This window comes from Grammomys surdaster, unplaced genomic scaffold (genome assembly GCF_004785775.1).
Source record: "Grammomys surdaster isolate TR1022 unplaced genomic scaffold, NIH_TR_1.0 125688, whole genome shotgun sequence".
Classification (NCBI taxonomy): domain Eukaryota; kingdom Metazoa; phylum Chordata; class Mammalia; order Rodentia; family Muridae; genus Grammomys; species Grammomys surdaster.
The window spans coordinates 1,232,619-1,285,445 of record NW_021620524.1 but is presented as its reverse complement, the minus strand read 5'-3'; the positions used below and the strand labels follow the sequence as shown (position 1 = coordinate 1,285,445).

At 52.3% G+C, this 52,827-nt stretch overlaps 7 protein-coding genes across 22 annotated transcripts in view; 1 reads left to right on the top strand and 6 right to left on the bottom strand.

Annotated features, from left to right (window-relative positions):
- The first annotated feature begins 985 nt into the window (after nucleotides 1-985).
- Nucleotides 986-1,621, top strand: Npb (neuropeptide B). 2 transcript variants are annotated; one of them, XM_028787944.1, is made up of 2 exons: nucleotides 986-1,244; nucleotides 1,357-1,621. In XM_028787944.1, the coding sequence occupies exons 1-2, from the start codon at nucleotides 1,014-1,016 to the stop codon at nucleotides 1,447-1,449; spliced, it is 324 nt and encodes a 107-aa protein (XP_028643777.1). In that variant the 5' UTR covers nucleotides 986-1,013; the 3' UTR covers nucleotides 1,450-1,621. The 2 variants fall into 2 exon arrangements, with proteins under 2 accessions (XP_028643777.1, XP_028643776.1); XM_028787943.1 differs by having other exon boundaries at nucleotides 1,321-1,621.
- Nucleotides 1,622-2,977: 1,356 nt separating this feature from the next.
- Nucleotides 2,978-10,298, bottom strand: Pcyt2 (phosphate cytidylyltransferase 2, ethanolamine). 4 transcript variants are annotated; one of them, XM_028787922.1, is made up of 14 exons: nucleotides 10,123-10,298; nucleotides 8,477-8,565; nucleotides 7,891-8,052; nucleotides 7,283-7,349; nucleotides 6,562-6,646; nucleotides 6,306-6,350; nucleotides 5,950-6,003; nucleotides 5,374-5,512; nucleotides 4,864-4,946; nucleotides 4,496-4,573; nucleotides 4,226-4,291; nucleotides 4,007-4,072; nucleotides 3,769-3,857; nucleotides 2,978-3,676 (listed from the first exon to the last, which is right to left on the bottom strand). In XM_028787922.1, the coding sequence occupies exons 1-14, from the start codon at nucleotides 10,209-10,211 to the stop codon at nucleotides 3,574-3,576; spliced, it is 1,215 nt and encodes a 404-aa protein (XP_028643755.1). In that variant the 5' UTR covers nucleotides 10,212-10,298; the 3' UTR covers nucleotides 2,978-3,573. The 4 variants fall into 4 exon arrangements, with proteins under 4 accessions (XP_028643755.1, XP_028643758.1, XP_028643756.1 ...); XM_028787925.1 differs by lacking the exon at nucleotides 10,123-10,298 and adding an exon at nucleotides 8,730-8,748; XM_028787923.1 differs by lacking the exon at nucleotides 5,950-6,003.
- Nucleotides 10,299-10,570: 272 nt separating this feature from the next.
- Nucleotides 10,571-17,270, bottom strand: Sirt7 (sirtuin 7). 8 transcript variants are annotated; one of them, XR_003713974.1, is made up of 12 exons: nucleotides 17,132-17,270; nucleotides 16,928-17,065; nucleotides 16,741-16,845; nucleotides 14,389-14,459; nucleotides 14,229-14,301; nucleotides 13,181-13,279; nucleotides 12,871-13,107; nucleotides 12,652-12,732; nucleotides 12,353-12,459; nucleotides 12,076-12,174; nucleotides 11,895-11,980; nucleotides 11,149-11,256 (listed from the first exon to the last, which is right to left on the bottom strand). XR_003713974.1 is itself a non-coding variant. In XM_028787969.1 (10 exons), the coding sequence occupies exons 1-10, from the start codon at nucleotides 17,225-17,227 to the stop codon at nucleotides 11,055-11,057; spliced, it is 1,209 nt and encodes a 402-aa protein (XP_028643802.1). In that variant the 5' UTR covers nucleotides 17,228-17,270; the 3' UTR covers nucleotides 10,571-11,054. The 8 variants fall into 8 exon arrangements, 3 of the variants coding, with proteins under 3 accessions (XP_028643802.1, XP_028643803.1, XP_028643805.1); XR_003713973.1 differs by having other exon boundaries at nucleotides 11,139-11,980; XR_003713976.1 differs by having other exon boundaries at nucleotides 11,139-11,980; nucleotides 12,076-12,306; nucleotides 12,406-12,459; nucleotides 17,132-17,254.
- A 111-nt stretch (nucleotides 17,271-17,381) lies between these two features.
- Mafg (MAF bZIP transcription factor G) lies at nucleotides 17,382-25,840 on the bottom strand. Of its 3 annotated transcripts, XM_028787973.1 has the most exons (4): nucleotides 22,760-23,555; nucleotides 22,258-22,414; nucleotides 22,090-22,153; nucleotides 17,382-22,009 (listed from the first exon to the last, which is right to left on the bottom strand). In XM_028787973.1, the coding sequence occupies exons 1-4, from the start codon at nucleotides 22,869-22,871 to the stop codon at nucleotides 21,557-21,559; spliced, it is 786 nt and encodes a 261-aa protein (XP_028643806.1). In that variant the 5' UTR covers nucleotides 22,872-23,555; the 3' UTR covers nucleotides 17,382-21,556. The 3 variants fall into 3 exon arrangements, with proteins under 3 accessions (XP_028643806.1, XP_028643808.1, XP_028643807.1); XM_028787975.1 differs by lacking the exons at nucleotides 22,258-22,414; nucleotides 22,760-23,555 and adding an exon at nucleotides 25,655-25,840; XM_028787974.1 differs by lacking the exon at nucleotides 22,258-22,414.
- Nucleotides 25,841-32,297: 6,457 nt separating this feature from the next.
- On the bottom strand, nucleotides 32,298-36,768 carry Pycr1 (pyrroline-5-carboxylate reductase 1). The gene is made up of 8 exons (XM_028787930.1): nucleotides 36,681-36,768; nucleotides 36,145-36,273; nucleotides 35,882-35,952; nucleotides 35,079-35,258; nucleotides 34,587-34,808; nucleotides 34,372-34,464; nucleotides 34,054-34,217; nucleotides 32,298-33,225 (listed from the first exon to the last, which is right to left on the bottom strand). The coding sequence occupies exons 2-8, from the start codon at nucleotides 36,209-36,211 to the stop codon at nucleotides 33,093-33,095; spliced, it is 930 nt and encodes a 309-aa protein (XP_028643763.1). The 5' UTR covers nucleotides 36,212-36,273; nucleotides 36,681-36,768; the 3' UTR covers nucleotides 32,298-33,092.
- Nucleotides 36,769-39,605: 2,837 nt separating this feature from the next.
- Myadml2 (myeloid associated differentiation marker like 2) lies at nucleotides 39,606-41,911 on the bottom strand. 2 transcript variants are annotated; one of them, XM_028787983.1, is made up of 2 exons: nucleotides 41,220-41,588; nucleotides 39,981-40,019 (listed from the first exon to the last, which is right to left on the bottom strand). In XM_028787983.1, exons 1-2 carry the CDS (start codon nucleotides 41,586-41,588, stop codon nucleotides 39,981-39,983), a joined length of 408 nt encoding a protein of 135 aa, XP_028643816.1. The 2 variants fall into 2 exon arrangements, with proteins under 2 accessions (XP_028643815.1, XP_028643816.1); XM_028787982.1 differs by having other exon boundaries at nucleotides 39,606-41,911.
- Nucleotides 41,912-46,774: 4,863 nt separating this feature from the next.
- The window catches only part of Notum (notum, palmitoleoyl-protein carboxylesterase), a 7,350-nt gene continuing 1,297 nt past the window's right edge, over nucleotides 46,775-52,827 (bottom strand). For both annotated transcript variants that reach the window (XM_028787871.1, XM_028787872.1), the window contains 10 exons: nucleotides 51,704-51,756; nucleotides 51,529-51,624; nucleotides 51,213-51,273; nucleotides 50,717-50,775; nucleotides 50,310-50,412; nucleotides 49,389-49,580; nucleotides 49,159-49,259; nucleotides 48,573-48,720; nucleotides 47,767-47,814; nucleotides 46,775-47,527 (listed from right to left, as the gene is read on the bottom strand). In XM_028787871.1, the coding sequence (XP_028643704.1) occupies nucleotides 47,221-47,527; nucleotides 47,767-47,814; nucleotides 48,573-48,720; nucleotides 49,159-49,259; nucleotides 49,389-49,580; nucleotides 50,310-50,412; nucleotides 50,717-50,775; nucleotides 51,213-51,273; nucleotides 51,529-51,624; nucleotides 51,704-51,756 (1,168 nt within the window). In that variant the 3' untranslated portion in view covers nucleotides 46,775-47,220. The remainder of the gene's footprint in view (nucleotides 47,528-47,766; nucleotides 47,815-48,572; nucleotides 48,721-49,158; nucleotides 49,260-49,388; nucleotides 49,581-50,309; nucleotides 50,413-50,716; nucleotides 50,776-51,212; nucleotides 51,274-51,528; nucleotides 51,625-51,703; nucleotides 51,757-52,827) is intronic.

The window sequence follows — 52,827 nt, the reverse complement described above, 5'->3', positions numbered from 1 at the left end:
ACCCCAATCTAGCACCTGGGAAGGTGAGGTATTCTTTCCAAACTCAAGGCCAATCTGAGTTAGAGAGTGAGACCCTATTGGTGAGCCTGGGACAGAACCAAAGAATAAGCAAGGTGGTCCCTGTGCCGACTGGTTTTATGTTAACTTGACATAATCCAGAGTCATCTGAGAGGAAGAATCCTCAGTTGAGAAAATCCCTCTGTAAGACCAGGCTGTAGACAGGCCTATAGGACATTTTCATTCTTCTTTTAGAATTTATATTTTGTATGTGTGGATGTTTTGCCTGTGCGCTACATGCATTCCCCAGTGCCTATAGAGGCCAGAAGAAGGCATCTGATCTCTTGGAACTAGAGTTACAGGCAGTTGTGAGCTGCCTGTATATGGTGCTGGGAATCCAACCTGAGTCCTCGGGAAGAGCAGCGCTTTTAACTGCTGAGCCACCTCTCCAGCTTGGAAAAAATTAGTGATTGATAAGGGAAGGCCCAGCCGATTTTATGGGTGGTGCTATCCCTGGGTGGTCCTGGGTTCTGTAAGAAAGCAGGCTGAGGAAGCCATGGGGAGTAAGCAGCACTCCTCCGTGACCCCTGCATCAGCTGCCTCCATGTTCCATCTCAGTTCCTGCCTTGGCTTTCTACAGCAGACTGTGACGCAGGATGTGTAAACCAAATAAACCTTTCCTCTCCAAGTCACTTTTGATCATGGTGTTTCATCACGGTAATAGTACTCTAACTAAGACAGTTCCACATTCCACCCTTGGATGGTCAATAAAAGGACAGTTACACTTGAGGAAGGGAGAAACCAGTCCTCTCTGCTCCATCTGAGATGAGTACTCAGGACTCGCAGGGTGTGAGATCCCACTGATTTTCCACTCGCAGCCTGTGCTCCACTCCTTCCTGTCGCCCACTCCTCGTCCCCCTCCCTGCCTCTGTCCCCGCCCCCATTGTAAATATAAAGCCCAGGCTGGTTCGCATACTTCTGCCGCCACCTTCTGCCTGCCCCTGCCGCACTGCTCCATGGCCCGGTGTAGGACGCTGGTGGCCGCCGCCCTGGCGCTGCTCCTGCCGTCAGCCCTTGCGTGGTACAAGCCTGCGGCGGGATCCCACCCCTACTCGGTGGGTCGCGCCGCGGGGCTATTGTCAAGTTTCCACAGGTTCCCGTCCACGCGACGCTCCGAGTCCCCAGCACTCCGGGTGGGAACCGGACCTCTGCGCAACTTGGAGATCCGCGCCAGCGTAAGGAGCCTGGTGAGTGCGAGCAGGTGGGTGGGTGGCGGGAGCTGGTGGGACAGGGGCGGGCCCTCAGCCTCCACCTCCTACCCAGGCCCTGTGTGTCAAAGATGTGACCCCGAACCTGCAGAGCTGCCAGCGGCAACTCAACAGCCGAGGGACTTTCCAGTGTAAGGCGGACGTCTTCTTGTCGCTGCACAAGGCTGAGTGCCCGAGCGCCTGAACCCCAACTCAAACCTAGACGCTGCGGCCGGTGACTCTCTCCCTCCACCACCCATGCCCAGTCTTCCTTGAAGTAGCACAGGCCCTGCGTGGTTTGGCTCCTGTGGCCCCTAATTCCCACCATGCTCCACAGCAAATGACTAAACGAATAAAGACGCAAAACTGTCTCTGGACACTGACAAGCGCTCCTGCGAGCGGGTGCCTGGCTGAGTGGGTCCCTGGGTGATGATTGCTTGATTTCCCTTCTGTGCCCTGGTTGGGTCTTTCCCTCTTCTACAAAGCCAGAAAGGGGATAGAGCCCACACCCCTACTCCAGAGTCCGAACAGGTGACTCCCTTCTTAAGCAATAGGCACGGGGCGTAGATAGTAGCAGGCCATTTAAAATAACCCCCAGAGGATCCTCAGGCAGTACCATCCTGCCCCTCAGTCTTTCAGAGCCACCCGTGTCGGTCCGAGCGCATAGGTTCTTTTAGAAAGCCCTGCTCTATATCCTGCCTCATCCCAGGCGAAGCCCCTCCCATAGGCCTTGAAGGACTATGCACACAGCTACTGTGTGTGCAACAAACCACAGAGGACAACTGGTGTGCAGATCCAGAGCAAAGGCAGAACTGCACGGGAGTCCTTAGATCCACCCACAGCGTCAGGGAGACGCTTGGCCTGGGCGCCTTCCAGAGGGACGGCAGGGCTCGGTGGCCCGCCTGGTGTGCTCCTCACATGTTCTGGGTCACAGAGCCAAGTGGGCAGCCATTTCGCTTTTGCCTTGCTTTCCCTCTAGCCCAAGGCAGACACGGGTGAAGCAGGTGCCACCTCAAGTACCCAAGCTCTGGTCTGAGCACCAAGACTGCTGTTGAGGGCATCCTCTCTGTGGTGCCCTCATCAGCCACGCCCCACCCAGGGTGCCATAAGACCATGGCTGCCTGTGCAGTGTCACCTTGGGGACCAGCCCCTGGGTCCAGGCAGCAGCATACTCAGATGGCTTCCTTGACCCGAGACTGTTCCGTGTTTCACAGCCCTGGGATCCTAGTGTGGGCACTACCCATACCTAGCAGGCAGCAGGGCCGAGGTAAGGAAAAGATGCCCAGGACTGTCCAGGCTGGAGGTATGTGTGGCCCTTCTCCAGATCCTGACTCTAGGTCTGAAACATTCACAGAGGTCTCCTGCCTCAAAGGGAGGAGCCCGGGCAGGTCTATCAGCTTCAGGAGCTGACTGGGCACCGGGTTGGAGAGTCCCACCAGAATCCGTGTTTAGGGGTATCCCTGGCTTCACCATTCCTGTCAGTTGCTTCATCGCTGAGCTAGTCTCCCCACAACCAACCACCAAGAGGCAGCTAGAGGGGCCTCAGCAACTGCTGGGCTCTGAGTTCACCTGCCAGGGTGCCCAGATCTAGATCCCGTAGTCTATGGGAGAGGCAGGGGCAGGTGCACAAGCTCCCAGCCTCCTGACCCCACTCTCCCTCCCTTTTCTGAGAGCGCTCTTGCCGTGGATGTGGATGGGTTTCCTGCTCCTTCCCAGGGTTAGGAGCCCACAGAGCACTTCCCACCAGGCTTTATTCAGTTGAGCCAAAGAGGTTTACATCAGCCACTGAGGTACAAAACAAGGACCAGGAAGTCTGTGCGGAGGACAGCCATGCTGGCCCAGCCATTAGGGCAAGTGCACCTTCTAGGAGTCAGAAATGGGGTGCTAGAACGTGCCCCAAGGTAGAAGGTGCCCGCGTGCAAGGTGACCCAGGAACAGAGGTCGCCTCTGGACCTTTCACCAAAGCTCCGTGGGCAGAGGAGCAGCTTCCAGTCAGGCAGGAGGGGTGTCCCCAGCCAGGCCAGGGGCAGTGGCAGTTGGAACCCGGGGATGCCAAGGATACACAGCGACACTCCTCCAGTCCCAGGTGTGTCTGCTTATCCTGTCCATGGGGCTGCCTCGCTACCCTCTCTGACAGCTCAGTGGAAGGGACTGAGAGCCTGCTGCAAGGTGGGCGCCTCACAGGCAGGCAGGAACAGCACCCTCAGCAAGGCCGGTTTCCTTTGGAATTGTGTGAGCTGACACCAAGACACAGAAGCAGAGCAGGGCAGGGAGGGAGGAGGTGGGCACAGGGCAAGGGTGTGAGTGACATCTCCGGGTCGGTCAGAAGCTAGTCAGTCTCCCCTCCAGGCGGTGTCTCCTGTTGCCTCATGGCCTCCAGAAAGGCTAATTCCTTGGCTTCCTTCTTCTGATTCCGTGCTTCATATTCCAACCTGAGGCCAGACAGAAATAAGCTGGTTCTCTCCAATACAGGGTTGGCTCACTGCCAACCCGGGGAGGGGGAGGGAAGAGGGAGGGGACACACCTGTTTTTGATGATCCTTTGCACAATCAGGTCTGTGGTGAGGTCACTGCCACTGTCAATCTGACAGAAGATGCCTCTTCTCTTGGGCTCCTGGAGGGCTCAATGGGAAGAAAAGTGAGAGATGAGAGGTCTCTTGATCACAAAGACACCCCCAGGTGCCCTTCCACCCATGGGAGACCAATACCAGCAAGGATGATTGCACCTGCTTCCCAGAGGCAGCCCAGGCCGGGACAACCCACCTGGTAGGGGTCAGACCCATCCCTGTCAGGTACAATTTCTGTCTTCCCATGACACACCAGGTCCACCTGGAAAGGGAACAGGGTCAGGAGACTTCCTCAGAGACACTATGCCACCACTGGCAACCACTTAGGGCTAGCCCAGACCCAAGAAAACAGGCAAGAGCCTCTAGGAACATTGGCATCATGTTCTGCTCAAGAGAACTCCAAGCGAAGCCTCACCTTGAAGTGACTCAGGAGCTCTGCTGTGACGGAGTATGGTGCCCCGATCACCACTTCTGAAACATACTGCAGAAACAGCCAGGGAAGCAACTCACTCAGTCCTCAGCCCTGGAGAACCAGGGCTAGCAGGTGGCAGAAGAGGCCCAGGGGAGCCAGCGGGGGTGGGGCGGCACGGCTGGGGCCAGCAGGCAAGGGGTACCCCCAGACTCCTCAGTAGGGGAAAGAAACTGTATCAATCAGACCCAGCTGCCTGACTCCCAGCTCACTTACCCGGCAAGCCAGCACACTGAGCGTCCGCTCATGCAGGTTCATGATGGGGTAGTTCTTGCCCTTGTACCGGTTCACTTCCTAGGGCCAGTGAGTTTGGCTCAGCTGGAGGACCTCAAATGTACAGTGCCTTCCCTCCCAGCTGGCCGTCGTGGGCAGAAGCTGGGAAAAGTGCCCCCTCTCATAGCACACCCTAGGCAGGGCTGTCCTGGGCTCCAGAAGAGAACCAAGCTTGCCTTCGCTAGGCACCTGGGGCCTCCTCACTCCTTTAGAAGACACCTGTGCCCAACACTGACCCCAGCAAGGCCCCTGAGGGACCCCATCATCAGCTGATGGGGTGCTGAGAAGCAAGCAAGGAGGAGGGCAGAGACCTGGTCAAAGTGTAGGCCGGCGATGACGTAGGGCCTCTTGGCTAGCTTGTGCACCTCCTGTAGGAAGTCCACGTGCCCGATGTCTACATCCAGATTAAGAAGCAGTAACTAGCTGTGTATGATGGTGTTCTCTTGTAAACCCAGCATTTGCATGGCGGAGGCAGGAGTACTGCAAGTTCTAGGTCAGCCTGGACTACAGAGGAAAATTCTGTCTCAAGAGAGCAAGACTTGGGGGAAGAGGGGGGTTGTAGCTCAACAGGAGATCACTTGCCTCAGGTACACTGAGCCCCGTGTTCCATCCCCAACCCCATGATCGAAGAAGAAAACAACTAAGGTAGCAGTAATGGGCTAGTAAGGTAGGTCCCCAACAGCCAGTACCCAGCGGACTCCTTGCCATGCTCCCTGATGAAGGCTGTACCCACTACAACCCAGCTCAACCCTGGAGCCTTAGAGTCTATGGGTCCCTCTCTGTGGCATGACTTCGGGGCAGCAGAGGCTCTAGGAGGATACGGAACAGGTCAAAGGCACCAGCCACATAGATGACTGTCTCCCCCGGCTGGGGCTCCTTCCCAGAAGCAAACTGGATGATCTTCTGGGATGTCTGTAGAAACTGGGACACCCCTGTCCAGGGGCTCTGCCCACCAGGGCACTGTTAGTCGAGAGAAGGAACCAGTCAGTGGTAGAGGCCTCTATGTGTGTCCCTCACCCAGCACCCTCCCCTTGGTCATTCTTCTGAGCCCAGGGCTCCCTGTGCCCCTATTGTAAGTGTGGGTGATGGGAGATATACAAAGAGCAGTACAGGCTGGACTCCCCCACCAACCCCAGCCTGCGAATAACCCAGCAGCACAGCTGGGGGCTGTGTCAGGCAGGCACTTGGGGTAGGGGCAGGGACACACCATGGTAAGGCCACGCAGGACCACTGTAGCTAGCAGGACTGTGGCTCCACCCGGTGGCCACAGAAGATACTGCAGACAACACCAGCTCTGCCTAGCAACACACCACCAGGAGCAGGCGCAGAAAGAGCCCAGTGGCCAGTAGACACAGCCCTCTGAGGGACCCGGCACCCTGAGGCCACCATCTGGTCACCTGGGAGGAGACTTCTGAGGAAAGTGTGTCCCCGGCAGGTGTCGGGTGAGGGGGCTACAAAGGGAGAGAGGGCCAGGCCATTTGGTTAGATGCCACCTGTAGGTGGGCAGTCCTTGCTCCTCCTCCAAGAAGTGGCTGCTGGGACTGGCCACCTCTTGCCTGTCCTCCCTCCCAGCATCCAGAAGCTGGCCAAGCCTGATGGTCAGTACCTGGTCAGCACTGGGAAAGAGAGGGAGGAGGGCAGACACTGAAGTTCTGGGCCAACCTTTCCCCATGGGAAGCCTAAGGGGGGGTGGGGCTGGGCAGGAATGTCAGCTGTATTTCCAGAGTGGCCTCAGCAAGCCAGGTGTACTCACCTTGCCAAAACTGTCAGCATATTCCCGGTACTCAGAGGACATCTCCTGCACACAAGGGCAAGAGACTAAGGGACCTTGCCCTCTTGACTGCCAACCCTGGACCAGCACGCCATGGCCCCAGAGCCCACTAAGGGGATGGTTGGGGAGAGAAACAGGATAAACCCAAGGGTGGCTAGGAGGTGCCCCTCCCTCCTGGCTGTGTCCTTAGCCCAGGGACCCCATCCTTAGCTCCCAGACCCCATCCCTTTGGACTCACCTGGCTGCTATGGTGGGCCTTGGTCACCAGCAGCATGCGACCCACGAGGTCTGTGGTGGACACACCCTGGGTGCGTTTGCACTCTCTGGGACAGAGGTAAGGTGGAGGTTTTCATCCAGCATACACTCCTGAGGCTCTGCTACAGGCAGAAGCCACCTGAGGGACACGACCCTAACCCAGCGCCACCCACGATAGAAAACCAGACTGGGGCAGGAGTAATGGGCTCATACTGGTGACAGAAGCGGAGGGATCACTCAGCTGTACCACTTAACTCCAGGGAGTAGGCGAGCCACATTTAGGACACAACTTCTCTGGTCCCCATTCCGACACCGTTCCCTCTGGCCTCTACTGCACCGAGGCCCAAACCCTGCTGTGTATTCTCTGACAAGGGAATTCCTGGCTGCTCTGTCCCTGCAGGAACCGCTGGCTACAGCTGGCTCTTTAAATTACAGTTAATTAAAGTAAAAAGCTGGCTCTCCAGAGGCACGGGAGACACCACCGAGTCTACGGATGCCCTACAAACAGCGCAGATGGAGAATGCGGCCATTCCTGCAGAGCTCTGTCTGGGAGTGCTGTGCAGAAGCCCCGAGGCTGGCCACACAAAGCATTCTGTCCTGCACTTTCCACACCTGACCGGGGCCCAAATGCCTTGCGGGGTATGTCAACACAGCGATGAGAACTAGGAAGGGGTCTCCTCCTGAGCCCCACTCCCTGGACCTACCTGTACCTCCCGGCTTGCTTCACTTCCTCATAGGTATCTCGGCCATCTACTGTCAGCGTGATGTCATCTGGAAGCGACATGCACACAGAAAGGGATTTCTGTTTTGTTGTTATTCTAAGAGGGGGCGGTGCATGTCTTGCTGTGTAGCCCAGGGTGATCTGGAACTCTTTTTGGGATAAGGCTGCATAACACACCCTGGATAATAATCCTGGCTGTCCTGGAACTTGCTTTATAAATCAGGACGGCCTTGAACTCAGAGATCTTTCTGCCTCTGCCTCCCAAACGCTGGGATTAAAGGCGTGCGCCGCCACTGCCCGGCTGATCTGGAACGCTTAATATCCCTCTATCAGCCTCCTCAGTACTGATGCTGAGACGATAGTTAGGTGCCAGCAGACTAGGCTCATAAACAGAGATTCTTAACTCAGAGCCTCCAGGGACCAGAACTCTCCATCCCCAGCGCACCCTTTCACTTTGCCATTGCCCTGGGGGATGGTTGCAGAGGTTTCTGGTGTGTGCGTTGGATGAGATGGGATGAGAGGCCCCCTGTCTCTCTGACTTGTCAACAGGTCTGACTGCCCAGCCCCCATCTCCAGGCCCTGCCCACTCACTGCCGTGAACACAGAAGTCACAGTTGTGCTTGTCCAGTGTCTCCAGTGTAGTGACGTAGGGAGCGGCGGGCACCACTTCATCCACCCACTTGATGGCCTGTACCATCTTGTACCTCTCCTCCTGGGTGAACACCGGGGGCCCCTTATGCTTGGCAATCTCCTCTAGGGACAGAGCAGAGGACGAAACAGAATAAGTGACATCCGAGTCTTCAGGAGCCTGGATCTCAAGGCTATAAAGTGTGCAATGGTATGCAGTGGTAATCTGGCATCAGTCCGCAAGGCAGGTCCCTGTGCCAATAGCATTGTCCCCTGGCTAGCACATGTGCTCAGGATCTGCTGGTTAACAAGGAAGGCCTGTAACTAGGAAGAGGGATTAGCCTCTTCTGTTTCGAGAGCCAGGATGGGGGCAGACAATACAGCTGAGGAGACTGTCCAGTGTTGCCACAGCTGTCTATAGCTGGGACCAGCCTGCGTTACAGGAATCATCCTGCCCACCCCGTACCCCACCCCACCCTACCTCCTCTCCCCGCGCCCTGCAGGCTTGATCGGTTGGCCTGAGTCTCAGCCACAGTGGCCCACACCTTACCGTCAGTGTGGACACCCACGATGAGGTAGTCTCCCATGGCCCGTGCCTGGCGTAGCTGGTTGGAGTGACCATAATGCACCATGTCATAGCTGTGAGGACAGACAGGGCAGTCAGGTCCTGTACTGATATGACAGGAAACTGGGAGATTTGTGTGGGGTACAGCTTTGCTCCTTGAGAAGCTACACCAGGGCTCCCAGGCCAGATCCCAGAGGGTTGGGCTTACAGAGGGAAGTCAGTTCTCAGTTGCCCATACCTTAGGTACTGGACCTAGGGCAGGACTCAGTCAGTGCCAGGTCTAACAAGAGTGGCAAATTCAGGTGCAAGGCCTGGCTGGTGAGCTCCCAAGACAGCTGTTCACTGACAGACGTTTAGCCATTTCTCATGTCTTAGGCTGTCTCTGCCCTCTTGGTGCCTCCTGATGCTTCTGTGCTTTTTTCTTTCTTTCTTTTTTTTTTCTTTAGACAATAAGGTCTCATGTAGCCCAGTCTGAGCTACATCCCTAGCCCGCAAGATACAAAAGTTTGTTCAGGATCTGAACATGGAAACTTCTGCACCCTAAACAAGAACAGTACCCCTTGATCAACAAGCTGCACTCGAGCTCTGAAACAAGTGAGCAGTCCTGAGTTGGGAGCAAACTCTGTTCTACCCTGAGACAAGCCTACAGTTTCCCACCCCCGTGGCCTGGCTTAGCTCTCTGAGGGAACAAATGCCTGTCACCTGGCACTGAGCTTTTATCCTCAAATCTAGGTCTGGCCACAAGTATTTTATCAAGGTCAAGCTATACAGAAGCCAGCAACATGCTGGGCACTGAGGGTGTCCCAGTGTGTACCGGGACCACCTGTATTGTTCACCATGGGCCAGTGCTGGGCCACAGGCTCTGCTGTGCTTCCTCTAGAACCCTAGTGGGTTATCATCAGGTGAACACCACAGTGCACGGGGTGGGAGGTGGGACAGTGATAACCAGTAAATTCTGGGACAGCCCTGGTGCCCACTAGACGGGCAGGGCAGGATCAGAGGTCAGAGTCTGCTTCTGGGATGGTGGCACTGGGCCCAGGATTGTGGTGGGGCCAAGGTCATAGTCCGCTGACACGAAGTCAAAGCCATTGCTGGTGACTCAGGTGCAAGAGAACATTAGGGGGCTGAAGTTAAAATTCAGTGATGGTGCACTTGCCTGTACATAGCCTACAAGGTTATGGATCTCATCCTCAGCACCAAAACCAAACAAGAAACGCACAAAGTCTAGCTTAATCCGCTCCGAATAGCCCTGGTGACCATTCTGCAGCCCTTCTCATCCACCAGGGGTAGGCACGACGAAGGGCTGAGGATGGTTAAGTTATAGAAAGGCCAACAACGTCTCTTCGGCTTGTTGACAGCTCCAGGACTTTCTTAAAGAGACGTCACGGGCTGAGTTGCCAGAGAAGCTCATGGCCTTCCAGCCCTGGTAACCTGGGTAAATGCCTAAGGCGAACAGACAGCCGCATTTCCGGTTTTTGGGAAGTGCACCGCCCGATGCACCCGTGTCTGCACGCTACACTTCTAAGTGACCGGAGGCCAGGTTGCCTCGTGCGGCCTCAGAAGACTCAGGATCCGCCAACGGCCGGTGCGTGACGCCGAGGCGACCGCCCGTCCCTCGCCGCCCCACTCACCAGCCGTCGCACCACACCCGCACGGTGCGCTGGCTCGCCGGACCCTTCAGCCCAGCAGCGCCGGCAGCCCCGTGCCCGTTCCGGATCATGGCACCAGAGGCCCCCCGCAAGTCCTGCCAGCTCCCGCGACACACAGCACCGTTGCCCCGCCCTCGACGCTTGCGCGTGCTCACGCGGGTCTCACCCGCTTGGCGCAGCCAATGGCGTGCGCTACCCGGGGCCCCGCCCCTAACCGGGCCACACCCCTCCACCCAACTTGAGCGGCCAATGGTCTGTGTTGGAGGTGGCCCGGACTTTGCATCTGACTTCTCCTCTGGCGAACTGGGCAGGTTAGTACCACAAGTGCGCTTGCGGCTTGCCGCGCCTTGAGCATTCCTACGGACTGGGTTCTTCAAAAGCACCTCGATGTTGGCCCTCAGGTGCGTGTGATAGTCAACGGGACACCAAAGCAATAGAGAGATGTTTAATAAGACTTGCTCAGACTGGAGGCTTAGATCCTCCCTGTGCCGCATACCCAATACAGAAAAAGGTTTCTAGAAAGTGAACACTTTTCAGTAATAAGTAGTAGAAAGAGGGAGGCCCTGAGACTAGCCTGGAGAGTGAGGTAAGGCAGTGGTGGACTCTTCTGCTGGCCAGACCTGGGAAAGACTGGAGCTCCTCTCCCCAAGGCCTTGCTGCCACCTTTGTACAAGGGTGAATAGGAGGGAGGTGTCCTTGAAGATCAAGCCCGTAGTGGGGCATCACAGCAGTGCAAGAGAGGCTTTCCACAAGGACAAATGGCTAAAAAACGACTGTCACCGCGAAGTGTCACCACCCCCCAAAGTTCCTTCCACTAGATCCGGTGGGGGCACTCCCGCCTTCACGGTGACCTGGGCCCCTGAACAAGGGTCAAGCCATCTGCAAAGTCCCAACTGTTCTCTGTCAACACCGGGCTATGCTGCTTTCTTCCTTTTTGCTCGCTTGGCACAGCCCCTGCCAAACCAGCCTCCTAGGATGGGGGGAGCGGAGGCAAGTGGGGCGCTCTGGTCCCCAGGGGGGGCCTCTTCTCTGCTTCTGCACAGGGACTTCCGACTGTGGCTGCCTTCTTCACCAGCACGGAGGGGAGTTGCCAAGGAGAAGATTGGGTCCTGCCACCTAACAGAAAGAAAAGCAGTATCAGGTAGCTCTGAAAACCCCTCAAATCACAACACCTCCCAGGCATGGGAAAGCTGTCTGAGGCCGCCTGTCAGCCCACCCCTTCCCCTTTGTCTCAATCTGGCTGGGCTCTGGCTAGAAGCAGCTTCAGTGTCACCAAGCCACAGAAGAGCTGCGAGGGAAAACCTTCCTGGGCGGCAATCAAAGGCCAGCAGCAGCCTCTTCTGTGTCTCACCCGCTGTCAGTGGGCTCTGCACACAGAGGAAGGGGTCGTGCTAGCCACAGGATGGCTCCGTCTCCAAGGATAACTTGCTAGCAACTCTGGGCCCCACCTTTCACTTGTATGGATGGGGGCAGGTGGACCAGACCCTTTTCCTCTTCCCAGACTGCATGACAGGGATGGGGGGAAGAGGCCAGTTGACTAGGGAGGTGTGGCCTACAGACTACACCATGAAGAAATCATGTGTCTGATTGAAATGTAGAACCACATATCATAAACGTAAGATACAAATAAGCACTGATTAAAAAAATGAGCTAAGTTAATGTTTGAAAAAAAAAAAAAGGAAACAACCAACAACAACACTAACAATGCAGTACAGGAGAGGCCCACGTCACAAAACACCACAAACATAACATACAAGAATTGCCAGGCCCAGAGGTGAAGGGATCCTTAATTTCTTGAACCCTTTGATTAAAAGAAGTTATTGATTTCCCCTATAAGACCCTGAAAATTCACAGAGAAAGAAAGTGTAAACTTTTCACTCAATATACACGCCAAGTCTAAATTATCACAATTCTGTATCAAGTCAGTTTGCTTACATTTTCCCCAAATATCCCCAGACCAAGGACACAGATTCTGTCTGACCAGCGTTGCACAGTCGTCACCCCTCACGGCTGTCCACCCAGGCTGCAAACCATCTGTGGGGAGCATCCTGTAGAGCACGCTGGCAGACCCCTCCTCTCCTCAGAGAGTCAGGGCGGGAGGGTGTGCACATGTACACGGTAGAGCCTTGGCCAGTCCCTCTGATGCTTATAGGAGACAGACACGGCCTGTCACACAGAGGGGCAGGAATGGGGTCATGCTGCACCCACTCACCGACTGTAGACAGGGATCTCCAGGCCCAGTTCATCCATGAGGAGCTGCATTACATCATCACATCTCCCATGAAGCTTCAGGGCAGCCCAGTCATCCTTCGGGGTCCACTGAAGACAAGAGAGGCAGATGAGAGCCGACTTCCTCCCCTTTGCTTGTCCCCTGCAGATTGGGTCCCCCCATTCCCCGGGAACACCCTTGAGCCTGTACAGGACTTTCAGGATGTACAAGTGGCACATCTCCCTGTCTCCTCCCATCTGAGGCCCAGGTCTGAGGAGGAAGCTCTACACACCCATGGTTACCTGCAAGTTCACAATGTAGAGTTTGGGGCGACGGCTTGGAGGCTTCGTCATACACCAGAGGCGGGGATATTTCTTTAGTACCTGTTCAAGTGGACAAACACAAGACAGCAGAGGATGACTGAGACGAAAAACCTGCTGCCCTGGGGCTGATAGCCCTGGGGAGGCAGGCCGGTAACATGCTCAATCCACAGTGAGTGGCATGGTATTGTCAGCACATACCTTCAAGCTGGACCCTAAACACAGGATTGTGTCTGCTTTGCTAGCAGCCTCAGTCGCTGCCTCCCAGTTCAGAGGCTGCCCTAACGTCCCCCTCTCCCCAAAGTGCACAATGGTATCCCGGAGCTGAGTCCCACACTTATGGCAGGTCCGGCCTGTCAGGTGTCGGTGGAGGGCGGTACGCTCGGTCACGTCAAACACTCGTACGTACTCTCTGTTGGGGATGCAGGAGGTGCAGACCTGAGGAGGAGAGGGCGCAGTGAGTGACATCTGCCTGTCGCCCAGGCCCCAGGTCCCTCTGGGTACTGCTCACTTCAATATACATATTCCCATGGAGCTCCGAGATGGCGGTCCGCGGCAACCCACTCCGCAGGTGGAGCCCGTCGCAGTTCTGAGACACCACATGTTGCACCTGGAAGACAGAAGATGGTGTAGGTAAGTAAGGGAAGGGGGAAGCGCACTGCGGCAGTGGAATTATTCTGAACCTAGTCTGCCCAAGGGACAAGGTTCCCAAAACAAGAAGCAACCGCAACCCAGGAGGTCCCGAGGTAGGAGGGTGCCATGTTCTCCTCTGATATACTGGAAGCAGCTAAGAAGGTGAGCATCTGTACTGTTCTTGCAAGCCGAGGAGCAGTTTGGGGCACTGGTCACACAGGGGAGGGCAGGACTATATACCTACCTTGGATCAGTAACTTCTTGGGTCATCCTCTTTCAAGTCGCCCCCTCCCCCAGCCCCCCCAGAGCCTAGGCTTGCTCAGCAGATCTCTGGAGGTTTCTGACAAGCCTCCTCTGAAGCTAGGCTGTTCTCTAAAGACTCTGAATGGGAAGCTGAACGCTAATGGCTGAGGACAGGAGCTACTCTTCTTGGAGAGAAGAAAGCAGAGCGGGGAGCAAACAGGAGTCTGAGCGCTGGACTGTTTATCACAGGGTTGACTAAGAGGTGGAATGGATTCCCGTCTGGGCCCCAAAGTACAGCTCTGGGTTCTTTCCAGTTTTTTTTTTTTTTTTTTTTAAGATTTATTTATTTATTTATTATGAATACACTGTAGCTGTCTTCAGACACACCAGAAGAGGGCATCAGATCTCATTACAGATGGTTGTGAGCCACCATGTGGTTGCTGGGATTTGAACTCAGGACCTCTGGAAGAGCAGTCAATGCTCTTAACCAACGAGCCATCTCTCCAGCCCTCTTTCCAGTTTTTTGTTTTGTTTTTTTCCAAGACAGAATTTCTCTGTGTAGCCCTGGCTGTCCTGGAACTCACTCTTGACCAGGCTGTCCTTGACCAAGCCTCTGCCTCCCAAGCACTGGAAGTGAAGATGTGTGCCACCCCCGCCGCAGGCCGCCATGCTGGCTTTCTTACCAGCTTTTGCTCGTGTAAACGGGTGATGCTCATGTGGGTGAGGGTAGGCTCCGCTTCGCTTAGGTCAGCAGCACTGTAGGATTTGAGAGGGCAGAGGTGAGGGGCTGCCAGGCAGGTGCAGCTCGTCCCTAACCGTGGAAGAAAGCTGTGGCATGCTCACCTCACAGGTCTTCCTTTCTGAAGCAGTGTCCATACTCCATTAGGACCCCGGTAATCTGGGATAGAAGCTGCCTGCACATGTGGACAAAAAGAATACCCCATAGAGGGCATGCCTATAAATTTGATTCTGTTCCATCGTCTGCTGACCTGTCTGATCTCCAAGTGGGATGTACCCCAGTATGGCTCTTTTCCTCCATCCAAATGACTGTCTTGTCCTGTCTGGGCCATCTCACCCTTTCGCATACTGGAGAACTCTACCCTAACTGAGGGTCCTTCCTAGCAGTGAGCAGCTGTGTCCACAACTGTCTTGAACACTGAAGAGGAGAATTAGTTAGGCTCATCAGTGTCCGGAGGAGCGGGTTTTAGAGTTGAGGTCATGTTTGGCAAATAATGAGCCCCAGGAGGAAGTTCTCTGTCCACATACTTATACTCTGCAGCTCTGAGTGTTTTAGTCCAACTTAACCTAAAACCTCTATAGATGTAGATGTTAAGTAATTTTCCACGAGAAACAAACAAACAAACACCATCTAGGAGCCGGGAGTCTTTGGATCCTAGCTGGGAAATTCCTGTATACACTGCTGCTTAAGTTCAAAGAAGTACCTACCACCTGGCAAGGAATTCCAATACACCGAAGAAGGAACCTCAAATGGTGCTTAGGTCATATTTATGAGCTGCAAGTGGTATTTAGCTGCCACCAGGTTTGTAGAGTCACTGTTATAAAGTCGTAACTGGGTCACCACACAGCTATGAGGGGCTAGGCCCCAAATGCTTATGTCTGACGTCTGAGTTGGAATAGCGAATGCTCTTTATTTGCTCCTGGGCCATTGCTGTCTGTCACACTTCCTGCCCTCACATTTCCTTGCAGAGCCCTACGACGCCACTCCGGCAGCAAGGACACCAAGGGCTTTCCCAGCTCTAAGGACTTTAGGTCTGACCCTGTCATTGCACTGTACCTGTGTGCTTATGACTGCTGGCTGCTACCTTTGTAACAAAGGTCTTCTTTTGTCTGTGTGTATGCCCGCATGGGTGTTGGCATTTGTGCACATGCATGTAGTAGACACAGGTGTTGCACGTGTTGGTGCGTGAATCTCAACGTACACCTTATTTTTTTTTCTCTCAACACATTTGTGGACAGGGATGTGCAAGTGTCATGATGCACATGTAAAAGTCAGAAGGCCCCTTGTATTGGTCAGTTCTCTTCTATCGCATGGGCTCTGAGGTTGGGAGCAAGTGCCTAATTACTCAGTGAGCCATCTCACTACCTCCCCCACTTTTCTGTTGTCGTTGTTGATAAGTCTCTCACTGCACCTGGAGCTCATGGATTTGGTTAGGCTGCCTAGGCAGCAGGATCAGGGGGTCCTCTCTCTCAGCTTGTCTTCCCAGTTCTGGGGTTACAGGAGTGTGGCACTGCTTAGCTTCTTCATATGGATTCTGAGAGTCCAAATGCAGGCTCTCATGCTTGCATAGCAAGCACGCTACCCACTGAGCCGTCTCTGCAGACCACCCTAGGGCTTCTTCAGAATTGAAACCATCTGAGTTCACCTGGGTCAAATACTCCACACTCTCACAAGATCATACAGAGAAGTCAGTCACATGTTCAAAGCTAGTCATCCCTCAGCCCAGGAAGGTTCTCAGAGTCAAGAGTGCAGCATTTCTCGAATGTACCTGTTGTACTGTGACGTGACTCTGTCTGTTTTTTGGGGTTTTATTTTTTATTTTTTTATTTTTTTGAGGCAGAGTCTTGCATCAAGTTTTGAACCAGGCTGGTCTCAAGATCTTGATGCTGATCTTCCTGCTCTACCTCCTGAGTCCCTAGATTAGAGATTTGGGCTCGACACTGGTTTTCCATTTATCTTTCTTCAAGGAGTACAGGCTGAGGAGAAAGTCTAGGGCTCCAGTTTGTCCACATCATGTGGATGAATCGGTCTGTCTCCACTTTAAAGGAGAAGGCATTAGCAGTCAGTTGGTTACTATGCCCTGCTACTGTTTCGTGTTTGATTGGCTATCATAAATTAAGCATTCTAAAACTCTTTGACTTAGCTAAATTATTATTTATTTATTGACTTATTCTTTAGCCCTGGCTGACCTGGAACTCCCTATGCAGATCAGGCTGGTCTTGAACTTACAAAGATCTTCCTGTCTCCAAAGTGCTGAAGTTAAAGGCATGTGCCACCATTGTCACTTCGCCTTAGTTAAATCTTAAATTTAGAATTGCTTCAGGTCTCCGAGAAAGGACACCTTGAAGTTACTTCAAAGGCGAGCGAGCATTTGAACTCCAGCAACTGTACAGCCCAAGTTTGTGTCCCAGAAGGGGGCGCCCCACACCTGGAGCAACGCGCAGTCCCTCGCTTACCGTGCTGATCCCAGCGCCTGTATAGACAACCAAGTGTCTGGCACTTCGGACAGCTCCAGCCAGTTCGCGGACCTTCCTCCGCAACTCCTCTGGGTCATCACACACCTGACAGGAACCAGAGCTGGTTATTCCGGCTGCAGCTCGCAGCCTGCAGCCTACAGCTCAACACCCGCTGCCCCCGACTCGCCTCCTCTTGGCGGCGCTTCAGGCCCTCACGCCGCCGGCTCCGACCCTGCAGCTCGGTCACCAGATCCTCGCTCTCGGCCAGGAGCCGGCCCTCCTCCGCGCTGCGCTCTGCAGCCGCCTTCCGCAGGATGCGTGACACCTAAGGACGAGCGGTAGGTGAGCGACCGCGCGCGCCGGCGCGAGCGCGGGCACGGCAGTGGCTTACCTGGCGGAGGCGCTCCCGCTGCTGCTCCTCTCGCAGCCTCCGGACCCGCTCAGCCGCTTTGCGCTCCGAGCGACTCAGACCGCCACCGGCTGCCATCGCTCCTTTGACTGCGCTTCCGGCTTCCGCTTCCGCCTCATCCGGCAGCTACAGAGACGCATGCGCGCGCCCGGCCCTTCCCACCCCTTCCGGCTCGCCCTTCCCATCCCGGTCTCTCTCTTGCTCCCTCGGGTTTCAAAGAAACACCACCAGATCTCTTTAAAAGGCGTTTATTGATCATATACAAAATAAAGAAAACCTTATATATCACAAACATACACTATGTACAGCAATAAATACCCGGGGGGCCAGGCCCCGTGCCGCCCCTCCTGGACAATAATTTAGCAATAAATACTGCGCAGGGCACGGGTGGGCACCAAGGCTGCTGCCTGCTGAGGCCAGGTGACTGATCGCTCTCCACTGATGGGAAGTCCAAGCCTCACCTTGCAGCCAGATCCCCGATGGCCCTACCCAGGTGCAGGAGACAGGGTCTCACCTTGTAGCCACACAACAGCCCCTCCTCACTTGGATGTTTAAGGATCCTCACCCCACTTAGGGTACTCTCTCACCTCCCCCTGGCTTCAGCCCTGCAGGGCAGGCAGGGGCTGATCAACTCTGCTTGGACACACCTCTCAGCACCAGGAGACCAACAGAGCTGGACACGCAATAGCCCTTGTCCTGTTGCCCTAAGTTGCCAGGAGAAGGCTTTCTGTACCATTCCCATTTGGTTAAAGGCTTCAGAAACTAGCAGACAGAGAGAATGGGAGGAAAGGTGCGGTTGGGGCATAAAGTTGCTGGAGGGGACAAAAGCCCAACTGGGGCCATAGAGAACAGGGAATTCTATGGGGACACTTCCTAGAACACTCTACCTCAGACTTCCAGAGACACCCGAGCTATTAATGCTCCAGGGGCAGGGTCCATGTGTGCAGCTGGCCCAGCAGGTATAGCACACACCCAGGACACACGCCAGAAACAGGCAAGCTGTGAGCAGCTCTGGCACATCCATGATTGTGTGGTACTGATTCTGTCCTCTTCTCCATAACTGCTCCCAAACCAGGCAGCCAATGGCACTGAGAAGGCATGCCAAGAATTATTCAGTGGCTTCTGGGAGGGGGAAGGGGGTGATCGTTAATGTGTTGGTTCCTTTCACCAAACCACAGCCTAAAAAAGTAACTCAGAAGATCCCAGAGCGGAAACAGTGTAGCAGGCTGTGGCTCAGACATCCCAGCTGTGGATGGGAGCTTTGGCCAAGTGGCCACACCAGAGAGGGAGGTAGCAGGGAAGTGGCCTCACCATCTCCACGTGGGCTGTAGCTTATCAAAACTGCAAACACTGGCCCTGAACACCAAGGCTGCTGCTAACACAGTACACACAGACCTGAAAGATTAACTGAGAACAGCCTGTTGGGAAGCCTGGTGATGGTAGTGATTCCTGTATAACTCACTCAGTGTTGCCAGGGAATCCCTGCACTGATGGTACAACACCCAGATCAGCAGCTAGACACAACGGAGAGGGGGACTCTCTGGGACTATACTCTACAGAAGATCTATCTCCTGGGGATTTTCTTTGATATCTGAGTGTCCATGTCCAAGGAAGGAGTCAGGCAAAGTCAAGATAGGAGGGAAGTCACACATTATGGTTTACTTAGCGGAGACGTTTGGGAGACCCGGCCTCAGCCCAAGCTCTCCATTCGCTGTGTCAGAAAGTCAAACACAACACCCTCACAGTAGGAAAACGGAATTAACAATGATCAGAAAAACAGCAACAGTCACAACTGGACACAGGATTTACTGTCAGGAAACCAAGGGGAAAGGACAAGGAGTGGAGCTGCAGGGCTGGCTCAACAGGGAAAGTCCCCAGACTCAAGAAGCAGATGCTGCAAACCTGAAAGCCTTGCGCATGGCTCTATCCTGTTCAGAAGCAAGGATCTAGCACTCCTGTTTAGCACATATCCAGCCTCAGCCTCCTATTCCTCATCCTCCCGCCAAGCTGGACCTACATGCACAGAGGACCATCCTCAGCTACGCACAACAGCCAAGCCAGTACCAAAGAACTCAGAAAGCTTGCCCCTCTCCTCCTTTAGGCATGGGTATAATCCACGCCAGCTCAGCTGCCACAGTCGGCATCGACAGCTCATCTGGATATCAGTTAGAGAACCAAAGGGAGGGGATGAGGTCACCTGTAACTTGTACTCGACAGTCCAGATTTCCACTCATGTCTGACTCAGGCATCAGCGGGAGTGTCGGAGCACCTTGGGCCAAAGCAGCCCACCACACGCCAGGGCGCACTGCATGCTGTGTCAAACTGAGTGAAAACCCTGCTGCCTGCGAGGTAAAGGCCTATCAGGCCAGTCTTCCCTTTCCCCAGACCACATTTCTGTGCTTTTCAGGGATCCAGGGCCCCAGAGAAGACACCAGCAATGTCAGCAGGAGGCCACAAGCCATGTGACCACACAGGGATATAGCCTCTTGCAGGTGGGTATCCGCCTATGAGGAGCTTCCTGAGCCAAGCCTGGAAGGTGGGCAGCCTCCACTGGAAAGCTGGGGTGAGGTGACAGGCTTGAAACCTGCAGAGAAGCACCTCCAAGTCGAACAGCGGATCCCTGGAAGACGCAGATCCTGAAGGAGGCAAAATAAGGGCCCAGAGCCAAGAGCTGCAGACACTGGGGAAGAACAGACCTGGCCCTAGGGCCAAAGCCCTTGTCTGGCAATGGTGGAGGCCCCCAGGCTCTCACAGTGAGACAGGGAAGAATGAGTTGCTCCCAGTGGGGACCCCACAGAACAGGGTTTCAGAAACACGTGAGTGACAGGACTCCCAACCCACAAGGTAGGCCCCCCGGGGCGGTCTAGCTGAGGCCCTAGTGAAGCCTATAGCAACTAAGCTGAGGCCAGAAGGAAGACGGCCAAGGACAGGTAGGCCACAGCCCTGTGGGCACCCACAGTGACACCTTGGTCCCTGCAATGTCACCACCCAGGGCCAGAGGTGGTGGATGTGGAAGCAGCATGGGCCGAGAGCTCCCGACTTCACTCACTCTGCCACTGCCTTAGACCCACAATGCCAAGCCAAGGCTCGGAGGGACCACGTGACCGAGGAATGAACGAGCGCAGAGGGATGCGAGCCCGCGGCAGTCTCCTATACTCCAGCGGAGCACTTCTGCCTGGGTCCAGCAAGCCAGCAGAAGCAAAACCACACAAAAATCCAAAAAAGAAAACAAACAAACACACATACATACACACAAAACACAGGGACAGCCACAGGTCAAAGGTCACCAGAAGCACCAGCACTTTACGGCTGCACAAAACCTCACCAGGCACGGACAACACCACGGCACCGGCAAGACGGAAGCAGGAAGGGCAAAGGAGTAAGTCACTTTCGGTACAGTTGCAAAAGAGATATCAAAGAGGGCAGCCTCTGGTAGGCTTGCAGCTTGGCTTTTTTTTTTCTTTTTTCTTTTTCTTTTTTTTTTTTAAACTAAGTTTTATAAGTAATGTCTGATAACTCTGTGTATAAAAACTAAACTCCAACAGCCACAGAGCTGTCCCCAGGTTTACAAGAAAGGGATTTTTTTTTAAACTAACAAAGTTTCTACTATACTTTCTTCCCTTTTCCATTTATACGGTCAAATTTTTTTTTTGTTTTTGTTTTTTAAGACAATTTTATAAATACTCTGCAGCTTTTTTTTTCTTTTTAGCTCTTAAACATATAATTTAATAACTCCGTAAAAGGAACTTCTCTTTTAAATAAAGGGCTATCTAACCACACAAACAGGTCATGTAAACAGCGACACCGGACCCATCGCAGGACACTGACACACCTTCCACCCACACTCAGAACCAGCGATTTGGTCTTGTCCGGTCACTGTGCCAGGCTCCAGCACCATGGTTCCTGCCCCAGTGCCCAGGCTGGTGGCCTACCCATCCAGGGGCTTCAACACATAACTGCTTCTCAGGGCAGAGCCCATCTCTTCCTTCTGGATCAAGCTGAGAGGCCCACTGGACATCTGAAAAGAAAGCGCTCAAGTCCCACTGCAGACCACCAGGGAGACAAGGGCAGACCCAAGCCCAGTACACTTCCCACGTGCACGCTCGTCCATCCCCACAGTGCCCACTCTGGACTCCTAGCCTGCATGGCCTTGGTACAAAGGGGTTAGGGGCAACCCAACATCACTGTTGAACTGGCCAATCCCAACGTACAAAACACAGGCGTGACAACAAAGATGATCAAGGGGCTCAGCCCGTGCCCCTGGGTGCAGGTTGTGCTTTGCAGGGAAGGAAAGAGGGAAGGGAGAGGAGAAAGGGAAAAGAAAGGAGGAGGGACAGGGACGGGGCTGCCAACTTTGCCACATACCTAGTGGCCCCTCAAAGACCTGCCTGGCAACTGCACGTGTCCCTATGACCGAGCATCCGTCTTGGACTTTACTATTGTGATGACGCTGGTGGCAGCCACCTTACCAGGGACCAGGGGCCCCAGGCCAGCAGCAAGGGGACCCCGAGCTGGGGCCACAGGGCTACGGGCCACGGTCCTGGCAAAGTTCTGCAGGGCCTCATACTTGGAGCGCAGCGCATCAAGCTCCAGCTTCATGCTGGCATTTTCTGAGGCCAGCTTCTCCACCTCCTGCTGTAGCTCCGCCTTCTGTTTCTCCAGCTCCTCCTTCTGTGTCACCCGCTTCACCCGACAGCTGGCTGCGTAGCCACGGTTCTTCAGTGTGCGTCGGCGCTGCTTCAGCTGGATAATCTCTTCCTTGGATAGGCCTCGCAGGTGCTGGTTCAACTCTCGCACCGACATGGTTACCAGTTCCTCATCGGTCAAGCTGGTGCCATTCTCGCCTGGCTCCCGCTTCACCTGGAGTGGTACAGCACACAGGTCACAGCAGAGTAGGAATGCCCAGCCCATCACACCCCAAGTCCAGCCTCTCCACTCACCTTTAAGGCCTTGTTTCCTTTATTGGGGGTCGTCATAACCCGGGGGACACAGTGAGCAGGCTCTCTGCAAGACACAGAGCAGAGGTCAGTACCCCGAGACTCTCTCACACCCCAACAGGAAGCTTGCAGCCTAGTGCTCAGCCCACAGAACCTTGCCCCTCACCTGACCTGAGCTTGGCTGCTTCAGAAGGCCCTTTCCCTAGAGAGCCAGCTGGGAGGTCGGGGAGATTTTTTTCCCAGGGAAGAAGCAGCAGCAGCGGTGTGAAGGCAGCAGACAAAGGGAGCAGAGAGAGATTAGAAGGTCTGGGCTGCAGGAGGGGCAAGCCTAGAAGGAAGCTGAGCTTTAAAAATAACCCCAGTGCTGCCCCAGAGCGCCCTGTTCCTGGCGAGTCATGCTGACTCAGCGTATCGCCTCCCTCCCTTCCTGAGCTGTTCTCCCGTTCCTTTGGCCAGCCAGCAGTTCCCCAGGAGACCCACTACTGGGACCAGCAGCAAGCAAGGGTCAGTCAGGGACCCCATATTCCAAGGTCCCACTTCCCATATATGTTCCCTAAGCTGGCGCAGGACAAAGGAAAGCCCTTTCTCCCTCTAGGACTCAGGAGGTTGCTTCCTGCCTTGTTCTGGCAGAGGACCAGGTTTGTTCTAACTGGCTGACTGGGAATCCTCTCACCTTCCAGGTAGCAGGCAATCCGGCTGGGAGGAGCTGAGCCCAGGCCCCTCCAGTCCTGCCCGTCCATCTCCTTTACAGATGGGGTAACCATCCTGTGGCTTGGTTGCAGCATCCTGTACTCTTGCCCCACCCGACACAGGGTGTTTCACAAGGGCTCCCACAATTAGCAGAGGAAGAGCACTGTTAGCTGGAAGCAGGCAAGAGCCAGCCCCTTTGGGTCACTGACTGGTCTTTGGCTCTCTGCCTAGGGTCAGTGACCACAGGGCCAGGGAACAAAAGCAAAACAGCTACCTCCTACGGTCAGCCGCCCCTCTGGGCTCAATCTCATTTTCAGCTTTCTAAAGCCTTGCCAAGGACATTATTGTATACCTAGGCTGGGAATCCCCACTTAGCCCAACACCCGCCAGTCCCATGGGTACATCCTCTCCTTTCCAGGTTAGATGCAGGGAACTGAGGAAGGACCTGCAGGTGAGGCTGTTGCAGGTCTCCTTCAGGAGACTGAAGGCTGTGAGCACTTCAGGCAAAAATGTGCTGGGTGGGGAGCCCATCTATCAAAAGAACTAAAGTGTGAGCCAGACAGCACTAATGTTCTTACTAGTCTTACCCTACTACACTTGGCCTTGAACAGGAGGTGTGGCTACTTGCAAACACTGAGCACACAAACCAGAGACACTTCTACAGGACTAGATTACAAGCATTTTCAGAGGTAACAGTTCTGCTAGATCAAAGACAAAGGCAGAACTCAGACCTAGAGGTCTAAAAGGCAAATGTCTTTCTTACAAGTTAGCCTCAGAGAAACCCTGTCTCGAAAAACCAAGCCAAAAAAAAAAAAAAAAAAAGTTAGCCCCAGACTCACACTAGGAGCCGTAAATCGAGGTGAGGGGGGACAGACCTAGCAGGAGCTTCCCTCACAGACAGACTGCTGAAAAACTGTGACTTCCTGAGCTCGCACAGAAAAGTGCAGTGTGGCGGCTGGGAGCTGCAAAGTGCCTCCTCAACAGATTTTACCCTCCACCAAAGGCCTGAACTCAGCACAAGTGCAGCCAACCACCTCCTGATCAAAGGTGTGTGCGTGTGTGTGTGCCCGCGCGAGCAAACGTGCATGTGTATACTCATGTATGCTTAAGGGGGAGGGGCAGGTCTCAGGAAAGCCAATGCTTCCAGCTACCTGCCTGGCTTCCGCAAACCTGGGGACACACAGTGACTAGGCAGACAGTTTTGGGGGACAGCTGTGCTGAGGGATACCTGAGAGCTTTCCAGAGCCTGGGGAAGAAGCTCAGAGAAGCTGAACTCAGTCCTCCAAGTACTTACAGCTATGGACAGTCTCAAGGCACCAAGGGACTCTGGTTCACCCATTCAGGCCTGACAGAAAGAAAAAGTTTGGGCACCTCTGTCCTGTCACACTGGATAATATGGACATTAGTCTCAAGCAAGACAGTGACCCTTCCTTGCTCAACCTTGCCTGTAAACCTCAATGCAGGAGACCCCAACTTAGGTCTTCCCTCCTTCAGAAACTGACATTTATTTGAAAAGAACTTAAGACGTTAAGTTCACTGAAGCATAGTGCCTCCAGAGTTTAACACTTTTCTGAGACCTTGAAGTATCATAGGGCGTAAAGGTCCACCCCAAAAGAAAACACTGCACCTACAAGCAGCCTCAGGGCTCAGTGTGCTGAATGTTGAGGGGACACCCCTTAGCACAAACCACAAGGTAAGCTTAGTCTAGCCATGAATCCCTGGGCAAGGAAAGCAATACAGACTAGAGTTCAAGAACCTTCACAACAGATAAGTCAGTAAACAGCCATTTGGCCACACCCCACACAAACAGTCACTTCCCAAGAGTCTCCCGACACCCAACAGGGCACATGCTTTGTGGTAACTTCAGACAACAAACAGTGGGACCCCAAATTCTTCTGAAAGGTGTAACATTGGGATACATAGAAATACATCTTCCACTCCATGGTTGCACCTCAAAACTCCCACCAGCTCCCTAGATCCACCCTTTGCTCGCCTTAGCAGGTTAGAGCTGCCTCTGCTTCTTTCAAGCCACGCACCCTTCTCCCCTGCCTCCCGCTCTTCTCCATCCAGGACCGACGCAGCCTGGCCATTCAGGGTCACTCAGAAGGAAAGCTTGCTTCCCAGACAAGCGGGCTCGGCCCACCTAAGCTCCTCCCCTCGGCGTACAGCGATCCATCTCCCAGTTTGGGGAACTGCCCCAGTTGTGGGACCCGAGCCAGGAGCCCAAGAGCCTGGGAGGGATGCGCAAGCCTGGGGCTTTACCTTCCACCCCGGGAGAAACCTGCGGCGCGTCCCTGTAATGCCTCCTTCGTGGCCTCTGCCTCCAACTCACAGGTCCGTCAAACTTAACACGACCCCGGATCCTGGCCCGACCTTCACCGCCGGGATCTAGCCCTGACTCCGACTAGACTGGCCGATAGCGGGCCCCGGCCCCCCGCCCTGGCCCAGCGTCAGCAGGAGCACCGAGTGACCTCATGCTGATGACTCAGCACGTCTCCGCTGGGCTCGCACGCGCGTGGCGAGCCCAAGCCGCGCAGCAGGGTCTCCCCGCCGCCTCCCCCGTGGGCCCGCGCGCGACCCCGCCCGCGCGGAAGCCGACGGACACCTGATGAGTCAGCAGCTCGGTGCGGCCACCCCGCTGACCCAGGCAGACGCGCACACCTCGCCCTTACATCGCGCCCCCCGCAGGGCACCCGGGGTCCGCCGCCGCCGCGCGCACGCCGGTCCCCAGCCTCGCCGTCGCCCGGTCCACCGCCTCTGGGGTGGCACCGGAACAGCCGGCTTTTGACTGGCGGGGAAACCAAGGCACGCGCCGCCGTCGGGTGCGCCGCAACCCCGAGGCCAGGCCCCGCCACCCGCCCGAGCCCCGCGCACTCACCACACTGCGGGCCCGGGCGGGCCAAGGCGGGGCTGGGGCGGGGCCGCGCGCGCGCGCTCCGGGGCTGCGCGGGGCTGGGTCGGGCGCGAAGGGTCCCGGCCGGGGGCTTAGGAGGACTGGCCGCTTGCGCGGGCCGGGCCAAGCGCGCTAGGAAGGCCGGGCCGGACCGGGCTCAGAATCCGCCGCCGCCGCCGCCGCTCCTCAGACGTCACATGATGTTTGGTCACGTGGGTTCCATTCATGAAGCGGCGACGCGGCTGGCCTAAGCTTAAAGGGAAAGGCGAGGCGGCAGCGAGGCTAGCGCGCCCCCATCACGCCTGCGCAGCCCCGCGCCGTCGCCCCTGGCAACGCCCGCCGCGCCCTGGCAATGTCTCGCGGGAGTAGTCCCGGCGCTCGCCCCGCTGGCCCTGCTCCTGCCGAGTCAGGTTCTAGGAAGTGTTTTCTTTTTGGTGACCGGGACTCGGACGCCATCAAGCTCCCTCCCGATCTCCACGCCAACTCCTACCGAGGTCTATGGGACAAAACCTGAGTGGGTATTTTCGGGTTTGTTTGCTTGTTTGATCTTCTTCAGTTGGATACCGAGTTTTCACTGTACAGCGAGCAGAATGGCTTTCAACTCCCGGAGATGCTCCTGCCTCTGCCTCCTGGGAGTGGGAATCACGGACGAGCGTCACCACGCGGGAACCTATTTGCTGTTTTGAAGATGTGACAAAGTGGTTTAATTCCTTACCCCGTTCTGCTGCGACGTCCTCATTCTAAATGGGGTCAGCAGGTTGAAAAGGACACGGCTGTTGAGGAGCACGGCCCCAACCCCAGCTCAGATCCCCAAAATATCCAAGATGGCACTGGGGCTTGGAGGACGCACACTAACGATTCTAACCTGGAGAGGGTGCTAGGGGCTTCACCTGCAGCCATCTCTTCGGGTAGAGTGCATGCACTGTAGGAGTTGTGTACTTTTTCTGTGAGGAGACTTCCCACTGCTGTTGAAAAAGTTAAAAAGAAGGAAAGTGGGAGGGATCGATCAGGTTTTCATTTCGAGGTTCCAAACTTTGTATTTGGCCTTCCTTCTCAGGGAATCCAGAAAAGGTGACTCATCCTGTAAGAAGGGTGACAAGGAGAAGGGCAAGCAGGCTGGAGGCGGGCCCATGTGTGCCCTTTGTGATTCATTAGGGCAAATTTGGTTTCTTGAGACAAGGTTTAGCCGGGCGGTAGTGGCGCACACCTTTAATCCCAGCGCTTGGGAGGCAGAGGCAGGCGGATTTCTGAGTTCGAGGCCAACCTGGTCTACATAGTGAGTTCCAGGACAGCCAGGACTACACAGAGAAACCTTGTCTTGAAAAACCAAAAAGGGAGACAAGGTTTAGACCAGGCTGTCCTGGAACTCTCAGAAATCCGACTGCCTCTGCCTCCCTAGTGCTGGGATTAAAGGCCTGTGCCACTACACCCAGCATCAAAACGTAGTTCTTTACATTGTATTTCCTTGGGGAGTATGTAGGGAGTCTTTATCTCTCACTGGCTATAGCCAGAGTCTCCGAATACAGAGAAGTACTCCTTAGGCCCTATGGCTTGAATAGAAATGGCCAACATGAACACCTGTGTTTAAATACTCTGCCCATAGGGAGTGGCACTATTAGGAGGTGTGGCCTTGTTAAAAGAAGTGTGTCTCTGTGGGGACAGGCTTTGAGATCTCATAGACTCAAGCTATGCCCAGTGTGTGGCTTATGGTTTCCTGCAGCCTTCGGATCAGAATGTAGAACTCTAAGCTCCTCTTCCAGCACCATGTCTGCACGCATGCTACCATGCTTTTCTCCATGACAACAATGGACTAAAACCTCTGAAAAGTGTAAGCCAGACCCAATGAGATGCTTTCCTTTAGAAGAGTTGCTGAGTCATGGTGTCTCTTCATAGCAATAAAAACCCCTGAGACATGCCCTCTGTGTTTCTTTTACTTATCTTCATCCAACCTGCCTTTGTTCTAGTTGTAAGATGGGGTCTTTGTAGGCTCTGTAGGCTGGCGTAAGCTCAGTAGCAACCCTCCTGCTTCGGCCTCCCAAATGCTGGGACTACAGCCATAAGCTCCGATGCTTTCCGTGTTATTTTTTATATTCCCCAGAGTAGCTGCAAAGACTTGCAGTCAGGAGTAACAGGGACTTACTGGACATGTTAGCTCAGGCCTTTAATCCCAGTCCTCAGAATGCAGAGGCAGGTGGGTCTCTGAGTTCAAGACCAACATGGTCTATAAAAGCCAGTTCCAGGACAGCCATGGCTACACAGAGAAACCCTGTCTCAAGAAAACAAAGAGGGAGGGGGGAAAAAAAGTTAACTGGGACTCTAGGCATGCATTGTGATTAGCAAGCCCCCAAACCTCCCCTCCCTAGTGTTAGGGATCTAACTCAGGATATTACACATGTTAGGCAAATGCTCAATCACTAGACCACAGCCTAACCCTCAACACACACACACACACACACCAGCAGATACTAGGTCAGAGGCCTGGTGCATCCGTGTGTTCTGTATCTTTATCACTCAGTGCTGGTTCAAAGGAGGACCCCGAGCCACTTCTTGCGAAGAGGGACTGGAAGGGTGAGTATAGCACTGGGTATGGAGGCAGCAGCAGCTGGGGTGACCTGGCAGGACATTCAGAGTCACATCAGGGCTTGTCCTTTTACATGCTGTTCCTTGTCCCTGCCACCTGCTGAAGTATCATCAGGAAGTACCAGCTGTGGGTCACGGAGTGGCTACTAAAGGATAGCCATTGCTAGGCTGATTCCCACTGATGTTCCATCTCTCCCTGTAGTGACAGTGACAGTTTGGCATCTTTGAAAACCACAGAAACGACAGGCTGTGGTGGTGCATGCCTTTAATCCCAGCACTTGGGAGGCAGAGACAGGCGGATTTCTGAGTTCGAGGCCAGCCTGGTCTACAGAGTGAGTTCCAGGACAGCCAGAGCTACACAGAGAAACCCTGTCTTGAAAAATAAAAAAAATAAATAAAAGAAAATGAAAAAAGAAAAAGAAAACCCCAGAAACATTATGGGAATGTGTTTTCATGTTTAATCCTGGGTGTGGGATATAGGGTTGCTTCAGATTGCCCGCAGCAGCTGACTGATTTGCCTCATGCTCTAGAGGGGTATGATTTTGCCAACTACAGATAGTTTCTGTGATTGTGTGATGTTTGGAATTCTGGGGACTTTTAAGAGGGTATGTAAATGCTAGGGCCCCCAATAGGTGGGTTGTTGGTTGGTTGATTGTCGTTGGTCTCGGTTGGTTAAGTAGCTGTGGGCAAAGAAGAAACAAGAAGAAATTGGATATCCTGATGGCAAAGATCAAAGTTGCCCCAAGAAACTCGATGCCCCTAATCAGAAGGAAGTAGTCTAACCATTATGTTATCCCCTTTCTAACCCCTGACTTTATTCAGGGATCTCTTTCCTTTCTGCTCTATCCTTTTTTTTTTTCCTTTTCCCTCTCTTACCTAATGTTAAGGGGTTGAAAGAATGGAAGAAAGAAGAACCCACTAAATAGCAAAAGACAGCTACATCTGCCTTACATCCTGGTCTTCACAGCATTGAGTCTGCCTTTCACATATTAGGGACTTCATTTGAGAATCATCTTTACTTAGTTTTCCACTTTTGGGGAGTCTCACTCCCCATTTCATGGAACCTAGACTTGGAGCAAAGTTTGGGAGTGCCCACACCCAGGGCCACAAGGGGCTAGAAGAAATAATCAGAAGATGGACCGTCCTGGAGATGATGGGGCTCTGGTGTGGAGTTGCTTCCTTGAAGTAGAGAGCCCTGGGCTCTGGAGTTAACACTGAAGCTGATGTTAGTTGTTATTCTGGGTCATTCCAGGAGGTGGCTCGGCTCCATAGCCTTCCTCGGGATAGATAAAGCCCTACAGCTATAGAGCAGACTGATAATAGTCATGGAGGGAATGCCGAAGGAAAGTGGAGTCCATACTGAAACAAGCCCTCGGAGCATGTGTGGATCATTGGTGAAAGGCAAACATGCCTCACCATATAAGACTAGTCAAGAACCCTCTCCTGGCTCTCCAGACAGGTTCGGGATGGTTGTCTCTGGGTATAGTGAAGAAGAAGGACCTGGATCTCGGGGAACATAAAAGCTCATTGCAAGAGTCTCTCAAGCAAGGCTCTTTTTGCTGAGTGGCACTTGAAGAAGTTTCCGGGGAACACATCTGCCACACAGCATCAGTACAACCCGCTCCTGGGCACTGACTCAAGCTTCCTGGTCCCCATGCCTCCAGCACTGTTTCTTAGCACTGATGGATTCTGTCTTCTGACCCTCATAACTGTCTCGGCCATCCTTGGTTCTGAACTGTTCAGGGAAAACTGGAAAATGAGGAGTAGGATCCTGCTGTGACACTCCTGGAAAGACAGACCTCTTTCCTCTGACCTGCTCTGTTACACAGGCCTCTGCTTTGCCCATGCACCTGCATATTCAACTAAATCGCAGGCTCCCGGAAGTTTGTGTGCTGGCTAGTTATTTAATGTCACTTTGACTCACAAACTAGAGATATCTGAACAGAAGGAAGCTTGAGTGAGAAAATGCCTCCATAAGATGCAGTAGTAAGGAGTTGGAGAGATGGCTCAGTGGTTAAGGAGCACTGACTGTTCTTCCAGAGGACCCAGGTTCAATTCCCACCACCCACATGGCAGCTCACAACTGACTGTAACTCCAGTATCTGACACCCTCACATACACATACATACATGTAAAACACCAATGCACATAAGATAAAAGTAAATAAATTCTAAGAAAGAAAAACAAAAAAAACTTATTAAAAATAATCCAGCTGGAAGGCATTTTCTTACATTAGTTACTGTTGGAGAGCTCATCCCATTGTGAGGGGTTCCCATCCTGGTGCTGAGTTCTTGAAGAAAGCAGACTAAGCAAGTCTTGGGAACCAAGCCAGTAAGCAGCCCTCCATGGCCTCTGTATCATCTCCTGCCTCCAGGATCTTGCCCTGTCTGAGTTCCTGTCCTGACTTCCTTCAGTGATGAGCAGCAATGTGGAAGAGTAAACCAAATAAGCCCCTCTCCTCCCCTGCTTGCTTTTTGGTCATGGTGTTGCATCAAAGCAATAGAAATTCTTAATTAAGGCAGCTTGTTATATCACCTTTTGAGGTGGGGCCTTCACCTTCTGTCTCCATGCTGAGTGACTTCTAAATGAAGAAACATGAGCATTCGTGGCCTCTGTAAGGCCTGTTGCTGCTATAAAGCTGGTATATGAAGGTTGACTGTGTGTGTCGCCTTGACTATACTACAATGAGGGTACCTAGACATTCTAAATATCTTTGTACAGGATTAGTATTTGAATTACTGGGCAAACAAGCAAACAGAGCAAAAGTAGACTTGTGGTTAGGCATAGTGGCGTACACCTTTTATCCTTTAATTCCAGTGGCCAGGATGTAGAGGCAGGCCAGTCTCTGAGTTCGAGACCAGCCTGGTCTACCGACAGAGTTTCAGGACAGCCAGGGGTACACAGAGAAACCCTGTCTCGGTTGGGGGAGGGGAATTGTGTGTGTGTGTGTGTGTGTGTGTGTGTGTATGAATTAGTCGACTTTAATGTCAAGAATAACAGCATTACAGAACTAGAGAGATGGCTCAGCAGTTAGGAGAAGCCCTGAGTCATCTTCTGGAATGTCCTCCTCTACAATTTCCAGAGGATAGGATAGTTGGCTGCAGCCTTCATCCTTAAGGGGACCTGAGCTTAGTTCCTAGAACCCACATGGAGTTTACAACTATCTCTAACTCCAGTTCCAGGGAATTCAATGCCTTTTCTGGCCTCTGAGAGCACATGGTACACTCACACATATGAACAAACATTCACACACGAACACAGTTTAACTTTTTTAATTTTAATTTTATTTTTTATTTTTCGTTTTTCAAGACAAGGTTTCTCTGTGTAGCCCTGGCTGTCCTGAAACTTGCTCTGTAGACCAGACTGTCCTTGAACTCACAGAGATCCACCTGCCTCTGCCTCCTGAGTGTTGGGATTAGAGACATACACCACCACCACCTAATTTAAAAATATTTTTAAAATAACAGATATGCTGGGTATGATGGCATATACCTCCTTTAATCCCAGCACTCAGGAGACAGAGGCAAGGGTATCTCTATGAGTCCAAAGCCAGCCTAGTCCTACAGAGCAACTTCTAGAACAGCCAGGGCACAGGGAAATCTTGTCTCAAAACCAACAACAAAAAATTAACAAACAGGCTGGGTAGTGATGGCACATGCCTTTTTCTTTCTTTTTTTCAAGACAGAATTTCCCTGTGTCATGGCCCTTGAATCTGTCAGTCTGGAAAATTCCAACACTTCCCTCAAAAGGTTTCCTCCTCACCAGGAACTTGGCCCTACACAGCCTAGATCAGCCAGCAACACGTCTCCCCTTGGCAAGCTACAGGGATAGGTACTAAAGAGGTGACCCCACCATATCTGTGTGCCAAGGCCTGCCTACAGTGCCAGTCTTCAGGCTATGGCATAGACACAGAGGCTCTGTAAGCCCTCTGTTACCCAGGGGACCTTCAGCCTGGCTGCAGCCAGCTTTATAGGACCCTTGTTACTGTCTCCTCCCTCAGTGTACAGGCAGGCCTCTCTCCATAGGTGACAAATAGGTAAATTGGAGCTTTTGGGAAATTTTTTTATTATTCAACTGAAAGGATAGGAAGAAAAGTAGCAGTATTTGCTGAGTTGAGGAACATACAAGAGTCTCATCAGCTACCTGAGAAGTTCTTTTCCCAAATGCCTAGTGGGATCATTGGTAAAGCATTAAGTACCCAGAAGGAGGTACAGGATGTGTGGGACTAGCTGGTCGTCACAGAAAGGAACCCTGTGAGTGGATCACAGGAAGGGGCCATGGCTAAGCCTGGCAAGCTGACCCTGAAACTAAGGAGAATAAAGACCACAGGCCTGAGCTCCAGAGGAAGCTGAAGAGGGGGAGGTCTGAGAACCCACCCAGCTTTGAGCTGGCACTTGAGTATCAATGGAGGTCCCCAGTTGTAAGTGATGTCCCCTTCCTGGCTGACCTGGCTGTGGGTAAGGGCCTGCTGTGGGGATATTCTGTGTTGTTGGAGAAGCTTCAAGTAAGAAGAGAAGAACTGAGTCACTCAGGTGTTGTATACTTAATGGAATTGAAATCAGAGTATGCCCTGAGCCCGTAAGTTCAAGTCTTGTCTGGGCAACATCAAGTCACTATCTTACAAGAAAAAAGGAGTCTGGCATACTATAGTAACTTTCATCCATAATTCTAGCACTTGGGAGACTAGAGTGAGGGATGAAGAGTTCAGAGCTAACCTGGACTACACTGCAAAACCCTGCTTTAAAAGAAAGGGAGAGAAAAGGAAAGGAGAAGAAAAGAAAGGAAGTAGGGAACAGGAGGAAGGCTGGCAGATGAATCATTCCTTGCCTGCTGGGACCAGGTTTCAGGGCAGCGGCTTAACGTGGCCAGAAGACAGAGAGGCCCCAGCAGAGGAGTCCAGCTTCACCTTGTCCAGTACAGTCTTCTTTATAGCAGCAGGGGAGACAGTTTCCTGATCAGCCATGGTCTGCAGCTCCCTAGAAAAGCCATGATACGCTTAACCTGAGCCCCTCCGCCTCCCAGAATCCACCGTTCAGCAGCTTTGGTGGGGAACACTCTGCTAGCACCCACAATCCCCTCTGCCAGCCACATCTCAACCTCTCCTTCCTCCTCCCCACCCCCCTCCACCCCCGCCTACACAGCTGCACGGCCACTTCTCAAACCACTCAGGGTCAGGGTCACACTGGCTACAGCTTGTGGCAGGAATCTGCTTCTGTTTTCTATATGTGCCTAGGTGGCTAGGTCCCATGTCCAAGTCTCACAGACTTGCACTCGGATCTCTAAGGTATTTTGTCCTAGCGGGTGGCCACTGGTAAGAAAGGCTGGTGGTTGACCCTGTAGACATGAACCTGGGATAGTGATTTCCAACCTTGGCTCTGCTTTACAACAATGGAGGGACCCTGGACACGTTCATTCACTCTTACCAGGCTATCTTGCTGCTAACAACTGCCAGCTTAGCTAGCTTGTTTAACCTGGGAAAGGTCATGAAGAAGGTGTTGGGCCAGTCCTCCTACGTTCCCCAGCTACCCTTCTAGCCTGGCTCCCTGGCTATGATGATGAAACTGAATGAAGGTTATATTGCAAGACCAGAGGGGTGTCTACGGACACATGTAGATAACGCTTCTCACAGGACAATGAAAAAGAGCTAGAGACATTGCATACTGTGACCCAGAAAACTTGAACCTTCCAAAGTCCTGCTCGGGGCCAGGACAGGGCTCAGTGGATTAACTGCCATGAAACCTTTGAAGCCAGGGCTCTGGCATACAGGCATGGGTGGCTGAGAAGTGGATGACAGGAGAACCTACCGTGTACGGATGCAGGAGGCTTCCACAGCGTTGATCAGCAGGGAGCGGAAGCCCCCACTCTCCAGCACATGCAAAGCATGGATGGTGGCCCCGCCAGGAGAGCAGACATTGTCCTTGAGCTGGCCTGGATGTTGTTCTGAGTCTAGTAGCATCTTGGCTGCCCCCTGTGACAAGAAAAAGAGACTGATAGCATGGGCACCTACCTGCTTCTAGAGAGTACAGTCCTCAGCCACCAAAGCACCTGCTGACTCCCCTCTCAACTGTCCCCAGTTTGGGTTTAATAAGAAACAGCTCCCACCAGTATCTCAAAGCACTGACCAGGAGGGCCTGGGCCCCAAGGCGGACTGCCAGGCGTCTTGGAAGCCCCATTTTCACACCGCCATCTGCCAGAGCATCCAGGGCTGTGAAGGCCTGCAGGGAGATTGCATCCTCAGCCTCCTCTCTGGGACCCAGAGCAGGGTGCAGCAGAGAGAGGTACACAGAGGCCCTGGGAACTGCCCACAGCCCTGACCACCCATCGCTCCAGTGCTCACATAGGCAGGGCCGCTGCCACTGAGCCCTGTGACAGCATCGATCAGATCTTCCTCCACCTCTGTGCAGAAGCCCACGCTGCCCATGAGCTGCTCCACAAGCTTGCCATCCTCCACCTGGGCGTGAGTACCTGTGGCATACACAGTAACCCCCTCCCGTACCACGACCGGGGTGTTAGTCATACATCGGATGACTTTGGGAGCAGGTTGGAACGCCATCAGCTTCTGGAAGAGGAAGAGAAACCAGCTCTATCACTCTGGTGGTGGCTGTTTGTCCTCATCCCGGGCATGGAAGTGAGTATGGACCTGCTTCCTCCACTGAACATTTCCTGAGTTCTTGCTGTGGGCTGGGCTGCCTCCCCCACTGAGCATTTCTTCTTGCTGTGGGCTGGGCTGCTATACCCTGTGCACAGGTACAGAAGCCGGACACCAAGAGCAGAGTTCCTGACCACATGCTGCACCCCCTCTGCAGCACTTCTGGCCCAAGGCACCCACCTTTTCAATGGAGTTGATGGTGACACCTGCTGCACAAGACACCACAATGTGCCTGTCCTCGATGTTAGCACCGATTTCATCCAGGATGAAGGGGATGATGTGGGGCTTCACAGCCAGGAAGAGCACATCACTGTGGCACACCGTCTCTTTGTTATGGGGTGTCAGGTTTACCCCTATCCTCTGCAGGGGTGCAAGGAGACTCGGCTTGCCTCATGGGCTATCGGCCCACAAAGCTGATTGCTCTGTGAGTAGAGAGGCCCAGAGGCTGCTGGGTGAAATGAGAAAGGCACTGTGCCCTGGAATGTGTCCCCTTTGAAGTAGAAAAGGGACATCACAGACTTCTAAACCATAGCCCATCCCATCCCACCTCAGGCTGCAATGGCTGCAGTCTCTACAATTGCCTGCCTTCCAAATGTGGGTGGTGGTCTCAAGCTGGGAGCCTGCTACACCCCCACCCACCCACCCACACATCCTTAGCCTGAAAATCTGGTTGAGCCATACCAAACAGAAACTGTACTCATCATCACCCCAGCCGACTCTGATCTGATCTCTGTGCTGTCTGGCCTTCCAGAGGGCTCCAAAACCCCTATCTGGGAAACCCCGTTCCAGACTAGCACCCTCTCTTACCAACTGTATTCAGAGAAGGAGAGCAGCATCTGGAGGTTTCCTATGGCAGGTCTGCTTCTCCTGCTGGAGTAGGGGCTCCACACTTTGCCCTCACAGTCAGGTGTGCTGCACACCAAACCCTACGCCCTAACTCTAAAGAGATTCAGGCTTTCTATCTGCTTTTACCAGGCACCTACCCGGAGGGCAGAGACTGTGGCTTGGTCCATATCTGGAGAGCTGGCCATTATCTTGTGAGCAGCCAGAACACCTGTAGGGGACAGAATTCCTCCCTCAAAGCTAGTTCTAGCCTCTCTGCCACACTGCTAAGAAGGACACACCCTTCACCTCCTTCAGAGAACCAGCCCCAAACATATGGCAGCTGCCATTTCCCAAAGGACTGAGGCCACTGACACAGACACTCCATGTTAACACCCTCCCTGGCACCAGAGGAATCTACTACCTGCAGCTGTGAAGCCCTTGGCTAGGGCAAAGGCTAGCTGCCCTGCCCCGATGAACCCTACGCTCATGTTTGGAGGTCCAGGACCCACAACCTTCACAGCTGACGCCGGCTCTGTAGGGCAGCAGAGAACTGTACCGACAGGATAGAAAAGCGAGACGTCGGGTGGGGAGTACCCGGTCTGGCCGCTCCCGCCAGCCAGGTGCTCCCCAACCCCCATCCCAGTCTGCCTAATTTCTATGTTGCTCCTCGGCTGGCCGGGCTGGGAAGTTGTCCCAGGTACCCCTACACCCCGTACCACCACCACCACCCGCCGCCCAGAGCCAGGATGCCTGGTGTGCAGCTGAAGGTTCTGAGCCCTCTGCAAAGGGCTCAGGGAGCCATAAGGAAAAAGACTGATTGTAGGGGAGGGTCCAGAATCCAGAGAACCCTCAACATCCAAGTCCCTAGTCCGTCTCTAGCTTATTTCTCAGAAGCCCCATTCCCTAAGCCTTCATTCCAGGAGTCCCATCCCCGGAGCCCCAAGTCCCGCTACCCACAGCGCGGCTACTCCGGCACACAAGCACGACAGAGCCCAGCCTCCTGCATCCGCCACGCGGCACCCGAGCCCACCGGCCCCGCCCCCACTCTACCTCAGCCAATGAGCTGTGCGGCCTTTGAGAGCTAGCCAATCCAGAGCTGCAACTGGAGCCTTGTGCATTGCGTCATACACAGGGCTGGAGACAGACGCTCCTCCTTGCTCCCCCCCTCCGCCCCCCCGAAGTGAGCAGTAGTTGCGAATACAGATTAGTACCCACAAAAGCCACCAGTCCCATCCGTTATTTGTTGTTTTATTGCAAGTGTTTCTTTGAAAGCTAGGCACCTTCTGCAGCCACGGGCTTGTTACTTCCCAGACCGCCTCCATCCTACTGTACCCAGCTCTCCAACCACGGGTTTTGGGGATATTGTGCTCTGAATATCTGCAACCTCTAGAGGTGTTCAAGGCACATCTGCTGGTCTTGGATCTGTAGAGCAGCAGTCTCAGTTCCCCTAGACTCTGCTAAATTACACTTGATTCCAGTGCCCATTCCCTCACCCTCCCACCTCACCTCACTCCCCGACTCCCTTAGAGGTGGCTTGCTTTCCCCACGTTTTGTCTCCTTAGATAAAGACAGGTTGCTTTAGAAAAGTAATTTTAAAATCACTAGGAAGTTTCCAGCCTGCAAGATTCGGAAAAGGAATTTCCATCCCTCTTTCTCGGTAATAATGACCACCACTCAAACTAGGAGACTGCTCCGTGGGACTTCATATACTTTCCAGTATTAGAGAGAATTCTCAGTGCTTAAGAGCATGTTACTCGCAGGGCAGTGGTGGTGCACGCCTTTAATTCCAGCACTTGGGAGGCAGAGGCAGGCGAATTTCTGAGTTTGAGGCCAGCCTGGTCCACACAGTGAGTTCCAGGATAGCCCGGGCTATAAAGAGAAACCCTGTCTCAAAAAACAAAAAACAAACAAACAAACAAAAAGAGCATGTTACTCTTGCAGAGGACCTGGATTCTGTTCCCAGTACCCATATGGCAGCTAACATTATCCAGAATTCCTTTCTAGGGATCTGACACTTCCTCTGAGCTCCTCAGTCACCAGGTGAGCATACATACAAGCAAGCAAAACAGTTATACACATAAACTGATTTTTTAAAAAAATATATATGCCTTTCTCCAAGTGATAATAAGCAACATTCTTAAAACCAAAGAAAGACAGTTCTGTCATCTAGGGAGCTCCAGAAACCTTCTTCCATTTTCCTCTTGAGTCTTAGCCCTCTCCTCCTCTGCCTTCTCTAGGACCTCTGAAATTTAGGTTGGATGTGATGCTGGGGACAGAAAGCCACTGAACAGTGAGAACATTGAGGACTTAGCATGATATATTTCAGAATTTTGGCTAGTAAAAGAATAAAAGGGGGCTGGAGGAATGGCTCAGAGGTTAAAAGCACAGCCTGCTCTTCCAGAGGTCCTGAGTTCAATTCCCAGCAACCATATGGTGGCTCACAACCATCTATAATGAGATCTGATGCCCTCTTCTGGTGTATCTGAAAACAGTGACAGTGTACTCAGATACATAAAATAAATAAATCTTTTGCTTTGGTTTGTTTTTTTTGTTTTTTTGTTTTTCAAGACAGGATTTCTCTGTGTAGCCCTGGCTGTCCTGGAACTCACTCTATAGACCAGGCTGGCCTCGAACTCAGAAATCTGCCTGCCTCTGCCTCCCAAGTGCTGAGATTAAAGGCATGAGCCACCACTGCCCAGCTAAAATAAATAAATCTTTTTTTTATTATTTATTTTATTTATGAGCACACTGTAGCTGTCTTCAGACACACCAGAAGAGGGCATCAAATCTCATTACAGATGGTTGTGAGCCACCATGTGGTTGCTGGGATTTGAACTCAGGACCTCTGGAAGAGCAGTCAGTGCTCCCAACCACTGAGCCATCTCTCCAGCCCCCTAAAATAAATAAATCTTTAAAAAAAAAACAGTCAAAACTTGGTGAGGTATCACACACCTGTAATCCCACTTCTAGGGAAATCAAAGCTAGAGGATGTCCAGTGGGAGGGGCTAGCTTGGACTATGCTGTGAAATCCTGTCTCAAGGCAGAATAAAAGAAAAAGGGAAAACAGAAGGCAGGTGCCATGGCTTCGTGGGGAAGATAGCTTGCTTCAAAAGCCTAACAACCTTATTGAGTTGGTTCTCCCAAACCCATGTAAGGCAGAATACATAGACTAAGTGTACAGCGTGGTCTTCTGACCTGCACACATGCACTCCAGTGTCCCCATCACACCTATATCATACATGTTAAATAAGCAGCAGGCTCTCTCTCTAGGCAGGATGAACATGGCTGACATAATCCCTGACATCCTGGTCTTCCGATGCATAACACTTTAATCACTCAGGAAACCTGCAGACCCAGACGATGCCTATATCTGCCCATCCCATTAAAAGACACTGGCCCTAACTCAGTTTGTTGCCTGATCCAGTGTACCCTCTCCCAGCTGGCCAGCAAGGGCCACACAAGGCCAGGCTCAGAGCCTAAAGTCTAAATGTTCTCGATTCTACTGCCCAGACCGTGCCGCAGCCCCCCCCCCCCCCCCCCGCCTGTGGTCTGGGCCCTGAAGACCACAGTATAGAGCTTTGAGTGCCTGGAAGAAAGAAGAGAATGAGTCAACATTGACCCTCTTTCTTTGCATTTGGCCTTCTGAGTCTCCCTAACCTGTCCCTTTGTCAGAAGGCTCAGACAAAGCCCAGCCTTGGCTGTATTCTAGGACTCAAAGTGCCCCAAAGGACAAATCCTCCCTCCCTCACAATGGCTTGGTTTAGGCCTTCTCTCAGAGCGTGTAGTGAGAAGGTAGCTTCAGTGGTGCAATTTATCCTAACCCTGAACAGAAATGACTCCAGTGAGCCTCATGTGGGTAGCCAGGAAAGGTAGCAGGCCAGGTGAAAACAATCATCCACTTTTATTTTTCTGCTGGAGGACCTGAGGGATAGTCAGTTGATGGGTTGAAGGCTCCATCCCAGGACTAGTCCAGTCTGGGCTCTTGCATAGGAGAAGCTGGCTTGAGACTGAAGAATACTGGGGGCTAGCAAGTCCTGGTGTTCAAAACAGCTGGCTAACTAGATGTTTGAATGGAGTCCCAGTAACCAGGCTCCATGAACCAGTGGATGCTCCAAGATGGCTCTTTACTGTGAGTCAATGCTGCCAACTAAGCCAGCCTGCCAGAACCCATGGTAGACACCGCAGAAGCTTTTTGGTTGTGGTCTGTGTTAGGTGTCTGGACAGATACTCCATTGCTGTCATGAGATCATCTTCTTTCTATAGTGATTCTGGTGCTGACCTTTGACATTGGGCTACCTGGAAACCACAACACAGTCTTGTCTCTGTTTCAAATGGCTGTGGCCATTGGGATATGCTTAGACATGGGTGAGAGCCATGATAGTTGCCAGCTTTCTCTACAAACGATCACAACCATCCCCAAAGAGACTCTTCTGTGGGTTCTGTCAAAGAGGATGCTCCAGCTCCAACACTCCTCCTAATAGCCTGGCCCTGGTATTCTTGGCTTGTTTTTCACCCATTTCAACCTCAGGAAGTTGCCCGATTTCCAACTTATATTACCCCAGCTAAATGCTACCTGAAGACACTGACACTGGCCCACCTCTGAAGTTCATTTAGCTTTAATTTTCCCATCTGCGCGATGAATTACAACAGTATCCGCTCCAAAATGTCCCCATTTGGTACGGCGACTAGCTACCAAGTCCAACGATGGCCAGGAAACTGAGAAACAGGGAGACCAGAGGACTGAGAGTCACTGTCTTCCTTGTTCAGGGCCTCCTGCCCCTCAGTCCTTCCTCTTTGCCTCCGTTAGTGTGTTAGATGTCCAAAAGCAGAATCCTCTGAGCCCCCAACCTCCCTCTTCCTTCCCTATGTCTTAGTTCACCTTGGTCAGCTGTAGGTGCTCTCAGCCAGAGAGAGGAGATGGGTGGGCCATCACTGGCCAGGCTACAAGGTGGGCACGAAGCGGATCCTCTGGGAATAAGCGAGGTCAACGATGTAAAGGAGTAGGTTGACATAGGTGAAAATAGCTACCACCAACTGGCTGTCCCAGGGGCAGCTGCCGCGGAGGCAGTCTGAGGGTCGCCCTGGCTCCCCATACTTGGGGTCGAAACAGAAGACTGGCCAGATGACTGCAGCACTAAGGTATAGGAGCACAGCCAGGAAGGTATACACTACCACTAGGCGGTCAAACGGGCACCCCAGGCCCCCTGTGTGTCCCATCACACTTAGGACCACCACAGCCACTGTAGCCATGAAGCACAGGCTGTAGACCGCCACACACCACTGTGTGGCCACGTAGCGTCCGTAGCGACTCTCATGGACAAGTGCTCCAAAGATGATACAGGCCACAAAGGCCTGGACGATCTTAAGGAGCCCAGACACTGTAGCCATATAGCTGGCTACCTGACCTGGCCGTGCCCGAGTCAGGGTCACTTCAGCAGCATAGGCCAGGAAGAGGAGTCCTGCGAAGACGCTGGCTGCCAGGCGGAAGTTTCGGACCGTGCATCCGGCAGGCTCAGGTGGGCACTCCAGACGGGTGAAGTACAGAGGGTAGATGACAGCGGCCGTGGCACACAGGAGGGTCGCCAACATGGCAAAGGCTGCTGTGAAATTGCCCCAGGAAAGGCGCAGGCAGCTGTGGAGCCTTGTGAACTCACAGGCTACCACCAGGACTGAGAAGGCAAAACAGAAGCCCCAAGCAGCCATGCAGAAAGTGCCCTGGACACCCCCAAAACCACCTCGGTGAGCAACCAAACTGAAAGTGGTACAGCCAAAGGCCAACTGCAGCATTCGGGCTGTACCCACCGGCGAGGTCACAGCGCCTAAGTGCAGGTATGCACCCCCTGGGGGCTCCATGGTACTGCCCATCAGGCTCTCTCCCTCCCAGCCTCACCCTGTGCCCAGCTACCCTGGGGGTCTGCCCAGCTGAGAGACCTCTGTCTTCCGCGGCAACAGCAGGTGCTGGCAGTCTGCAATGGCAGTGTTAGCAGTGACATTGCAGCAGAACAGCCTCTCTGCTGCCTGTGTTGGGAGCCCTCCCCCCAGCGCTATAAATAAACAGACTGATCAGAGCCCGGGAATAGCAGCCTGCATGCTAGTTCCCATTCTGAGGGACATCTGACTCCTGCATCCCACAAAGAGCCCCTGTCCGGACTACTAGTTCGCCACTGGATGCTAGACGCCCACCTCCTGCCTCTGACGCACCTGCATCTGTCAGTCCGGTCAGTACAGTGTGGGGGAGGGGCTTGAACAGAGAGCAGGGGCTTGCCCTCTGGGGATCGCAGCTGAGGCTTTGAGCAACCTCTGGGTCTAGTTTGCTAGGGGAAGGGTACAGGGAGGTAAAAAGCAAATGAGACTTTGTTGTTGTTGTTTTATAGACATGTGTCATCTGCTCTGGCTCAAGTCTTCCTTTCTTTTAGCAGAACAAAAATAGGTTTATTAAGAAAAAAAAAATTGAAAAAGAATTTCCAAGAGTAGGAGGGGGCCTCAAAGAAGAAATACCGTCTCAACTCTGCCTTTGTTGATTTCTCTTTAATTAATTAATTAATTAGTTAGTTAGTTAATTAATTAATTTGGAGACAGGGTCTCACACAGCCCAAGCTAACCTCAAACTTACCAAATACTTGAGGATGACCTTGAACTTTTTTTTTTTACTAAAAAAAAAATTATTTTAAACTGGATGGTGGTGGCACAAGCCTCTAATCCCAGCACTTGGGAGGCAGAGGGAGTTGGATCTCATGAGTTCAAGATCAGCCTGGTCTACAGTTCCAGGACAACCAGGGCTACACAGAGAAACCCTGCTTCCAAAAAAAAATTTTTTTTAATTAAATTAAAATAAAGTCAGATTTTTTATTTTATTGTATGTGACTGAGTTTTGTGTGTGCATCTTTTGTGAGCCCAGAGACAGTTGTAAGCACCATGTGGGTCCTTCAAACTAAAACCTCTGCAAGAAGAGCAAGTGTCCTTAACCATTGAGCCATCTCTCAACCCCTGAACTTTCTTTTCTAATATCTACTTATTTTATGTATATAAGTGTTACATGTATGTGTGTGCACCATGTGCGTGGAAGTGAGAAGGTATTGGATTCTCTGGAACTGGAGTTATGGATGGTTGTGAACTACCCACCATCTGGGTGCTGGAATGGGATCCAGAGGGTCTCTGCAAAAGCAGCAACTGCTCTTAACCACTGAGCCATCTCAGAAGGACGTTGAACAGCTGCTTCTTCTTCTTCTTCTTCTTCTTCTTCTTCTTCTTCTTCTTCTTCTTCTTCTTCTTCTTCTTCCTCTTCTCTTCCTCCTCCTCCTCCTCGTCTTCCTCTTCCTCCTCCTCCTTCTCCTTCTCCCTCTTCTTTTTCCTCCTCCTTTTAACTACTGAGTCATCTCTCCAGCCCCCTCTTTTTAAGTTTTTTCTTTGTGAAAAAAAAAATTTACAACTACAAAACTGGTGCCTGCTCAAGTCCAGTCAATAAAAGAAAAGAGAAGAAAAATACAAAGATATTTTTACCTAGAGTCACTCATGTTTACGACGTGCTGAGAGATCTTCATACTCTTCAACTGACAAAAGGAAAATATTAAATCTACAGGACATTAAAAATAAAATCCAACAGTGTCTGTATGCCTATCACCTAGAACCAAGACTGAATTTGTTTATGCGGCTGTAGACAGAATACAGAGCCTCAGTGATACCAGACAAATGCTTTCCCACTGAGCCTGAGTGTCAGCAGAAGAATTGTTAATACTTTGTGATTTGTTCTTATAATTAATTAATTCTGCCAATATGTCCACAGGCATCTCCTGAGCACATAGTTATTCCCCTAAAGAATCCACTCAAAATTTCTGGACAGAGAGTTAGGAAGATCTCTCAACAGTTAAAAACATTGCCTGCTCTCCAAGAAGTCTGGGATTTGATTCCCAGCACCCACATGACTGTTCACAACTTTCTGTAACTCCAGTCTTAGGGGATGCAACACCATTTCCTGGTAACAGGCATGCATATGGAGCCAAGACATAACTGTAGGCAAAACATCCATACACATAAAATATAAAAGGAGTTTAGGACAATCACTTGAAATATACTGTGTTCAAGTTCCCCCACTGATTCATAAGATTGTACCTTTCTAAGCCTGTTTGTTCACATCTGATCAGGAATTAGAGATTGCACATGACTTTCCTGGCTCACCGTGTTTTATCCTGGAGTGGGCCACCCCATTGTTTTGTACTTTGTGACTGTAGTGAGAAATCCACTAGAGAAGACTTCTCAAACATGGGTTTAAGCCGATAGAAAGTCTTTATTAGCTTTATTAGCTTTATTGGCAACTACACTGGGTGTTGGAGATCCCAGTGTAGTCCCAAGCCTTTCTCAGGGTGAGCTTTTAAGCACAAAAACCATGTCCTGTGTTGACAAACTTCAGTTAAAAAGAACAGTTAGCCAGAAATGGAGCTACAGAAGCCAAAAAGCAAGGTTAGTATATTTAGAGACTTTCTCAGGATTATGGGCTTTGATGGATCAGGCCTCTCTGTTTTAGTTTTGGCAGGTGATGCTGAGATTTATAGCCTGAATGGTATACCCATTATGGAGTCTGTTGTGGTAAGGTCTGGGGCCCTGTTACAGTGACACTGGTGTCTCAAGAGTCCAAGCCAAGGCCTTGACAGACTGTACTTCAGTGTGGGCCGCAGGACTTGAGTCTAAACTAAAAGCTTCTAGCAGAAAGACCAAGGAGGGAACATCATTTGTGACTGCATATCTGGCTCATATGGAAGTCGACCATAAAGATGTAGAGTATATTCTATTTATGTGTCCTCTTATGAGTGTTCCCAAGATTCATGGGCAGTGTGCTCTGAAAATGGAGACATACTGGTTATCAGATCCACGATACTTGTGAGATTCTCTAAACATAACATGTGTTACTGAGATGCAGTGTTCGCCTAGGTCTTCAGGCCTGTTTATTTATGTATTTGTTATTTTAAAAATTACATATATGAAATTTATTAGAGCAGTTTGAAGGTGTGCCAAGATTAAAGGTAGATCTTCCCATCTCAAAAGATCTGGATTAAAAATGGGTCTTCCCGCATCAAATGAATTAAGTGAGAAAAATACCCTCATAGCAGACAGTGGTAGCTCATGTCTTTAATCCCAGGACTTTAATCCCTGAGGCAGAGATCAGCCTAGTCTACAGAGTGAGCTCTGGGACAGCCAAGGATACACAGAGAGACCCTGTCTCAACAAATAAGCAAACTCTCACAGTGTACTTAATCACTTGGGTTTTAGTCAGTCCAGTGAAGTTAAGTTGACAACCGAGAATAGCATCTTGGTTCATGTGTATCACGTGTATGCAGCAGCCACTGAAAACCAGAAGAGGGCATCAGACTTGGAACTGGAGTAACAGATGCATTGCTATGTGGGTGCAGGAAACCCAACACTGCTCCTCAGGAAGAATAGCAACTGCTCTTAACTGCTGAGCCATAGCTCTGGCCCCTTGTGTGAAATCTAACTACACATTTCCTATTTTTTGTTTTGTTTTGTTTTAGTATAGGTTTTCCTCCATGTACATCCCTGTCTGTTCTGGAACTCACTCTGAAGACAAGGCTGGCCTTGAACTTACAGAGATTTGCCTGCCTGTCTCCTTAGTGCTGAGGTTAAAGGTGAGCCCCACCCCCTGTTAATGTTCTTTTTGACTTAGAATCTCTCTTTCACTGGGACCTGGGACTCTTTAGGTCAAGCTTGCTAGCCAACAAACCCTACGGATCCATTTTTCTTCTTTGTCTCCCCCAAGCTCAGATTATATATATTATGTGCCACCATCTCCATTATGGGTACCAAAGAACAAACTCTGGTCATTGTGTTTGTTTGTTTGTTTTTGGGTTTTTTTTTGGGGGGGGTGGTTGGTTTTTCGAGACAGGGTTTCTCTGTGTAGCCCTGGCTGTCCTGGAACTCACTCTGTAGACCAGGATAGCCTCGAACTCTTGAACTCAGAAATCCGCCTTCCTCTGCCTCCCAAGTGCTGGGATTAAAGGCGTGCACCACCACCGCCCAGCTATGTCTTTGTTTTTCTTTTTTTGTTTGTTTGTTTTTTATTATTATTTATTTATTATATGTAAGTACACTATAGCTGTCTCCAGACACCCATATGAGGGCATCAGATCTCATTGCAGATGGTTGTGAACCACCATGTGGTTGCTGGGATTTGAACTCATGACCTCTAGAAGAGCAGTCAGTGCTCTTAACCGCTGAGCCATCTCACCAGCCCCCTATGTTTTTGTTTTTCAATACAAGGTTTCCCTGTGTAGTCCTGGCTGTCCCGGAACTCAAAAACACACCTGCCTCTGCCTCCTAGGTACTGGGCTAAGAGGAGTCTACGACCACACCCAACTGATCCTCACGTTTGTGTGCTGAGCACTTGACCAACTAAGCCATATTCCCAGTACCCACCAGTTCCAGGATACCTGGTGCCCTTTTGACCTCTGTAAGCACCAGGCATGCACACTGTGCGCATACGTACACACAGGCAAAACACTCATATGCATAAAATAATTCTAAAAAGAAAAGCTTTCTTGGTGTGGTGGTATAAGCTTTTCATCTCAGCACTTGGGAGGCAAAGGCAGGCTGGTCTCTGTGAGTTCCAAGGGAGCCAGAGCTACACAATAGAAAGACTGTGTCTCAAGAAAGGAAAAAAAAAAAAAAAAAGAAAAAAGAAAAGAAAGAAAACCAAGATGAACTGTAATCACCAACAACGGGAACAAGGTATCTGCTGAATGAATGAGTGGATGAATGAATGAATGAATGAATGAATGAATGAGGCCTCCTTAGGAAGGGGACTAACATGAATGAATGAATGAATGAATGAATGAATGAATGGGGCCTCCTTAGGAAGGGGACTAACATGAATGAATGAATGGGGCCTCCTTAGGAAGGGAGTTAACATGTGAAGTAGAGGTTAGAGGACATTCAAGAAGGCATCAGAGGCTAAAGTCCCTCTGGTCCCTCTTCTGGTCCCATGCTATCCTAGGAACACATGCAAAATGAGTAGACTGTCTTCAAATAAACAAGGCTTGGGGTGAGCTTCTGTTATCTTTTTTTTTTTAATTATTAAGAAAAAATACGTTACAAAACAATATCATCCATCATATATTTCTTAATTTCCATTTTTCTTTAAAAATTAAAGTAATAAAAAAAAGGTCACTTTATAAAATAACACAAAAGAACATGATCACTTGGGGGCTGGGAGGGACTGTCTGAGCTGATAGGCTCAGGGATCCAGTGCTTGCTTTGCTTCTGGCTCCCTCCCCAGGCTAGGCTGGGGGCTAGGGAAACAGATGGGGTGGGAAGGGTCCCTGGGCTCAAGGCAGACCACTCCTCTAGCCAGGCAGTGAGAGAGGATAGGCATCGGGCACCCACACCCAGGTGGATCCTGGGAAGGCAGAAGGACCTAGAAGTAGAGGTGAGTCACCCTGGGACAGCGAGTGGACCAGCCCCTCAGTACTACCTCCTCTGCAGGGAACCTCTAGTTTCCACTACTCAGCATCCCTAGCAGCTTGCTGGGCTCCATCCCCTGCTGCTGAGCCACTGTCTGCACATCGAAGCCCATGTGCATGAGGAACTGCGCCACGTTCATCTCTTGCCCTGTGAACTGGTCCCGGATGGTAGGGCATGAGGGATTGCAGTGGGGCCAGGGGCAGCTGTCTACCAGGTGGAAAGGGCAGCCCTTCATGGGGGTTTTGCTGGCCTTATGGCTGTCGTGGAAGCTCCGGTCCCAGCAGTGCAGTGCCCGGGGCAGTGAGGTCCCCTTCACCTGGACATCCGTCCAATAGCTGTAGAAAGAACCCAGGTGTGGGTCATCAAAGCCATTGCTGTCATTGTTTGGGGCTACATTTCAGTTCAGTCATACAGCTGGTGCAGTAGCTTTGGAGGGCCCAGAAAGAACCACTTTACACAGAGCTTCCAGAAGGGTGTCATGAAAAGGCACCTACTGGTTTGGGAGGGGCTTAAAGAGGGATATGGAATTAGAACTCCGTATGTAAGCTACCGAGAACCTGTGGGAGATACTGACCTCCGTATGATGATCTCATGTGACAGGCAGGCAGGGGCAAAGCTGGCCCTGGTGGGGAGACAATCAGCCTGAGTCCTACCCACAGCATAAGCTTTTCCAGATAAGCAGCCCTTCCTTCTGCTGTGTCTGGCCAGCTTCTCAACTGCCCTGGCCTTGGCTCCAGTACCCACATGCTCCATGCTGACCGACCCTTGGCCTTTGGGCTTCTCAAACCTGTTTCATGTACACCTCATCCAGCCAGAGTCTGCTAGGCAGTAGCAGGAGGCTTGAGCACACAAATCGTCTGCCACGTTCTTCTCTCTCTCTCTCTCTCTCTCTCTCTCTCTCTCTCTCTCTCTCTCTCTCTCTTCCTCCCTTCCTCCCTCCGTCCCTCCCTCCCTTCCTTCCTTCCTTCCTTCTTTCCTTCCTTCCTTCTTCCTTCCTTTCTTTTTTCTTTTTAGCATGGGTCTCATATAGTTCAGGCTACCTCAAACTGGCTATGTAGCCAAGATAAGATTTCTTATCTTCTTTCTATTTCTCAGATGCTGAGATTACAGGCAGGCATCACCATATTGGGTATACGTGGTGCTGGGTATTAAACCCATGGCTTTGTATGTTCTAGGCAAGCCTGATGATTTATAACCGAAATCTGAAACCTCTATTTTATTTATTTATCATCTAGCAGGGGGTCTCACTATGTGACTAGGCTGGCCTTGAACTCATAGAAATCCACCTCCCTCTGCTTCCTAAGTGCCACCATGCCTAGCCTCAAGACCTCTATCTTTACTTCATGAGCCACCCACCCCAGGTTCCTTGCACACACTCACTGCACATCCTTGAGTGTACCACGCAGTTCTCGGCCCAGATTCTGGATGTATAGCCACTGGCCCTCCTGAACCGGCTGTCCAGTGAGATGCACATTATCCACGGTCAGCTGAGCCTCATCAAAAAGCCACTGTACCACGAACACTGGGCCTGGGTGGAGGATGGGGCACAGCTTGACCTGCCTCCAGGTTTCACATCCTACCCTAGCAGGCTCTCGACTAGCTACGCTCCCAACAGCCCATGATCCTGTGCCTTTCTTTTTTCTAGTGAAGAAACTTCCCACTATTCTTTGGAAAGGGGCTGAGGGAACTATCTGGTAGCCTCAAAATACAGAAAGGCAGCAAGCATATGGATTTGTCTCTGATGCCATTGCAAGTGATGCTAGTTTGCTTGGGACCAACAGTTTTGGTGCTAAAATCGGGACAGTCCCAGGTAAGTAGGAATGATTGATTGTTTTGCCTGCTGTAGGCATGACCACTTCTGTGGAATAGTATAAGGTCTCTGGTCTAACGTCTGTAATTTCAGGATTGGTGTACAATTCAGGATATCCCACCACTTCCCAAATGCCTCCTCTGAATGGCCACTCACAGCGCAGAGTCGGGTATACTTTGTAGCCAAAGAAGCAATTCCATTCCTCTCCTTCCTTGAACTGGCGCTGGCAGCGTTCTGGGACCATTCCACCCCAGTACCTGCAGCACAATCATAGGTTAGACTGTGTGATCCTGGGGCACTCCTCCCTTTAAGATGCTATGTCACCCCAGGCCCTTTGTGCTAGACAGGGTTTTGGCTTGGGGTCTGGGCTCCCCATCCCAGGGCACCTGATGCCACGGCGGATGGCCTCTGTGGGTGCACAGTTGATAGTATCAATGCAGTCTGATCTTCGGTACTGTTTGTTGTCCAGGAACCAGCCTGAGTCAGCCAGGCCCCGCACCTGGATAGATGGGTAGCCCAACTCCTCCAACAGTTCAGCCACGCGGTCTACATTCAACAGCACCCCGGTGCCCCCAGCGCTGAGGGAAGGCCAGACATGAGGCCAAGTGGCTGGGGTGGGGTGCTTGCTGTCCACCCAGAGCTGGGTTAGCCCCAGCCCTAGTCCTGAGGAAACACTGCCTCTGAACCATATATTCTGACTGTAGCCATGTTGTCTGTCCATGGGCAAGACACAGGGGTCTCTCTCCCTCACAGTCTGGAGGCAGAGGACTGGTAGAGTTCTAAGCACTGGCCCACAGCTAAGACAGCCAGAACACAGAGCTGACTTTCCTTTCCCTCTTTCCTCCTGTATCAGTTTCCTTATCTGAAGAAGAAGATAAACTCCAGTGTATCGAGCTCCCTCATCCAGTCAAAGCATTCTGTGTTCCTACTGGAACACGGTCACTGACCAGTCGGCATCACCCCACCCTTCCCCGACACTGCATCCTGAAGAAGGGACATCAGAGCACACCTGACCACTATCTAGGCGGCTGCAGCCCAACAATCTTGAGAGTCCAGAAGCATTCTCTAAACAGTTCCCAGCTACAGAACATTCTGAGGCCAGACCGCTAAGCTGCCCCAAATGAGGCTGATCTTCCAGTAGGGGCTGGAGCCAGTAGGGCTCTGTGAGGATACATTCCAGACCTGCAGGTGGTTACCTTCCGGGTTCTCCCCCACACACTCCATCCTGCCCATGTTCCAGAGCTGCCACAACAAACCCCTTGCTCCCTCCATACAAAGTCCTCCTCCCTGGGGCCTGTTGTGCTTACCTGCTCCCAGCCAGCAGCAGCACCTTTGCCCCACTCAGCCCTTTGACCAGGAGCTCTCGTACCACCTCCTGGATGATGAGGGAGCCCATGAAAGCATACTCATCTACATGGAGAAGGGGTAGCTTTAGGTGAGGTTAGACTCAGGGCAAGATCTCCTACTCCATGAGGCAGGAGGATGGGCTTGGGCTCTTTCCAGAGATGGGATAGGGGATAGGGTAGACTGGGGGTGGTGGTGGTGATGAGGCTCGCAGGCAGGAAGCCCTGCTAGCAGGTCCCTCAGTGGCCAGGTGAGCCACAGACAAGCAGGAATCCTAAGGCATGCTACAAACAGGCTGAGAAAGTCTATATTTTCCCACAAGTCTCACCACCCTGCCCTGTCTTAATGTGATGGGAAGCCAGGAACTCACTCTTCTCAGACTTGGGTGAAGCCCCACTCCAGACGTCACTGGAGCAGTAGGGGATGAAGCTGTAACAGAGATCAGGTGAGCCCACCATCACCCTCTGTTGTCCAAATCTACCATGAAAAACCCCAAGAAAAATGCTGCCCAGGATAAGACCCTCAAGAAGGACCTCCCTAGGAAGGTCCTCTTTAGAATAGAACCCTGCCCCTCAGGAAAGGGAGCCCCTAGAAGAATCATTCTCCCAAGAAGAAATGCTAGAAAGGATATCTCCTAAAACAGGGCCCTTAGGAAGGACCTCCGCAAGAAGGTCTCTCCAAGAAGGATCATCAACCCCAGGAAGAACCAAGCCTTCTATTAAAGATCACCCCAAATACGACCCCCTACAAAGGTCAGCCCCCCAAGAATGAATCCCCACATTCAAAGCACTCCATAGGAAGGACCACTCCAGGAAAGACTCTCCCAGGACGGACCCCCCCCCCAAGGGAAACCCATGCTCTCTTACACCATATTGGCATTCCACCAGTGAGGGTTCTCCTCTGGCTGAGAGGATAGAATACCAGTACCTGGGGAAACAGGAAGGGGATATGCAGGTATGGGGACTTGCTTCTTGATAGCCCTGACCGGAGGTGCACGGGTAGGGAATGACGGGAGGGTGGATAGACTTAGTTATCGTACCAAGAGGAGATCTCCATGGCTTTAGTGACTCGGGGTCTGGGATGGGGTTCCAGGGGTAAATGGGTCCTTCCTAGAAGACCTAACTAGGAGAATCTGACTATTCTGCTACTTCCACCAGACCAAGCCGGTCTTATGGTGCTGACCTGTGCGTGTGTGTGGCCAGTCTTTGGAGCTCATGAGACGCCGCATGGTGCTGTATCTGGAGTCACAGTTCTCCCGGTTGAAGCAATACCAGCCGCCTGCAGGCACAGGCATCAGGCTCCGTTCCACGAGTCCAGAAGACCCCTCCTGCCCCACACCTCAGCCCCTGTATCCTACCTTCCAGAAAGAGTAACCACCGCCGACTGCCCTTGGACTCCTTCAAATAGTAGCTGCAGAAAAGGCGCACAAAGCATGCTGTCAGGTGGTGATATCTGAGCCACTTTCTTTCTCTACCCTCATCCCCAAACCAGAATCCTCAGCCCTCTTTTCCCACTTCGGTGCTGAAAGGGTCATTCCACCTGTTGTCTGGAGCTCACCACAGCCGCGCGGGGGCGCCCGCAGCCAATCGCAAACTGAACGCACAAGTTGGTGAAACCCCACTGATTCCCCAGAGGTGGCGACAGCGGGTGGGTGGATGGAGGGTCGTGTGGTCCGTGGAAAATTCCCACAGCCCGCCCCGCATGAGACCCGCATTAACCCTGGCGCCGGTGACTGTCGAAGAGGTGCACTCTCGAGCACGCAGTGGCACTTGAATAATGAGAAATATGCCAGGGCTAGAGGCCCAGAAACCGGTAGTGCTAAGGAGCGCAGCGAGGAGGAGATGCAAGAGCCACCCAGGCAGAGCTACAGCTTCCTATCAAGGCCCAGACTAACATGGATCAACTGAGTGCGTGGGCATCCAGAGACCCTTCTGACCTCCCAGCTTCACCTGTGTCCTCTACTACTTCAAAGCCGAGTGCCTGTGTGAATGCGGCACCTGGAGCCTTCGGTCCCTCTTGTGCCCACCTCCTTGCTCCCGTGCTCGGATTCCTGACTGTCCCGAGCCAATCTGCTATGCTCAGAGGGAACCCTGAGACAGAAACTTCCTGTCATTTAGTGTTGCCTCTTTCTATTGGAGACATGGCCACTCTGGGACTGCAGTCTCTTTTTCTGTCCGACGACCTGAACTTTCAAAGGCGGGTGCACGGTGGCCAAGAGGTCAGCACCTGAGTTGGCCTCGGACCAGAGCTTCAAGAGCTGCCCCCTCCCCCGCTTTGGGAGGCTCCAAGCCAGGCTCTCCCCAGGGCTAGCAGCTCTAGATGCCCGAGTGGGAACCCTTTCCTCTAGGGACCAGATCAGCCACTGAAAATAGGAAGGGTCCAGTGCAGTCTCCGCGTTTGTGCGCGCGCGGGGAGGCAAAGGATGCGAGCGCCACCAGTGATGGGATGATTGCGAGCCAGGCGCGGAGCACCGGTGGGGCC

Coding starts and splice junctions, on each gene's coding strand:
- Npb (XM_028787943.1), top strand. CDS start 1,014: ATGGCCCGGTGTAGGACGCTGGTGGCCGCCGCCCTGGCGCTGCTCCTG. Junction 1,245..1,320: donor GCGCCAGCGTAAGGAGCCTG/GTGAGTGCGAGC, acceptor CCTCCTACCCAG/GCCCTGTGTGTCAAAGATGT.
- Pcyt2 (XM_028787922.1), bottom strand. CDS start 10,211: ATGATCCGGAACGGGCACGGGGCTGCCGGCGCTGCTGGGCTGAAGGGT. Junction 8,566..10,122: donor CGGGTGTGGTGCGACGGCTG/GTGAGTGGGGCG, acceptor CTGTCCTCACAG/CTATGACATGGTGCATTATG. Junction 3,677..3,768: donor CAAAGGATCATCAAAAACAG/GTGTGTCCCCTC, acceptor GTCTGGCCTCAG/GTTGGAATATGAAGCACGGA.
- Sirt7 (XM_028787969.1), bottom strand. CDS start 17,227: ATGGCAGCCGGTGGCGGTCTGAGTCGCTCGGAGCGCAAAGCGGCTGAG. Junction 16,846..16,927: donor TGAAGCGCCGCCAAGAGGAG/GCGAGTCGGGGG, acceptor GGTTCCTGTCAG/GTGTGTGATGACCCAGAGGA. Junction 12,460..12,651: donor TCTACATTGTGAACTTGCAG/GTAACCATGGGT, acceptor TCTTGTCTTCAG/TGGACCCCGAAGGATGACTG.
- Mafg (XM_028787973.1), bottom strand. CDS start 22,871: ATGCTGCAACCAAGCCACAGGATGGTTACCCCATCTGTAAAGGAGATG. Junction 22,415..22,759: donor GATTGCCTGCTACCTGGAAG/GTGAGAGGATTC, acceptor GCTTCCTTCTAG/GCTTGCCCCTCCTGCAGCCC. Junction 22,010..22,089: donor AAGGAAACAAGGCCTTAAAG/GTGAGTGGAGAG, acceptor GTACCACTCCAG/GTGAAGCGGGAGCCAGGCGA.
- Pycr1 (XM_028787930.1), bottom strand. CDS start 36,211: ATGAGCGTAGGGTTCATCGGGGCAGGGCAGCTAGCCTTTGCCCTAGCC. Junction 35,259..35,881: donor CCACAGTCTCTGCCCTCCGG/GTAGGTGCCTGG, acceptor GCACCCCTGCAG/AGGATAGGGGTAAACCTGAC. Junction 34,465..34,586: donor GTGGCAGCGGCCCTGCCTAT/GTGAGCACTGGA, acceptor ATCTCCCTGCAG/GCCTTCACAGCCCTGGATGC.
- Myadml2 (XM_028787982.1), bottom strand. CDS start 41,588: ATGGGCAGTACCATGGAGCCCCCAGGGGGTGCATACCTGCACTTAGGC.